Consider the following 72,089-nt stretch of genomic DNA (forward strand, 5'->3'; position numbering starts at 1 on the left):
TAGTCTTGTCTCAGCACAAACAGTTATGCAAGGTTAGTCCCAGGAGGAAAATAGGGTACATGTTGTTACTACTGCCCTCAGAACCGATGGTCCATGGACACACATCATGGGTTGCTTGAATGGCACACATTCTAAAGATTAAGCCTCATTGTTGAAAGAGATCAAAACACAGCTCAACCACACAGCACATTCAAAAGGGATGAAGGCCTTAAGTCCAGGGTGTATATATGATACACACTGGCTAGTCTTTTTTAGGTATGAAGAAAACTATTTACACAATGAGCGGCTGTTTTCCTAAGGTAAATAAAGGGTTATTTGCTTCAAATCTAGGTCTCAGACAGTGCATGCAACATGCCACATGAAGATAAAAGAAGTCAATAGGCCTCTTAGGTAACACGATGCACATTCACCAACCATTTTGAAAAAAGTCTGTGGGTGAAGGCCGTCTTGCAACTGCAGATCGTATCTTCATCGTACAGGTAATCGTGCTGTACTGTCTGCTCCTGTGCATGTGAAAGGCCACACATTCTTATTCTGCCCAGTACTTGTATATCCTACTGCTTAATAAGTGCGCTCAAGCAAAGTGCAAGAGTCATCTGGGGTGAAATAAGTACCCGTAGCGTTTCACATATCACAGATAATATCAACAGACAGCACATGTCACACAGGTTTCTTCACAGTGCTCTGCAAATCTAAAGGTGTATTTATGTCTCCATTTTCCTTAAACACGTATAATACTGATGTGCGCGAAGCTATAATTTAAGAACCAGATTGATGTTTGATCTCATCTATGCTTTATCTTGGAAAACACACAATTTGAATTGCTTAATGTAATCTTACAAATGCACTTCATTAGTAAAATCAAGTTTGTGGTCATGGCAGATAATTGTCAGAACCGTGATGAAAGTACATTTAGAGATGTGCACTTTTGCTTCCTTTTCTTTCATGTGTTCACAGAGAGTACTAAAACCACTCATTAGAAATGATGGGCAAAGGCACTCTTGAACATCGATTGTGTAATGCATTTATGATATGTAATGTTATGATACTGGATCTTACATTTCTTTTTAATTTTTTTTTACATTTCATGTTTCTTACACTCCCCACAGACAGTTTGGGTGGTGGGGAGGTTAGTTGCAGGACAGAAGGAGACCGTGGGCTGCTTTTTGGTAGAGTAGTGATGAGAGGTAGATTTGAGATACCATGCTCTGTATTCATTGAGCATCCACATGTTGTGAAATGGCGTGGTGCATGCACCAACATAGCATGTTGGTGCATGCATCATACATATTCATACAAATTGTAAACAGTTGCAAACATTGCATGATGCAACATGGCTTACTAGAGCATAGGACAACATGACTACTGCTCTGCTGGAGGAAAGTGATCAGTAGTGGTTTCTAAACTCCTACTTAGCCCCATAAAACTACCAAAACCAGCAATGATCTCAATAATTAAAATTAAACAGGTACAACATGAATTGTACACCTCCTTCACCTCTTCAAGATAGCTTGGGCAGAGTGCAGGCTACATTCTATAAGATGGGAGTGAACCAGCAAAACCATCCAAAACAGCAACAGTACTGTGACACCAAATAAAATAAAATAAAAATTCCATTCTAGGATAATAATAAAGGAGTCTTTAATTTTAACTAGAAATACCAACTCACTATTAAAAATAGCAAAAAAACACTAAAGGAAAATACTGAAAATGCAGCCCTTTGGATGAAAGGAGTCCCATTGGGTATGAGGACAGGAGTATGAACGCAATTGATTCGTGCAACTGTGTTCAAATTCAAGTATGTCTTTAAATAAAAGATAATGACTGGGGTCACAAAAACGTCAACAGGGCACATTAAATTAGCAAAGGGGGGAAGAACCACTCGAAACATCGTTTATCTTGTTCTTTAGGTTCTACAGTGCTGAACCAGGCTTCTATGCACTTTCCTGCATGTCGAGTCAGCATCGAGATGATCAGAATTAATGATTTCCAATGGCTCTAATCAACCTTGAGAACATTGGGTGCTTCCCAAAGGGATTAGTTAGAGTCGAGAGGCTCGAATCGTGTGCCTCCAAATGGGTCAAGTTGACGTCAAGATGGTCGAGCCATGCATCTCCCAATGGGTCGAGTCAGCATTGATCTCGTGGAATCAGACGATGGATCTCATAACGCGGCACAGTTCGATAAAGGAAGTCGGCCTGAATATGCTAGGGAACAGGCATGTGAGCTTCATTAGGCAGCTCGAAAATGGATCAACATGGGTTGCAAAGTACACTATGTCAAAAGCAGCTCTGTGGGTCTTGTAGCAGATGTAGGTGACTCAAATACAGTTTTCCCAATGTTGTGTCCTTGTTCCTGGCTTGCTGTGGCACGCTGTTCGGGGTCTCAGATAGTAAGGGTGTCCTTCCTTTGCAACCAGAAAGGTTGTCAGATAGAATTTGCATTTGCACCAGAGTCTAGGCATCGGGCAGGTTGTCCAAAATCAGGTCACTTCAAATGTTGCCCGGAGGACCAAGGGTGCAGGAGTTTCTTGTCAGGAGTAATGTTGCTGCCTCTGCCTCTGAGACCCCTCCTCTTGCTCTTAATAACTCCCGCTGATACCCATAGGGCCGAAGCCCATGGGTCCAAGGGCACAGGAGTCTCTTGTCGGGAGTAATGTTGCATGTGCTGGTGCTGACTCTGAGACCCCGCCTCCTGCTCATAATAACTCATGCTGATACCCGCAGGGCTGAAACCCACGGGACCAAGGGCACAGGAGTTTCTTGTCAGGAGGAACGTTTCCTGTGCTGGTGCTGACTCTGCCTCTGAGACCCCGCCTCCTGCTCTTGATAACCCCTGCTGATAACCGCAGGGCCGAAGACCGTGGGACCAAGGGCATGGGAGCCTCTTGTAGGGAGTAATGTTGCTTGTGCAGGTGCTGACTCTGCCTCTGAGACCCCGCCTCCTGCTCTTGATAACTCCTGCTGATACCGGCAGGGCCGAAGCCCACAGGACCAAGGGCGTGGGAGTTTCTTGTCGGGAGTAATGTTGCTGGTGCTGACTCTGCCTCTGAGACCCTGCCTCCTGCTCTTAATAACTCTTGCTGATACCCGCAGGGCCGAAGCCATGTGACCAAGGGCGCAGGGGTTTCTTGTCAGGAGGAACAATGCTGGTGCTGACTCTGCCTCTGAGACCCAGCCTCGTCCTCTTAATAACTACTGCTGATACCCGCAGGGCCGAAGCCTGAGGGACCAAGGGTGCGGGAGTTTCACCTCATAAGCTCACCGGCACCCTTGTTTCTGGACTGGCAAACTACGTGCCTGCCTGCCGCGGCTGCTGTATCCAACAGGTCTGACCCTGCAGGTGCAGCGGCCATGGTAGGCAGACCATTCACGGAAGCACAGGCACCGTTATCAACTGTGTCGGAGCTTTCGAGTACCCACTCCCATAGAGTCCTAAAGGACTCTGTGTGAATGGGGACTTAAATTTTAAGGGCGCCTTACTTCCCGGGCCGCCGACCTTGGAATCTTGGAATCTCCTGTTGGCACCGGGAAGTTAGGCACTGGTAAAATATTATGAGTCTGGCATGGGGCCCAGTGTGCTGAGCAATGAAACAATGGAGTAAACACTCCTGCCCTTAGGGATAGTGGATGCAGCAGAACTGTGGTGGATGCCACACTGGTCAACCAGGAGGAGCTTGCCAGAGCTCCTCTGATGCCCACCAAGTTAGCTGATGGCCCTCTCTCAAGTTCCCAGTATTACCTGTAAATCTAACTGTCAATGGTACAGTAGTTAGGATTCCTGTGAGCATACAGAGGCAAGTCCCTGGGAAGGTCCTGCTGGGTAATCACCTCAGAGAGTTAGGTCTTGTGGGGGATACAGCAGAGAGAGCATGCACAACGTCACAAACAAGAGCTGCCCTGGCCAAGTCGGCTGAGCCAAAGCCAAAGGGGAAACCCAAGGCTTAGGGAGTAAGAAAATCAAAAATAGGGAAAGAGAATATTCCCCCAAACTCACCTATCACTGAGGTGGAGGTAGTTGGCCAAGCACCTGAACCTGACAATAAAGAGGTTCTGCCTGAAATACTCAACTCACATGGCCATCCTGAGCTCCAAAGTTTATTGGTTGAAGGTGGTCCTGACAGGGAAGAGTTCAGTAAGGGACACCATGAATGCCCATCTTTAGAAGGCCTAAGGAGATAGGCCCGCTCCCAGCTTGAGGGTGAACCTCCTGTGAAGCACAGGAGTTATTGGTAAGGTGGGCTGCTGTACAGTGAGCCCACAGAGTCTATCAAAGGAGACCATGGGAGGTTGGTGGTCCCCCTTTAAGTGAGACCCTTCCTCCTGCAACTGGCGCATGACGTCCCCCGTGTTGGTCACTTTGGGATCAAGAGAATCAAGCAAAGGTTATCCAGGCATTTCTACTGGCCCAAGATGGGGGTGCAACAAGAAGGCCATTGCAGGAGTTTTGCCACTTTCCAGATCTCTGGGAAGACTGGCTCAACAATCCAGGCTCCATTGGTGCCACTCTCTGTGGTGGGAGTGCCCTTTGAAAGGGTAGGGATTACACATTGTTGGTCCCCTTGACCCTAAGACATCCTCTGCCAATAGGTTTATCTTGGTGCGGGTTGTCGATGCCACCGGATATCCTGAAGCCAATCTATTAAAAACAGTGACTTCCAAGTCAGTTGCTAAAGTTTTACTTGGCATATTTACATGATTTGGCTTCCCTAAAGAAGTTGTGTCTGACAGATGCAGCAATGTTATGTACACATATCTGCAACCCATGTGGAAGGAATGTGGGGTCACTTATAAGTTTTCATCTGCTTATCATCACACACAAATGGTTTAGTTGAGAGGTTTAACAGAACTCTCAAGAGCATGATTGGGGCTCTGGAAGAACCCCAAGGAGAAATGGGATCACCTGTTATCATGCTTACGCTTTGCTTACTGAGAGGTTCCTCAAGAGGGGGTTGGCTTCAGCCCCTTCAAGCTTCTTTGTGGGCACCCTGTAAGTGGGCCACTGTCCATAGTGAAGAAAGGGTGGGAGATCCTCACTCCTCCTCTAACTACCAATGTAGTAGACTATGTGCTGGGGTAAAGGAGGAGTATGGTCCTCCTGATGCTCAGGCCAGTGACTAGTTGAAGGCTGGTCAGGCATTGGTCAAACATTGGTATGACCAGAAAGGTTCACTTGTTCACTTTACCCCAGGTCACAAAGTCCTGATCATGAACCCAATAAGGTCTCAACCCCTACAGGATAAATGTCAGGCCCTTACCCAGTTGTGGAGCAGCTGGGTGTGGTTAACTATTTGGTGAACCTTAGAAGGCCTGGACAGGCCCCAAAAGTGTTTCACATAAATAGACTGAAGGCTTTCATCCCTAGGGTTAAAATAGCTGCACTACTGCTGGCATCAGATATTGGAGAGGAGGAATCAGAACCTCTCCATTACTTATTCCAGAATGGTCCATCAGTTGGCTCCATCGAGGGTGTCCAAGGATCCCCTCACCTGACCTCTGACCAACAAGAGGAAGTAAGAACTCTGCTGAGGCAGTTCTCCTCCGTGTTCTCACTGACTCCAGGTTTGACACTTTGGTGCAAACATGAGATAGACACTGGCAACAGTGTACCTATACCAAAAGTAGGAGTTACAGGATGTGAGCTAAGGTGAGATCCAACACCAAGGATGAGGTCAACAAGATGCTGGATCTGGGAGTGATTGAGCCTTCCAGTAGTCAATGGTCCAGTCATGTGGTTCTGGTGCCAAAAGCTGGTACCTCTGAAATCAGGTTCTGTGTGGATTACATGGCCCTGAAAGCTGTCACCAGGAGAGATGCTCACCCCCTACCTAGAACTGATGAGCTGGTGGATAACTTGGGTGCCTCCAAGTACCTCAGCACATTTGCCCTCATTGCAAGGTATTGGCAACAAGCCCTAGCAGAGCATACAAAGGAGAAGACATCATGTTCAACTCCAGAAAGCTTTTACTAGTGTAGGGTAATGCCTGTTTGGTTAAAAAATGCAACTGCCAGTTTTCAGAGGCTTGTGAACCATGATCTAAATGGGATGGACGTATTCTGCTTATTATATCTGGATGACATAGCAATCTGCAGTGCCACCTTGGAGGAAAATGTGGAGCACCTTAGAATTGTGTTACAGGCTCTTCAGAAGGACCACTTTACAGTAAAGGCCAGCAAGTTCCAGATTGGTCAAGGATATGTGGTCTACCTTGGACATGAAGTAGGTGTAGGGAAGATTCAGCCTCTACCCAGTAAAGTACAAGCAGTACAAGACTGGCCTACCCCCACTACACAAACCCAAGTGAGAGCCTTCCTAGGACTCACTGGGTACTATTAAAATGTTATGGCAGACTCTGGCACCATAGCTGCCCCTCTGACTGCTCTCTCCACTCCAAAGAAGCCAAATAAGATATCTTGGTCTGAGGTGTGAGAAGGCCTTCAATGGCTTAAAAGACTCCCTCTGCCGGGCTCATGTCCTCAGGGACCCTGACTACAAACATGCTTTTATTGTGCAACAGGTGCCTCTGACACTTGGATAGGTGCTGTACTATCACAGATAGATGAGAAAGGCAAAGAACACCTGATTGGATTAATTAGTTGCCAGCTTAAGGACAGAGAGCTATGTCTGGAGTGCCTAAATGACTGAGACCACCGTGGACCATGATTGGACCACGACTGGAAGACCAGCATGAGAGCACATCTCAATTGGAAATCCTCGATTTTGGTGCAAGGCTAATCTTGGATAACAGAAGGTGCTCTGCATCCATTCCAGGTCAATCACCGGAGTTCTCCCCGAAACTATAGAAGGAGCCAAGTATTCTCCACAGAGAAACAGACTTGTGAAACCGCCGCAGACGCTTTGAACGGTTTTGGCATCTTTCATCCTCTGCTGTGCCATCGGACCACTGTTTTGTTCATCAATCAAGAAGGCCTGCCAAGGTACTTCACCCCTTTGGAGTAGTGGGATCAACTACTCTCTGTGCCCCCTTCTTACCCACCGATCTAGCCCCATCAGAAGTGTTCTTGGGCCACACAGTATCCCACAAAACTTCTGCTGTCTTGAGTTGAAACCCGAGACTTAGGACATTGCTTGCATGTGGTCCCATGCCCATGGTCCCATGCCCTCTTCTGCAAAATTTTGCAGGCATAGCTCGAGTCCCGAATAAGGAGAGTGTGTAACGAGGCCAACATCTGTGATTCCTGCATCACTACCTGTTGGTGACGGTCGCTATAGGTGTTTTGCCTTTCTGTTCTCCTGTGCCCTGAAGCCTGCTGCACTGGAATTTTCTTCATACCTCCTTCAAAAGCTGACAAAAGGCAACTGTCCCGTCATGGATGATCATTCTATCCTGCTGCCCCTGAGAGCTGGATCACCATGAAACTGCAGCACTCGAACCTACTAGCGACCTTGACTACACTGGCAAAGTTTGGTCTGGACAGTGATGAGGGTCAGTGAGTACTTGCATCACTTACCAGTGGACCCCTGGCACATCCAATCACTTTTATACATATGGATACCCCTTAAAAGGTATTCACTCTTGGCTGAGTTAGCCTGTGCTCATTAGCTATTCTCACCTTTTGAAAACTGCACTGCCGCCAAAGGCAGGCCCTGCTTGAATAGTGGGAACCAAGTCTTCATTGCCTCAATCCCCCTCCTGACTTGCTACAGGTTTCCCAAGAAGACCTGCTTTTTTCTTTGTCTGCACGATCATGCATTTTTACGCACAACTGTACTGTTGAGCACAAGGATCCCCTCTTCTTAGGGAACGACTATGAAAGAATTGTCTAATGCTTCAAGTATTTTAGGTCAACCCTCTCTTTACAGGTTGTGGATGTGTTTTACTGCTGTGTCACATTAGGAAACATAATGTATATATGTTATCTAGTATAAGAATTTTGTGTGATAACTGTTTTTATATAATTAAAGGTTACTTGTGTCTATTTTTCCAGCCGACAATAAATGTATAGATACTTTTCATATACACTTGTCTAAGAGTAATTTGTGGTTTGTTACTGTGTGTACTCATTGTGGTCACTATCACCCCTCCCGAGACTTAGTCTTGACCGCCTGCCAAGCTATCTAGATTGGTCTGGCTTGTCCAGAAGGTTCTCCTGTTTCACTAAACCAAGGGTGGCCTCCTAAACCTCTGTACACCAGGTCAGAGATTAGAAATCCATCTTAACACCAGTGGCCCTTTGCTCATCCAAATGCATTTACTCACAGAAGTTTATTTTGGTCTTAGTTTTGGCTTGGAAAGTATCTGCTCCCTAAAGCCCTCTGAACTTCAGGAACAGCTTTGTTTGCCATAGCAGATGCTCTCCTAACGTGTGGAACCCGTTTCACCCCTTCACAATTCTTCCCCTAACTTTTTCCGGCATTCTAAGAAGTACTTTATGAACTTCATGCAAGACAGAGAGCTTTTGTGCATGAATCAAACATTGAACAGAAGGCTTCATTCAACTAAGGGCTGGACCTATAAAGTTAGGGTTGCCATCTTTGAAGGTTGTCCATGCTATAAATGTTATTTGCCCTTTTCCCTTGCAGGTATTAGTGGAGTTTCTCACACTGGCTTCAGTGAATGTAATGTAGAGAAACAGCTGAATGCCTCTGCAGGAAGTCCCGGCCCTATTCTGCCTAAATATTGGAACCCGGAAATGGTGACATGTGCAACGCCAGTAAGAGTACCTATAACACGAAAAGCCTTGAGACAAGGTGTCCAGTGAGAAACCCTACATGATGTATCCCCGAAGAGATGACAGTCTCCTGATGGAGATCCCACAAGAAGTGTGAAGATTTGAAAAGGAGAGGCTGGTGACGTAACAAGAAATAAGCGTGACACACTGAGAAGGGTGAGCAGAGAAGAGAATGCCTAGACCTTATGGAATCTGATGGAGAAGCAAAGAATCGAGAAGACTTTCATGTGCAGAATGAAGATTGCACGTGTGAAGAAGCACTGCAGAAAATGCAAGTTATTTTATAACTGAACAGATGCCATAATGCAAGTAGACTAAGTAATCATAAAGGCTGGCTATACGTAGTGAATAGATTGCAGGCGGTGCCGCCAAGATATATATATGAAGAATCTGGATGTTCGATGTCACAATTTTAGTAAGTTTAACCTGTGGAGAAAGGAGGATTGATTAGTGTGTGTCGCAAGAAAATAAGCCAAAGCTCGAACATGGACCAAAGGAAGACTGCTTGGCCTGGTGTCAAAGGCTAAAGTAGCCAAAACAGGTTGTCAGTCCTTGAAGAACAGTTAATGTGAGACGCTGAGGCATCCTTTGTTAAGTTGCAAAGAGAGAACCCCATGAGTGCCAACTTTCTTTATTCAGGGCAATTAAATGCTATAAAATGGTTCGATTCATGGTCTACTGTCATGTGAGTCCAAGATGGAAATAGATGTGGGCATGCAAGCCTGAACCTTGATAAGAATGTGCTCACACTCCCTTACATTCCCAGAGAAGAAAAACTACTACAAGGCCAAGTTCGAAGACAATCTGAATGGCAGAAGGCATGAGTGATGAGATATGATGGGCTAATTGTGTGGGAAGGTACGGTCAAGTCCACCCACCAGCACCTGGGTTACCAGCTTACGTGCTGCTAGTGAATCAAATGTTTAAGAAGGGTACAAGCATGCCAACCAACTGTAGAGGGCCATATAACAAAGGGTCTTATAGTTTTACAGCCAATGAAATACTGTGTTTCTAATCACTGTCAAAGATGACTTAAACAAAGGGAGGGCATGAGTTGCACTTGACTATAGAAACCCAATCGTAATCCAATCCCTTATAGAAAGTATACTTAGATACTCCACTTAGTTCAATCAAAATAACGTGTAGGTTTTTGGAGTTTGCTATGTAGTATGACCTCACATATGATGAGTTTTTGCTATAAAAGTAATCTTTTTCATGAAATGCATTGAGACCGAGCTGTGCGACATCCGTTGTACTCCCTGTTTTAGACAATTGAGAATAAAACAGACATTTTGCCAACTTCCTGAGTCGGTCTTCTTATTTGGTGTGAGAGTTATTCTCCATCCCATCCTTCGTTCGATGTGTTACCTTAATTAAAAGGACCATAAGGGATCAGTATACATGTTACCTAATGTGTTGATTGAGTGATATTTTTAGTATTACGTTTCATGATTCATTGGTGTTGCTGTTGGCCCTACAATAATCGTATATATTGTAATATACTACTGTATAATTCAAATTATTGGTGTTTTGCTGTATGTGCTCATCAGAGATGCCTTATCACTCTCACCCCTCCTGAGACCTAGCTTGACTGCTGTTAGGGAGAATTATCTTATAAGGCTAATTTCCCAAACCTAGTGAGTCCCCTAGCAGCTTTGCTGGATTTTTGGGGTTTGTTTTTTCTCCTGCTAAGAGTGAGACTCTTTTCCTCCCACTCTTAGGCATGATTTGAGGTATGTCTTTGACTTTTTGTGTGCTTGTGGGCTATGTTTTTTTTCTCCATACGGTATCATCTGTTTTAGTGTATGTGTTACACAGCACCCTCAGTGCAGTAACACAGGGGTGTCATAGTGACCCCCAAACATAGACTCCATACCCTGAGACTGACTACTGTCTCCCAGGGCATGTAAAGTCACCATTGACTTTACTAGTCCAAAATTGTGAACAGAACCAGTACCCACCATCATATTGTGGAAGTACTGGAAGGGGTTAATTCAATTGCCCTTGGGTCTGTTTCCAAGGGGGCACTGTCCAGTTCCCCCTCGTCGAGTTTCTGGCTGGTGGCAGGTCTTCCCCTGGTCGAAACAATGAACTGCAACCACTGCCAGGAACAACTGCCACCGCTTTAGCTTCCTCTCTCTTTAAGGTATTGTGTTCTGCGTGGCCTCCCTTTCTTCGGTTTGCCCAAGGTGACCCTTAAATCCTTGACTTTCCAACTGGGTTGGCCCCAGACCTTCTAACTTTAACTTCTTGAATCACCCCAACCTCTTTTGAACATTCTGCAAAGACTTTTAGTGCATTTTAAACTGTGTGATCCTGGGCACATTTCGCTTTGCTCCATTTAACGTGGGCCTAGCCTATGAACTTTGGCTCTACAGTGTATACTGCCTTAATCCCTTGCTTTGAACTTCTAAAAGTGTTGGGACCTGTTTTATTTCTATGCTCTACCTTTTTCTCTCTCTTTAACTTAACTATTGGAGTGCCATCGCGCTCACATCTGTTTTAACAAATTGTGGTGTTTTAACTCTGACTTGTCTAATACTTATCAAGGCAGGTGTGTATACTTTACCTGACTGTGTTTTTACTTGCTTTTGATTTAGAGTGCTAGTGTATTGCCTAAAGTGTGTTTTAAATAAATAATTATATACTTTTGATACAAAGCTCTGGTCAGTGTTTGTTTGCTCTACTGTGTTTTTAGCCCTATTGTGGATGCTCTATATACTGCCCTACTCTTCTTGAGAGAGGTCTGACTGCTCAGCCACAGCTACCAGGTAAATCTGGGTTAGTACAGACTGCTACCAATTGGGTTTACTGCTTACTCCTGTAGTCTTAATCTTCTTGCAGTGGTCCCCAAGGAAACTGCACAGGATTCTGCCTAACAACTGCTCTCCAATCTATCATGAATTGGTCTGGCTATCATCCCAGAAATATTCCCCTGTTCATCCAATAACGGTGGCTTCCTAACCATCTGTCCACCATGCCAGAGTTTAGAAATCCATTCTAACAATCATCAAGTGGCGACTTTCTCTACCTTAAAGTTTTGGGCAGGAAAACATTCAAACTACTTTGGAAAGAGGTATGTCAACAAACGTGTATTTACTCTAGCAGAACAAGTCACAGGTCCAAAAAGTTGATTTGTGAATAAGATCAAGAAAATGTCACTCCGCCTTTCCGAAGAGGAGCCTGGTGATTGGGAAAGGCTTTGTTGGAACTAAGCACATAGCAGACACCCCATTAGAGGTGTGTTAGGATCGTGCCCCTTATGTAACAAATAAGCAACTTCACATATGATTGGCAGAGTATTTTGAAATCCCTAAAGAACTGATATTGCAACATTGTGGACATGATGTATCATTCATTATACTTTAGCTTTAGATAGGTACTATTCACTGGTCAGATCCAGTTTGGGATTTCCACAGCAACAGTACATCTTGGATTTTAACCTTTTTCTGGAATTTCATTTGGACTTTAAGATTTTCCCTCCATTTGTAATATGGTTGAGTAAGAGGCAAGTTAGTTGAGTTCTCTAGAAATTCTTAGAATTTGTGAATAATGAGGTCACTTTATTAAACAGTGATCAATTATTCATCAGGAGCAGCTCTAATCCAGTGAGCAGCTAGTGTGAGTTTGGGATCTGGTCACTGCCATAAATTAGATTTCTCCCAGGTGATGTTGCTTACCTATGAAATCCTCTTGAAGAGTGCCTGTTTTGGCCAATTGATCACTTAAAACATTTCCGTTTTTTTGGGACCCTCTAATTTGTAATGACCTTTGATCTTTTTTCTAAAGATCTTCATGTCATTGGAGGCCATGATATCATCCATGGTCTGGATCAGTCTGCTGTTTCTTAAAGTTTTTTTTTTACTTTCACAAAGCATGCCTCTATTTTACCAGTTAATCAAGTGCTACACAAACCTGGGTTGGATGTAATCAGAATTAGAGATTATCACCAGCGTTGTGAGTTGTTGGTTTATTGCAGTGGGTATTACTTGCTAAATTACCATTTTTTTTTATTTATTTAAATTTACAAAGCAGACAAGGGCCCTGGGACATGCTGGCGCTGATACATTATATTCACTTTATACAACTTAAACAGATTCTTAGGACCAATATTAAGGGGATTCAGCATCAATACGGTAGGAGTGTTCCAAGGTTACAGGGGAACAACATTCAGGTAAGTCTAGTTGAATAGATTGTTTTTTAGCGCCTTTCTGAATGCCATGAGGGACTTTTCTTTTCTAAGTATGAGTGGAAAGGCGTTTGATGCTTGGTGCCACCTGCTTTGGCCCTGTCAAGCCACCATCAACTCTGCCAGCTGGCTCCTTTGGTACCAATTTTGTAAAGGGTTTGGAATATCATTTACCCAAGCACTACCAAAGCCAGTGACTAATTATTTTTTTGATAATATGGTAGGAAGACCAGTTCACAAAAACTGTGGCTATCTCCTGGCAAGTGCTCTCTTCATATACGTCATATCTGGATGGCAGGTATGCCACCATATTTCCGGTAGTTATTATATTTTACTCCTCAATTCTGTGATTTCAGCTCCAGTCCTTGAGCCATTAAGCTCTTTTTATTTTGCCCACACTTGACCTCTACACAAAAAGAAAACCTTTGATAGTATCCAAGAAGTAATTCTTGAATTAGAGCCATTCACATTTATATTGCATTGCTCTGCTATTATTACAATTGTTGTTGGAAGGATGTGCTCTACATGGAAAAACGGGCAGTAATTTGTCATGCCCACACAGTCACCAGAAGTACTTTCTCACAATCCTTCTTTTTATTTTCTATGAGGATAGTTTTTTTTTACAAAAGTACGAGATTTAAAAAAATATTTCTTTATTATCATATGGCTAAGAAAGCTTTACCTTTAACAAAAGAAAGCACAGTTACATGCATACAATATAAAACCACGAGTTACTAAAAAAAGTAAATGACAATAGGTACATAACACACAATTCAATGATTTGAAAAACATCCAAACATAAAGATTTGAAAATATGCACAACTGCACGAACAGTGGAGGCCGTGTGGCCTGCAAGACAAATAGTCCATATATGACCACCATCCCCCAGATTATTTTTTTCCAAAGAATTTCCCCAAATATTTATATCTTTGCTCATGAACAGCTGGACACTCCACCAAAGTATGTTTAAGATGTCTAGTGTCACACTCAATGTTACAAAATCTGCAATTCACTTGCAGAGGCTCCAAGAGGTCATACCTAACCAACCGTGTTTTAGTTGCCAGCATTTTCCATTTAAAATATAAAAAAATATACCTAACATATTTGGCTGGATAGAAAGCCAAGTACGGGGCAAGGGTACCCAACCTCTTATGGTCATATTGGAAATGTGCCATAGATGGATACGCATGGATCATTTCAACTGTCTTAATTCAATCATATTCATATAACACTTTCTTCACATAAAAATGATTTTCTATAGATGAAGTCATGAAAGGAAAGACCCAATTCTGTCAGGAGAGCTTGACAGTATAATCGTGGGCATGACATAGAGTTCAAGATTACCCCAAGATCATTGTACAGAGAACACCAACTGGGACAAAAAGTCTTTCGTACAATGGATAAGATCTTCCACTGCCTTCTTGCTATCAAGGAAACAATACCAAACTCATACCTAAGGGCATGTATGGGCACAGAATTCAGAAGATGTTGCACCCTTCTCCAAATTAGTGCTTCCCAGTATTGTAAATAATCCACAATTTCGAAGGGATATACACCAATACCATATATGATCTTGGGTATAATTTTGCCCTAATTGTACCAAATAGCGGGTACAAGTGAAAACCTGCAAAAATGAGTATCAATTCCCCCGAATTGACTCGCAAGTGCAATGGCGTGTTTCTTCAACCATTCCTTCAATCCATTTAAATATGGATTAGCTACACGCAAGAACCCCAGATAAATGAGTGAAGATACTTTCTCCACAGGAGCCTAACTAATGTATCACTTATACAAACACTTTACTCTGCTTTTTGTGCATTGCAAAATGTTGGATTTAGTAGGATTATTTTGAGGAAAAATGTCCATCCAATAAACTTGAAGGCATTTAAGAGTCATTGGGCCTCATTACGACACTGGAGGAATGGGTTAACGGGTGCCGCAAATGTATGCGGACCTGTTAAACTCATTCCGCCTGATTACGAGGTCCCCTTGCAGGATCCGGTAAGGAGACCAGGGAGCTAACAACGGTCCGGTCGTAATCAGCCCGTTGTTAGCTCCCTGCACCCATTCCCATTGAGCCCTATGGGGAATGGGGAAGGTCCGGGCCTGGGTTCCCTGAGGCAGGAATTACTGGGCCCTCCAAACTCGGAATGGCCCGGTAATTCCCCTTTCAGGGGACCCAGACCCGGTTTTGGAGGCAGCCATGCCGCCAATAGCGGCATGGCTACTGCCAAAGCCGTAATGAGGCCCATTGTAATCCTGCCTCAGTGCAGTCAACCAGGAGAATTTAGTCAGCATACAGCAACCACAATGGATGCAAGTGATAGTGTTTAGGGGGAACCAAAGCTGCAGATTTCAAACACTCACCCAATTTGGATATTTATAGGCTATACAGGCAAGGGGCCAACATGCATCCTTGCCTGACACCTCGAAGAGTCCTAATCGGGCGTTAGTGTAAACTCGTTTGATTTAATCTGACTTGGAATACTGAATTAGAATATAGTTCCATCAACAATGGTATCCCCCAATCATTGAGCTTCATCCACAATAGGTTATGGTCAACCATGTCAAAGGCAAATGTAAAGTCGATGAATGCAACACATACTGACTTGTATTTACCACAACAAGCAAGTGTTTGGATGCCCTTAATCATGAGACCATTAAGAGACATGCCAAGCTTATTCCTGAACCCTATTTGCCATTTATCAAGTCTCCCCACCGAAAAAGGCCCAAGATTCAAGGTGAGACAGCCAGATTCAGGCAAAGACCTTGCTATCCACATCTAATATGGCTATTGGCCTATAATTGATCAGATTTGATCTCACACCTTTTTTATATATCAGAACTATGTGAGACTCCAACCAGGATTCAGGAAAGATACCTGTTCTATCAATGGCTTTAAACAAAGTGGACAAGGCTTGCGACCATAGATGCCGATCTTGTTTAAACAAAAATGTTGACAAGCAATTTGAACCGGGTGCACGAGACAGGCTAATGCGGGATATAACATCACAAACAATATCTTGCTCAAAACTAGAGGAACCCAATCTGCGTTTAAGATTGCTATCAAAACACACATCATTGGTAGCCAAGATGAACCGGAATACATAGAATTAAAATGAAGCACCCATTTGTCTTCTACAACAGGATTCAGCTGTCTGTGGGATTGAGGGAATCCAAGTTATTAATCACCCTCCAAAATGTCTGTGCATTTTTATTCCGTAATATCTTCAACAGAGCTTCTGCATCAGCCTGACTCTTTTTTGGCCCGATCCTGTCGAGACCAGTTCTTGTATGCCAGACACACTTTTTTTTATCAAAGAACTCATCATAGTCAGATCGATACACTTTCTGATTTGACTCACCATTCTTCTTTTCTCCTATTTTCTTCCTGCAACCTCTAGACTATAAACATGATTATGACTAAGCTTTTTTTGCATACAGGTCCTACCCCCTGAACAAGCAGACACCAGTTTTTTTTTAGCAAAGTGCTCTAAATGCTCAGCTGAGAAATATTGTTTATTTTCAAGTCCATAGAGGTGGAGCTTAGATATTCACCCTGGGTTTTATTAACCCTTGCCGCAAGTAACACATTTAAGGAGACTTTATTACTTTCAGGATTGACCAACAAGTCCCGCAGTCAGATCATCACACTGAAAGTTCAAATGTCCCATAAACATAATCCTTCTATTTTTATACTCATCTTGCCAATCATTAATACAGATTGCAAGCTTTCCCAAAAGATCCCCCAAATCACTCATACCATTGTGAAGGGGCCCCTAGGGGACCCTTGCATAGTGGAAACAAGGCAAATCACCACACACGAACTGACACGCCAGACACGAGGTTGTATTCCCAAAAATAGGATTTATTGCAAAGCAAATAGTCTCAGTTGGCCAACTCGGTCTCACACCCCGTGACGTGTGTCTCCAGACCTCGAGGGACGCAAGAGAGCAAATAACATACATCAGTTACATATCTACAAAATGGACATCCTGCAGTCAGTCATGACATGTTCATTAGGCCCATTGTACAGTTTCTTTGAACTGGGTCTAATGATTGACAATTTCGACGAATATGACCCCTTCAAACATCTATTTTAGCAACAATATGCAACATTGCGAGTCTAGAGACATATTTCTTTGTTGAACAGAACACAGTGCTTCTGTTCTTGCAGGTAAGCTGCGTACGGGGGAAGAGTCGCATTCCAGGTCTTGCTATCTCCTATTTGCTATTCATGTCCTGGGAGTCAGCACGCTCTGCTGGGCTTAGGAAAGGGGGGCCGTAAGAAAAGCATAATTCAAACCTTTAGCTGTTTCTTTCTAGCATTTCTACCATATTAACGAGACTGGCTGGCATCAGTGAAATGATTAAATGCCGTGTTGCTCTCCTTCAAGGCTATATGCAGGAGGGGATTGGGCATTCCTCTCTGGGGCTGCCTACGTTATGTTGCAACGAATAACTTCCAGCCTCGCGGTCTTGCCCTTTCGCTTTGAACAACAAAGTAATCAGTGAAGCAGAATAAGCAGAATAAGCAGAATAAGCTTTCAGCTAAGCAGTTTTGAACAAAAAGCAATGAGCAAATGTTAGAGAACAAAATGGCGACTCTAGCTACATCAAAATGGCCACACATTGGTCAAACTTATGAGTCTGTATTTCTGAGGTTTAGTGCATGAGACGGTTGGTCGTCGGCCAATATGATACATTGCCATTGGTCGTGAGAGGTATCTATTTTTCTAGACTGACAATTGTGGCAATAGATATTAAGAATAAGAAGCTGACAAGGAAGTCTGCCATTAAGACAGGGTTGCACTATCAGGACACCAGACTGTAAATTCCAGTGCTTCACAACTGAAATATCCTGTCCTGTCTTAATCAGAGTTATAAAACCCCACATGGACAACCCAGGTTGCCTCTCCTGGCATCCTGACAATACACCCCGCACCCATCAAAAGAGGGGTTAGAGCATACTGTAAAAAACTCACAGAAGATCCTACAAAAGGATAATTAAAATGTATAGAATCCAAAGATACCAAAGCTAAAAAAACAGAGGATGGATCAGTAAACAAGAATCTAAATTTCTTATCAACACAGATTCTTCTATACCAACGCTTTTCTGTTTACCTAAAATATATAAAACTTTGGACAATCCTCCAGGTAGACCTATAGTTGCTGGCATCAATTCTGTGCTTGAGCCACTCTCAAAGTTTGCAGATGACTATCTTAAGGGCCATGTTAAAAGTATGATGTCCTATCTAAAAGATACTAAGGAAGCTATTAAAAAATGTTAGAACACTTTGACTATAATCCTGAGGTTAACTATTTCATAGGTTTGGATATACATTTTTTTATATACAAATATTACCCAACAAGAAACTTTAAGTACTGTGGAAGAAATACAGCTTACCAGCACAGATATAGATCCGGTCTCCACTTCCTTTATAATGTGGAGTATTGAACTCTCACTAACTAAAAACTCCTTCGAATTCCAAGGTGATTTTTTTCAGCAGGTAGAGGGTACAGTGATGGTAGCCACAATGGCCCCCAGCAAGGCAAATCTCTACTTTGAGATGTTTGAAAAACTTCACATCTATGCAACAAACCCCTTCAACCAATGTATCAAGATCTGGTCCAGATACATTGACGATATTCAAAAAAATGCACAGGCACAATGGAAAAAGCTAAAGAATTTTTAAATTGGCTAAATCAATTAAACCACCATTTAAAATTCACTATGATGATAAACAAGGAAGCTACAAACATCCTAGATTTATCCATTTATCATGAAGAAGGGAAACTATTGGTAAAACTGTACCATAAAAGTACTGATAGAAATTCTTTGTTACATTATCAAAGTCACAATATCAAACATTTCAAAGACAATCTGCTGTTTGGCCAAATTTTAAGGTAAAAAAGGAACAGCAGGAAGATAAAACTTCTTATCAAGAAGAGGCAAACACCCTGCTAGCCAAATTAAAAAAGACGGGCTATCCAAAAAACTGGTGAAAAAGGCAGCAAAAAGAGCATATAATAATATTAGGGAATCGCTATTAGAAGACCACATAAAAAAGCCTAAATATAACAGAATAGTATGCATGAATATCTTACCAGCCATAGTCTAGCGATACCTAACATTATTCAAAAACACTGGAACGTTTTCAACACAGTGACTCCAAAGCTGCCTATAGCAATGTTTGCCTACAAAGAATCGACATCAATAGGTAATCTTGTTAGCAGTAGCAAGTTTAAAACTAAAAAATGCCAAGCAGAAAACATCAAGACACTCTGGGGAATGGACCCTATCAGGGGACACTACCTATGAGGAAGCTGTAGAGTGGGCAAAATGGCTACAAAAACCAAAGAAGTAAACATATGAACCAGCATAAATTGGTTGAAAAATATTTTTTCTAACTGTAATACAGGCCACCTAGTGTATATGATCAAACGTCCACGTGCACTTATATACATAGGAAAAAGAAAGATTGAAACACGTATAATAGAGCACAGGAGTTGTTTAAAGAATAAAGTACTCCAAACACCGATGGTTAAGCACTTCATGGAAGAAATCATGGCCATGACAAATTCAGCTTGACAGTACTATTAGTGGTCAACGGAGTAAATCAAATTGCGAGAAAGAACAACCTTTTTTGAAAAAGAACAACAATTTATATACAGGACAAAAAGCGACACTAAAGGGCTGAATGAGGCTGTAGAATGGCACAAGATAAAAGCTGACTGAAGGGTTCCTGTGAGTCACTACTCCACCATTACCTTTCTCATACAGGTAGAGTTTTAGGAATAAGTGTACCATAACCTATATATCATTCAGGATAATTTTACATCTAAAGATGGTTATGTATTAGACATCGTCTTGTAGAGAATGATATAAAAATTAAACTGTACAAAACAGATCTAGTACCAGAAAAGTTGAAATATAATCAAGTATTTAGCAATTGATTTTTTCATCTGAATACTAGTCAATTAGAAGTTACCCTATTTAGGACGTGAATACAGAGTGAAATTCCTGTAGAGACCTATACTAATATGTAAACATGGATATGTCCATTTATACCGTACAATCATCGTACTAAGCTGAGTCTCATGTACATACAATTGCGAATTTAGCTTTTGATCCAACATCTGACCAATAGACGTGAAAATAGAGTATAGGTTGTATATGGGAATAGGAATCACAATAATGAATAAATATGGACTATTTAATTCTAGTCCTTAGACATCTATTTTAGATGCAACATAAAGAGAAAGAGAGATATAGAATTATGTAGACCATATCTACAAAAATTGAAATGATAATTAAACAGCGAATCATGCTGAATGTAACTCTGGGGGGTAAAATGCTCTACATTTATTATCAGAGGTCTGAAACAAATAACATCTGATGCTGATTAAAGATTTCATTAGTTACAGCGCGATACAGGCTTTCACACATTTAGAGTTGCACCATTCTAAATGGCAGACCTATTATGCAAATAACCTCACGTTACCCATGGTCACAGACATGAAAGGAGTCTGTTACAAATACCATAGAGTTCAACCAGCACTATATGAACACTACCAATCACTCGCACTTGTGATAGCTACACACTGGTTAAAATACTAACTTTACTGCATATCAAGACGCTGTAACTGATCGACTTCCTCAAGGAAATTGGATAAAAGACAACCTGAAGGTAAATAAGCGCTTTGAAATAAATGAGCCATATACAACTAGTCACATACCTCTTGTAAATTATAGCAAATAAGCTTTCTTTTTAATAATCAGAGGGACTATGATGTTTAAAACAGTCTGTTGTAAGCTAACTGTGTAAACAATACTAATGCGAGGCATCTAATATAATTAATAACTATGTCATCCTCCCTCTATAAAAGTAGCAGAGTAATTGCAGTGAGAGTGACATTTTTACAGTATAGTATTTTTACTGACCCCTCAAGATATGACGGGAACAGTGAGAACACTAGTTTCCCTCCACTGAAATCAAAGCCCACTACTCCCTCTGGAGGACACAAACTATAATAAGAGTGACACGATCGACAATTTATGGACTTTTTAAACCATATAAAAGTAAGCGACCTACTGCACTAAAAGGTATAACTGGAAAGAGGGGCTAACAAAGTTGTGTCATAATGAGCAACACAACCAGTCTGAATACAGAATTATTTTATGTTTTTTAGATCCTACTGTTGGAGTGAACTATTTTAAAGTCATCCAGTGTAGGTTTCCAATAATTATATGAATTCCTTCTTTATGACCGTTCCCACCTGCTATATCAGGTAATAATCAGGTAATAATATATCTGATATTAGCTTATAGTCAACCAAGACTTACAATAGTAAATAGAGCAGGTATAGCTCACACTGTTACGTGTTTTCTTTTATCAACAGCTCAGAAGAACCAATGCTAAAATAGCACCTGAAAGGGAAGAGACAACTGGATCTTCGCTATAGTCATTGTGACCACAAATATTTCTCCTGATGAATGTTCTGTAGTCTTACAGTGAACAAAAACATGTTGAGCCTTACCCTGTATAATTAATTGCATAGGAAATTGAAAAGATTTGTTCTTAATTCTTGTTACTTTTGTTGAGAATTAGAGTTCTCTTTTCTTTTTTATCTATTTTTCTATTTTTCTTTATTTTTCTCTAAGTTCTGTCAATAAGAAGAAAAATAAGTCTATTTTTATAGTTTTGATAAGTGTTCACACATGAATTTGTCATGACTAATTCTTGTTTTAGACATTGTTTATAATAACATGAAAGCATTTTCTTTTTAAATTAGAGCATGATTTCTGTTGAACTGTTGATCAATCTATCTACCTTTACAATTGTTTAACCCTGGAATTCCATGACTTCATAGCTAGGAGCTTGGCAAACTCATCCCTCTAGTTGTGGTGTATCACCCCAAATATCCAGGACCAGTCACCCATCACTTCTGAGACCCTGTCAGACGCTCCTCTGCACACCAGAACACTGCTAGCACCTCCACAACACCTTCCCCGGGTTCCCACACTACTCCCTCCAGCTTTCAAGACTCACGTGATGTGGTTGCCCCAAAGGACCGAAAGCTCCGTACCGGTTAAAATGTATGTGCCCGGTTGCAGCCCTTCCTGCATTGGCAGTTGCCATGGAGAGCATACAGCAGAAGGGGCGGCGGAACGCTTCCGCATTGATCAATCATCCGCTCACGTGATTCAGAGCGGCGTTTCCCACGTGACGATGGAGGGCGTCACATGACTCGGAAGCACACAGTATATAACGCTTGATGCACGGAGCACTCACCGCTTCTCGGCTGTCTTTCGACTCTGTTTGGCGCTACGTTTGGACTTTGCTCTATTGGTTTACCTTGACTTTGGATCACTCACCTGGACTCCCTCGGATTATCCTTTTGTACCTTTGTTTGGAACTGTTTACTTATTTCTGAACCTTGGCTCGTCCCTCACCTGCCTTCGGATCATCCCTTGGAACTTTGTTTGACTTCTGCCCTTTGGGGACTCACGCTACGCCTCCAGCCCTAGATTCAGGTGGGCTGTCCTGTGTCCACGTGTGACTCCGGTCCCTGTTGTTCTGGGGACTACCTCTCATCTGAGTCTCGAACCTCCCTCACTAGGTCTCCCGGGTTTTCCAACCACCGGGTAGGTAAGATTATTCAGATCCTTTGATTCTTGTATTCTATTGTATTTGCATGGTACTTAACTCGGTTCTTTGTGCAGCAGCATTGGTGTTCCTGAGGTTCTGTGGATCCGGGAAGCACCATCTCCCACCTGTGGCTCCAAAGGTCGCACAGCGGGGTTATTTTGATTCCCCTGTGCGTCTCTTGAGGACGGAGGTCTCAACGGTCTACACGACACTCAAGTCAGACAGACTGAGAAGCCGTATAGTCGTGTTGAACAATGCAGGGGTCCACGGAAGAACCCATAGCTGCTTTAGTACAGGCAATTACAGTATTAAGGGCAGATATGGCCACTGCAAACACCGTGATTCACCAAAGGCTAGATTCCATACAGAGTGTCCAGCATTCCCTCCCTGCAGACTCTAATTCGGGGATGCTGCTGCTCCAGCCACACCTCCTCCAGTGGCAAGTACCCCAGCTCCAACCCCGGTGGTCTTTCCAGCCCCTTCTCCCCTGGCTGCTCCTGAACGTTACCAAGGCGACCCCAAGAAGTTCAGGACTTTCATCAATCAGTGCAAGTTACACTTCCTGTGCAGACCTCTGGCCTTCCCTAATTCCACTGCTAAAGCGGCCTTTACCCTGTCTCACCTGGCTGGAACGGCTGCCGCTTGGGCTAATCATTTACTGGAGAACAATAGCCCGGTTCGCTATGATTTTGATCTGCTAGTTTCCGAGATGTCCCGAGTCTTCGATACCCGACACAAGGCACAATCCAGGGATCTGGAGCTGTTAGAACTAACCCAGGGTAGAGGGGCCTTGATAGACTACATCACCTGCTTCAACCAATTGGTCGCCGAGACATCATGGCCAGAAAGCAAGCGGGCAGTCGTCTTCTATAGAGGGTTGAGTAATCCAATGAAGGATGCCTTATCAGTGGTCCCCTCCGTGCCCACTTAGTATCAAGAACTAGTGGATCTTGCCCCGCAGGTAGATGCACGTTGCTCAGAGCGCAGGGCTGAGTTGGGCTTTTCTCACCCTACAGCGGTCAATACTCCCACCTCCAGCACTGAGGAACCCATGCAAGTGGGAGGGTTATTTAGTCCCATCACAACATCTGAGAGAGAACGTAGGAGCGTGGATAATGCATGCTTTTATTGTGGCACCACGGGACATTATGTTAAGGAATGCCCCCGACGTCCCAAGAAGTCCCAGGTTTTTCGGACAGCTCGACCCTAGACCCGGAGACCAGGTCGAGCTTCCAGTCCTCATCTCCGGGTGCCTCTCCTGCTTTCACTCGTGTCCAGCCCATCTCTGTACAGGCCACTCTTTGTCCCTCTGCGGGTATCTCCCACGCAGTCTCGATCATCATTGACTCTGGTGCCACGGGGAACTACGTAGACATTGCTTTAGCCCATTCTCTCAATCTGCCTTTAGTGGTGAAAACCCGACCCAAACAGGTTCAGGGTGTAGACAGCACTGCCCTAGTCTCTGGTCCCGTTAGGCACCAAACTGCCCCCCTCTTATTAACTATACAAGACATTCACACAGAGACGAGAAGTTTTGACCTGATTACCACAGCCCAGTTCGGTATCATATAAGGAATACCCTGGTTGCGTGAGCACAATCCTCTCATTAATTGGCAAACACGCACGGTCCTCTTTGAGTCGGATATCTGCCAGAACTATTGTCTCCCATCCCATCAGGAAACAGATACTCCGTCACGTGCCTTGGGAGCTCTCGCTCATCTCACAATGAATGACGGTGGATCAATGGTTGTGAATTCCCATACTGTTGGAGGGGTAGTTAGCGGAATTCCCCCTGAGTACAAGGCATTCGAATCAGTGTTCGATCGCGGTTCTTCCGAGGTGCTTCCTCCACACCGGCCATATGACTGCCCGATTGAACGTATCCCGGGTTCTACCGTCCCTTCGGGCAGGATCTATTCTCTGTCCCCCTCGGAAGAACACGCTCTGAAGCAGTATGTCCAGAACGCCCTACGACTAGGCCACATCCGCCCCTCTACTTCACCAGCCGCAAGCCCTATTTTTTTTGTTCCCAAGAAAGAGGGGGATCTACGTCCTTGCGTGGATTACCGGCGCCTTAATACCATCACGAAAAAGGGCAGGTATCCAATCCCTTTAATCACCCCCCTCCTGGACCGCTTATCCCATGCCTCCGTTTTTACCAAGCTGGACCTTCGGGGCGCGTACAATCTAGTGCGCGTCCGCGAGGGCGATGAGTGGAAAACTGCCTTTTGCACCCGTTAAGGGTTGTACGAATATCTAGTCATGCCCTTCGGCCTATGCAACGCCCTGGCCACATTCCAGCATTTTATGAATGACATATTTAGGGACATTCTGGAGGTGTACATGGTTGTTTATCTGGACGACATCCTGATCTTTTCGCGAGATCTTGATGACCACGTGCAGCATGTCCGGGAGGTCTTATCCCGTCTAAGGAAACATTTGCTGTTTGCCAAACCCGAGAAATGTCAGTTCCATAAAATGTCTGTTGAGTTTCTGGGCTTCCACATCACCCCTGGGGCCCTATCCATGAACGAATCCAAGGTGAGGGTGGTTCTAGAATGGCCGATTCCTCAGACACTCAAGGCCTTGCAGGCCTTTTTGGGTTTCGCCAACTCCTACAGGCGCTTTATTTCGTCCTTTTCCACAATTGTGGCTCCACTCACGGCTCTGACTAGCCCTCAGGTACCCTATCAGTGGCAGAAGGAACATCAGGAATCCTTCGAGGCTCTGAAGACCGCTTTCACCACCGCACCAATCCTTCAGCACCCCAATCCCAAACTTCCATTCATAGTCGAGGCGGACGCCTCTTCCTTCGCCCTCGGTGCGGTGTTGTCTCAGACCTGCCTGACCACGGGCAAGTTGCACCCAGTTGCATACCACTCCCGCAAGTTTTCCAGTACTGAGGCCCATTATACTGTAACGGAGAAGGAACTTCTGGCTGTCATGGACGCCTTTCGTGTCTGGCGCCATCATCTCCTGGGGGCTAAGCATCCAATCACTGTCTACTCCGATCATCAGAACCTGCAGGACTTGGCCTCCCTGAAGTGCATCAACAGCAGACAGGTCTGGTGGCATCTCTTCTTTTCCGCCTTTGACTTTCACATCACTCATCGTCCTGGAGTCACTCATGGAAAAGCGGACGCCTTGTCACACTCTCCGGGTGGGGTCTCGTTGCCAACCTTCCCTGATACTGTTTTAGGCAAGAGTCACGTGATCTGTCTCTGTACTCCCTCTCTCTCATTGTTGGATTCTGTGCGAGCATGGACGAGCAGTCACTCTGACCAACTGCAAGATTGGGATCCGGTGTATTGTGACGGCTTGCCTTTCGTGCATGATCGTTTGTTTCTTCGCACGCCTGACACCCGTAACCTGGCCCTTGAATGGTCTCATGATGCCCCCTTTAACGCCCATCCCGGCCAGGAGCGTACCATGGATCTCCTAAAGCGCTGGTGCTGGTGGCCCTCTATGAAGCGCGACGTGGAATGTTATGTCAACTCTTGCTCTGTTTGCGCTCAAGCCAAACACCGAAAAGGTCACCCAATCGGCCTGCTGCTTCCGCTACCGGTACCCCCAAGACCTTGGCACACACTGACTATGGATTTCCTGACCGATCTCCCCAGGGTGCAGGGTTTTGATACCATCTGGGTGGTGGTGGATACATTCACCAAAATGGCTCGCTTTGTCCCCTGTAAGGGGATCCCTTCGGCCCCGGGCCTGGCTGATTTGTTTTTCGAATCTGTTTTCAATTTGTTTGGGCTCCCTTCTGTCATTATCTCCGAACAAGCTGCTTGTCATCAATACCAGGTATTCCTCGGCCTATCACCCCGAGACTGATGAGCAGACTGAAAGGACGAATCAATCTATGGAGCAGTATCTTCGGTGTCTTATCTTGCAGCAGCAGTCCTCCTGTTTGAGTGTTTTACGGCTTGCTGAGTTCGCCTACAATAACGCGGCTCACTCTGCTACGGGTCTCTCTCCTTTCTACGCTCTCTATGGCCAACACCCCAAGGTCTTGCCCGTCCCTGACGCTTCTGTCTCTTTGAATCCTGCAGCTGCTGCTTGTCTTAGGGATCTGTCTGCTGTTCATGCTCGTACTCTGGTCCACCTTACTGAAGCAAAGGCCTCCATGAAGTCCTGTGCTGATGGCAAGCGCTTGGCTGCTCCTCCCCTTGCGGTAGGTTCCCGGGTGTGGTTGTCTTCCCGTCACCTTCGCCTGGTTGGTTGTCGGAAACTTCTGTCTCGCTTTGTTGGGCCATATGTGATCTCCCAGGTTGTGAATCCAGTGGCTTTTCGTCTGGTTCTCCTGAGCTCTTGGCGAATCCATCCTGTTTTTCATGTCTCCCTTCTTAAGCCTTGCCCTGATTCCTCCCGTCTCCGTGCCCCGGTGGCCCCGGTGTCCCTGGCCTCCCCTGATGTCTTTGAAGTGTCAGCTATTCTGGGTTCCCGTTGGTTTAGGGGTGGGCTCCAGTATTTGGTGGATTGCACGGGTTATGGCCCGGAGGAGCGCTCTTGGGTTTCCGCCCTGGACGTTAACGCTCCTCGGTTGGTGGCCCAGTTCCATCGGGATCACCTGTCCTGCCCACGGGGTCGTGGTCCGTTGGGGGGGGGCTATGTTAGACGCTCCTCTGCACACCAGAACACTGCTAGCACCTCCACAACACCTTCCCCGCCTTCCCACACTACTCCCTCCAGGTTTCGAGACTCACGTGATGTGGTTGCCCCAAAGGACCGAAAGCTCCGTAACGGTTACAATGTAGGTGCCCGGTTGCAGCCCTTCCTGCATTGGCAGTTGCCATGGAGAGCATACAGCAGAAGGGGCGGCGGAACGCTTCCGCATCGATCAACCATCCGCTCACGTGATTCAGAGCGACGTTTCCCATGTGACGATGGAGGGCGTCACATGACTCGGAAGCGCACAGTATATAACGCTTGATGAACGGAGCACTCACCGCTTCTCAGCTGTCTTTCGACTTTGTTTGGCACCACGTTTGGACTTTGCTCTATTGGTTTACCTTGACTTTGGATCACTCACCTGGACTCCCTCGGATTATCCCTTTGTACCTTTGTTTGGAACTGTTTACTCATTGCTGAACCTCGGCTCGTCCCTCACCTGCCTTCGGATCATCCCTTGGAACTTTGTTTGACTTCTGCCCTTTGGGGACTCACGCTACGCCTCTAGCCCTAGATTCAGGTGAGCTGTCCTGTGTCCACGTGTGACTCCGGTCCCTGTTGTTCTGGGGACTACCTCTCATCTGAGTCTCGAACCTCCCTCACTAGGTCTCCCGGGTTTTCCAACCACCGGATAGGTAAGATTATTCAGATCCTGTGATTCTAGTATTCTATTGTATTTGCCTGGTACTTAACTCTGTTCTTTCTGCAGCAGCATCCGTGTTCCTGAGGTTCCGTGGATCCGGGAAGCAACATCTCCCACCTGTGGCTCCAAAGGTCGCACAGCGGGGTTCTTTTGATTCCCCTGTGCGTCACTTGGGGACGGAGGTCTCAACGGTCTACACGACACTCAAGTCAGAACAGACCCTTATTTTACTCTTCAATGCAGATATCTCCCTACCCAACACATGTCCACTCTTGCTTATTTCCCCAGCCCACGCAACTTCCTTCTCGTGAGAGAAGGGACTCAAATGAAAGCCTTGTGCTCTCAGAGCCTCTCCTTCATTGAGAATTGACTCATACACAAATTTACAGCTGAAATAAACCAGGCCCCTACCTGTTGGATTTGATTCAACAAAGTTGATCTCTGAATATCCCTAGTGGTTATGCCTGCAACCAGAGTAGGCAGAGTAAATTCTATCGATTTAAAATCATAGATCTATTCTCGGCCAGTACATTTTCTAAGAGGATTATAATACAGGCAACCTTATTATTTTCCTCTCAAGCAGATTTGTTATTGGTACTCCACACACACCCCAACCAGAACATGGGGGCCCCGGGGAAAATGATCTACTGGACCACTTCCCATATTCGAGCTCTTGAATAAACCCACATTACTGTCAGCACCACCAACCAGAACAAAGTTACATATTCATGCCTCCCTTTTTTCAAACCAGAGGGCGGCAGGCCCCGAACAAGATTTGAGGATACCTTATGCTGGCAAAAATGTACTGGTAAATGGGAGCTAAACAATGGGCCAGGTGCTGATTCAGTGAGATTATTTCTTACAGGATGGATCCAATCCTGTCCCCACTACCATGGAAGGAACCAAACCTAACTGAGTGCACATCACACTGGAGGGGGCTGAGAGGCATTCTGCGTAGTAGCTCCCTAAAGTTACAGATCCATCTCAGACCCACAAAAATAGGATCATCTACTCCATTAACATCCCCTCTATGGGCTAGTCCCATTTCACTCTCCACGGACAAATTGTTCCTATTACTGACTGCGTGAGAACCGGTATCTAGATATTTGTTGACAGATCGTAATAGGGCAGTGTTAACGTTAAACTGGTTTAATAGACTTCTCAGGCGTGATGAACAATTGTTCTGTTTTAAACCCAAACAGATTTTAGGCATTTTTTTCTGTAGTTCCTTGATCCTTCTTTCCTACCACCATGCTTAACAGACTGATTCGAATCCCCTCCTCCGACCAGTAAATCCTGAACAGTAATTAACACCCGTTCCCCCACAGTAGCAGAGTCAGGTACATTCACCATACTAGGTACTTTTTGAGTCAAATATACCTCAGACATCCGTACCTTAGGGACCTCCATCACAACATTAATAGTAGGAGCAACTTCCATTTACTGGGCAGCATACTGAGGCAACACATCCCCTGACCTCGATAGGACTCCCAAATGATGGGGACAGGCACTTGAATCCAGATTAATATTACTGTGAGCCACACTAGATGGCTGCAGTTAAACAAAAACTCACTAACAGTTGTATGCAGATTGATGTTTTCAAACCTAAACAATAAAGATTCAAGAAGAACAGAGTTAACCTTTGTTTCAGCTTTCAAACCCTCATAGAGTGACACCAAAATACAAAGTACTGTCTAAAGGGAACTCTTTGGGATAAAGATCCAGCAGGGTACATAGATGAATCAAAGTCCAGAATGTAGCGAGGTTCCATCCCCGGCAGGGTATCATCAAAGGTCAGTCAACTTAATTTCTTATTTTGTGAGAAGCTTATGTTATCCAGATCAATCACATTCTCATTTATTTCATGAATTACCGTGCAAGGGACATCTATCAATGACACATGGGACACCGCCCTTCCCTTTGCAAGAAAATAAGTGGAGATTTTATTTGATGAACCACGTTGTACCAGCCTCTTAATAAAATCAGGGCTCAATATCATAGCATCCCGACAAACCCCTAATAAAAGTTCAGCTCGAGGAACATACAAACCTGAAAGAGGTAGGGCAGTCGAGTTAGGCGAAGGGGGCAGTGGTAGGTTCACAGTTGCAATCATTTCTTCATCTGTAAACAGACTGAGGAGGCATCACAGAAACAGCACCATGAAGAGTTTGCGTAGATTGCATAAAGTTGTTATAGCTCTCACTTACCAGCCGTCACGCAGAAGCTAGCCCGGTTTCCTGATTACCAGGACTGCCCAGACTGCACCTCTATGCAGCTCTGTGCCGCTCTGTGGACTGCTGAAGGTTATAAAGGTCTACTTCTCTTCCTGCCGTGTTCCTCGTGCAATAGCCAACAAAGGAAGACTTCTCATTTTTTTCTCAATAGAGCAACAGAAACAGCAGGGATTAAAAGGCGCTCTGCCCAGCCTACACCTCAACGCAGCTCCGTAGGAGATTATCTTGTTGATGTGGTCATGCTTTTGATGTAACACCACTGTCAATCAGGTATCTGAAAATCATGTTTCTAAAATGAATGTTTTATTGGTGATTAGAGAAGCCTAACAAGGGGTTTGAGACCACTGCATCCCTACCTTGGATTGTGTATATTCCACTTTTGTCCAGCCTTCAACAACTGAACCAAGGGTTGAGATGAGGTTCCTGCACTGCGCCTGTCTGCTCTACTCCATAGAGGGCAGTGATATTGAAGTTGTTATGGAGATGGAATTCACTGTTGATGGGTACTGCTCAGTTATGTAACAGGTGTCATTCAAATGGACTTAATTGGAAAATTCCTTTTAACTTTATGCTGTAATTAGTGTCAGTTCAGATGTTTGGTTCACAAAATTGATCTGAGGTGATAGCCTCACAAGAACCTTTTACCCAATATTTATAGTGTGTCCTATAGAGCCACAACACTCACCAGTTGTGCAAGTTAGTGTCATTACATTTGTATCTCCAGATCTGCAAATCCATTGATGAAGATCTCTATTAAGTGAACGTTCTGGAGTTCTCCAAGAAGAGGTTTGAGTGGACTCTGATCCCCCTCCCCTTCCCAAGATTTAATTTGCTGAATAGATCTCTTGAGATCAAAGTTGATTGTGAACCTGTGTCTATGAGGGGTGCTAAGTCACACTGTCGATGAACAGGAATTGGAAAACTGTATCTGTTTCTTTAACTTCTATTTTACACAGAAAGTGTGAGTTACTGAGTTGAATAATTTGCTTGCTAATGATTTCATGGCTTTGATCTTGGGACACTACCATATAGGTAATTATCCCCAAGTTAATTTGGTTTGGCTTGAGAACCTGTTCGAATAATAACACACTTTGAAATCAAATATGGGTCATATACATCCTCCAAAACCTCCTACATAATAAATGGTGCATTGGCGCTATAGTGGTGAGCATAGCTGTTTTCCAAGCAGTTAACCCGGGTTCAATTCCTGGCCAACGCACCATTTATTATGTAGGAGGTTTTGTCTTATTGGGGCAAATTTGGGATTTGTCGCTATTTTTTTACCGTGATATTTTGGTGGTAAACTGGCAGTAAACTGGCCTTACATTTAGAGATAGTTTAGTATTACCCTATTTTGGTGATAATATAGTGTTAGCTTGTGTTGGTGGTAATGTTAGTGGCTTACTTTGTGGTATTTTCAGAATTACCTTATTTTGTGGTATAGTGGTGAGCATGGCTTTTTGTACAACAGCCCCATCATAAAACAAATCTTTCCTCTCTATTAGAATACTTCTTGGTCGCCTGTAGAGAACCCCTCAGAACTATCACACCCTTAGAGAACCCAGTGAGTTTATTCAGAATTCCAACTATTGTATGTGGCTGGCATTACTGGCTTATTTACATCCAGTAATCTATGTGTCTCATCTGACACTACCTTCTTTTCCGCATGCAAAGAAGGACTCATTCACATGCACACACACCCTTCTACCTTTAACACTGGTGATAAAATAGCAAACTCTTTAACGCTCTGGTATAAACATCAAACCCTTGTGATACCCCTGTGTAGAAATGATTTACAGACGCATGAAATGACACCAAAATCCCAGCCTTTGTTTTTGTCCACTATGTATTATATAACCATTATAAACAGAGATACATCTTACCACATGATATCACAGCATCGACCCTACAAAATATAAAAGATAACAGAAAACAACAGGCACATTGCAACAAAAATAAAATGAATTTGGTGTTCAGCACTTTTAAACATGAAGAAAGATAAACATGCAGTTTTATTTTTTCTAACTCCCTGCACTGCCAACACATTATGTCATCTCCCATTCATTCTCTTTCCTCACTTGGCACTAACTCACCCAGGCCAGTGAAGTTTGAAACTCTCTTTGTCAGTACGTTATCTGCACGACCTCGCTGTTTCGCAGACCCAGTGTTAAGGACTCCTTCACATCACAGCCAGCAACTCGACCTCGTTGTGTGGGGAGCTCCCAGCTGTTTAAGTTTGTAGCCAGCGCTCACACCCACATGGAGTCCAGCAGCATTTCCTTGGAAGCACCGTCTGTACCTCCATCCCAGCTCGATCTGAACTCTTCCCCCTGCCTTAATCCTTAAGAAAACTCCTTCTGCCTATCACGCCTAGGTCATCCCTCTATTGATGTGGCCCATCCACCTCCAATACCTACCAATCAGAATGAAAGAATGTGCCCTGTTCCAGCCCTCGTTTTTCAAGACAATGAAGATTTATGCTCTGCAAAGCAACTGTTTCTGTTTGGCTCCCTGCCAGTGGCATATTTCTGCTTTCCACGGAAAACACAAACATGGTATGAATTTCAGAGTGTGCATCTCTTCATGGAAAAAAAAGTGGATTTTAAACCGTGCATGTCGATTTACATGAACATGTTATAGGGGCAGTTAATATATTAGTAGGATTTTTAGTATAAGGTTAATTAATTATGTAATTCTAATGCCGTTCACACACATGAAAACATCCACTTTGTAAAAAATGTGCACCTCTTCATTTTAAAATGACAGCACACTGTGCTAAAACGTTTTTACTAAATGCTCTGAATAAATGCCTGCTGGCTGTTACGGAAATTGCTTTGCACCTATTGTGCACCTATTTTGAAATGGCTACATTTAGATATTGCATACTGCATAATTATTCTTACACAGCACACTAAGTTCACCCACAAGAAAAGGGTGAAGATGTGGATAGGTTGAAGGAATCCTCAGGTACAGGGGAGTCATTTCCTCTCCAAAAAGCACCTTTATCAGATGTGTGTCGGCCTGTGATAGTGAGGTGACTATACTGTTCTTTTCAGACAGTAGCACAGCCAGAGATTCAAACATAGACATGTAGGTAAGATGTAGGGCAGTCTGTTTTTTTGTGTGCAAAAGTAGCTATTTAATTTTTTTTTTATATTTTCTTACTACTAACATTCTGAACTGGTTCCTTTTCAGATGTTGCAATAATTATTCTAATGATCATGATCCACACTTACTGTAGACATAACAAGAACATTACTTGTGTGTAATTTTTGTGCTGAGCAAACCACATTATCAAAACCTAGAGTACCCAAAAACATTATCTTCTGATAGCGGGTTTTCATTACAAGCTAGTACAGTTATAGTGTTCTCTTTTGAAACAACTCCATGAGAAAGGGGACAGGGACAAACAGAACCAGTCAGGGTTCAGGCCTGCTTTGCACAAACCTAAATAGGGTTTTGGAAATATAAGAATAACTACAGATCTTTATATGTGACAAATCTGCGTGTGGTAAAAGTGGCACATGGTTAAACCAAGTATGCGATGTACACTTGGCTTGGTGCCCAATATAATTCTTCATAACACTCACAGTACAATGTTTGTAGCAATCTGACCCTAATCTGGGATGATTTTAAGATTACTGCAGACTCTGCACGATGTGCTGCACTAATTCTCCTCGACCTGTCTGCAGCCTTCAACACAATTAACCACTCAATCATCCTTGCCCGTCTCCACTCCCTTGGAATCGTTGGCACTGCCCTCAAATGGATCGCATCCTTCCTCAACAATAGGAAACAAATAACGCTCCTCTCCTCTTTTGTCTCACCTGCTCGGTCTATTAATACTGGAGTACTGCAAGACACATGACTATCTGCTCTCCTATTCAACCTCTATATGTCCACCCTTCCTGGAATCATGCGCCTGCACAATATCTTGTATGCAACACTGAGCTTCTACCTCGTCCACTCCCTTGGCCCCCTTCCATGGCCCAACCCTCCACCCCCTTCATCACAGTAAAAAAAACCTAGGGTGCACTATGTACTCTGGCCTAACCCTCTCCGGCAGATCAAACAATGTCTCTGTTACACCCAGATTTCGGCATACCACTCTCTGGCATTGTTGGCGGCTACAGCCACGGATGCAAGTTCATACCACCAACATGGAGCCTCAAGCTCAGAGGAGCGGTCTAGTGGCTCGTGAGAAGGACGAGAGCGATACTCCTCCCCCCACTCTGGAAGTACGATATGAACGAGAGTTGCCAGGAGTACTACGCGTTGCTACGATTCATTACAGCTCCGCTCCGTGAGTTATTGAAACTGCGATACGCACCTCTCATTGATTTAAAATCAGTGTAGCCTTTCTTTCTTTACTTTACTCTGCTTACATTCCCTGCAGGACTTTCCACCATTTCACCCCTATTCTGTCCGACCCGGCAACTCCACTATGCTCAGCTTTACAGACGAAATCTTCAGCAGTCTTATGTAAGCTATCCCCTTTGTTCCTCTAAATCAGGATCCTAGGTTTCTTGCAATCTGGTATTCACAAGTTCTTTCCCTTTTGGTAGCAGTTCACTTTGGTCGATCTCGTCTCGACACTACACTCAAACTCCCAAGAGTCAACACGCGATCTCCGCATCCTGGCATATCCAACAGGTAGGGATCTAAGCATTCAGGCTTCTGCTCCCCTTCACTTCTCTTCTTACAAAACCTTATTCAAACACTTCCATTCTGTTTCCTTTAACTTATATCAGATCGGACAACATCCCCAGCCAACAGAGACTCTCCATAACACTCTTTGGGATCCTCCCACAGGTACTTCTCACTCATTCAACTTTGGGTAACCATAAGACAAAGGGTGCTACAGATAGATAATTCTATCCATTCTATTTCCACAGAAAAGTCTCACTGAATAAACCCCAAGTCAATCCAACGCAACTCCATCTTGTTAGACTTCCTACTCCAGTTGTGAGGGATCGACGAGAACCACCTACAGAACAACATTCACAACCAGGTTTTTTCCCTCTAAGAGGGTTTCCCGGAGAACCCCTTTCTGGCACCTGTGTTAGAAGGTTGGGGAAGGGGCCTCTGGTAAACTTTCACTCCTTCGGAGATACCGAAGACAAGGTAGGACTTTTTCCATTGTTATCTGCAAAGTGATTCTGTATTGTATTGGCAGTCGTTACAGTCTCTAAATGTTGTCACTACCATCTCAGAATTCTCAGGTGCATTTTTCCCTACCTCTCCTTCCCAAAAAGACTTGCCACTGTTACGTCTATTCTAATGTCGAGATTAGACTATGCCAACTCCCTATACATAGGGGTCCAAGCATTCCACCTAATAAACTCCAAAGAGCGCAAAACGCTGCTGCTAAACTGATCCTCGCCATGGGTCCAAGAGACCACACCTCTCCAGCTCTCCGAACCCTCCACTGGCTCCCAGTCGGACAAAGAGCCACTTTCAAGATCCTGTGCATCACTCATCGTGCAGTCCACAAGACCGACCCACTGTAAATACAAAATAAGTTAAAACCTACCTCCCACCATGCACCCTAAGATCAAGCACTGCCATCCTTTTGTGATCCCAACCACTAACTCCGTCAGGATCATAGGATCCTCGTTCTCAGCATTGGCTCGACTCTGTGGAACTTGCTTCCACCACACATCCGACACACTCAAGACTATATGACATTCCGCAAATTACTTAAAACATTACTCTTTCCATAATGTCAACATCAACCTTAAAGAGGCGACTAAACTTCCAACAACCCAATGACTAAATACACAATGGGACTCCCAATATTGTATTTAATGGATACACCCTCTGATTGGGCTGTGCAATTTCGCTGTGTGCCCTTATTTCACCCTTGCAATGTCACCCGCCCACCTGTTCCCATGATGTAACTATATATCCCTCTGCACTACACCCCTCTAATCCCTGTGTATCCCTCTATACTGCCATTCCCTCTAGTCCCTGTGATGTCATTGCATGCCTCACTGTGTCCGTGTTCTAATGAATGGATGGATTGAATGAATGGATGGATGAAATAGATGGAATACATGGATGGATGAAATATATGGAATGAATGGAGGGCATGGATGCATATAGAATGAATGGCTGGCATGGATGCATGTGGAATGAATGGATGGATTGAATGGATGGATGGAATTGGTGGAATTAATAGATGGATGGAATGGATTTGATGGATGGAATAGATGGATGGCATGGATGCATGTGGAATGAATGGAATGGATGGAATGAATGGATGGTTGGAATGAATGGATGGATGGAATGAAAGGATGGAATGGATGGATGAAATGGATGCAAGTGGAATGAATGGATGGAATGTATGTATATGGAACTGATGGAATGGATGGAATGGAGGGATGGATGGATGGAATGGAATGAATAGATGGATGGGATGGATGGAAAAATGATGGACGAAATAGATGGAATTAATGGATGGATGGAATTAATGTATGGCATGGATGCATGTGGAATGAATGGATGGAATGAATGGAATGAATTGATGGAATGAATGGGTGGAGAGAAAGGAAGGAAGGAATTAATGGATGGAATAGATGGATGGAACAGATGTATGGAATGGATGGAATAGATGTAATGAGTGGATAGAATAGATAGATGGAATGGATGGCATGGATGCACATGGAAGGAATGGATGGATGGGTGGATGGATGGATGGATGGATGGATGGATGGATGGATGGAATAGATGGAATGGATGGATGGAATAGATGGAATTGATGGTTGGAATAGATGGAATGGATAGGTGGACTGGTGAATGGAATGGATGGATGGAATGGATGAATAGAATGGACGGACACATATGGATGGAATGGATGGAATGGATGTCATGGATGCATGTGGAATGAATGGATGGAATTGATGGCATGAATGCATGTGGAATGAATGGATGGAATGTATGTAGTTGGAGGAAATGGATGGGATGGATGGATTGGATGGATGAAATGGATGGATGCAATGGATGGATGGAATGGACGAATGGAATGGGCAGATGATTATGGAATTAATGGATGGAACAGATGGTATGGATGCATGTGGAATGCTTGGATGGAATGTATGTATATGGAATGGATGGATGGAATGGATGCGATGGAATGGATGGGATGGAATGGAATGGAATTGAGGGAATGGAATGGAATGGAAAGGATGAAAGTGACAGAAGTAATAGATGGAAAGAGCAGAATTAGAAGGATGTCAGAAAGTTATGCAGTTAAAATGCAGAGATTTTGATATTCAATTGTCCAAAAGCAAGAAACAGTTTGAAGACAGTGAGCAAGAATTGGTACACTTAAAAGCATTGGTGGACCACATTAGACAAGATAAAGATGAGATGGTTTCAGAAATGCAAATTTTACAAAAAGAACATTTTGAAAAAGAAAGTGATCTCCAAAATGCAGAACAAGACATGGTTAAAATGCTTCAAGAAAGAGACAAGAGAAATAAAGAATTTAATGAATGCCAAATGCAAATGTGCGACATGCAGGAGGTAATTAATAAAATGAGTGATGAAAACAACTATTTGCAAAATGAAGCAGACAGGCTCCTGAAAAAGTGTAAGGACTTGGAACAGCAAATGTGCATTCCCAGGTCCCAGGAGAGGCGGCAGGGCACCACATTCAATGGAGTTGAGGTGAATTCTATTTCTACCCAAAGAGCTAGTGCCCCAGTGACTGGGCCAGTGACTGAACTTGGTTGCAGGGGATTGGGGGATTTGATACTCCCATTGGGGGCCACCACCAATCCCATACACCTGGAACCAGGGATGAGTCACCAAGTAGTGCAATTCCATGCACTGCAACACGTAGCCCCATAAAGATAATGAAATCCATTTAAGCCCTGATCAAAGCATTTAAAAAGGGAGGGGAATGCTGTATAGAGGATCATTTAGAAGCGGTTCATGACATTTTTAAAGCCCTCCAGATACCTAAGGAACAGTATAGGCAGTATTTTCATTTAACTTTAGATGCTCCGATGGCCAGTATCATAAGAGGATTGAATGAACAACAAAATATGACATGGGCAGAGTTTGAAAAAGAGATTAGGTGTCATTTTTCTCCTTTCCAGTCATTGCAGGAGGCAAAGAAAGTCACTTACACAATCACTGCTGGGCCCAATACATCCCCTCGCCAGTGTTTACAAGACTTAAAAAGAGCATTTTCTCGCTTTGATGTATCTTTTGACCCCAACTCCAATGAATTTAAGACTGCCTACTTCTATGGGCTACAGAAAGACATCATATCCCAATTGGTCAGTGAATTTGACCGTGACAAGTCCCTTGAATGGATTGTACACCAAAGCACACAACTGTATGAGGTACTCTATTGTCAGGGTAGAGAAAGTGATAAAATGAAAGATACCAGACCTAAATATAAAGAACCCTCAGCAACAGTGATGGAAATCAGGTCAGCCAAAATGTCCCTTGAGTCTGCTCAAAGTGCAGGTAAAAATTATTTGACACCTGAACAAAGGGGTAATCAACAAAGATCATCACTTTCTGTAACAATGTTTCAATCACCTGATCCTTGTAATAGGGAGAGCTACATCAGCCCCGGGTACTTAGGAGATAGGCCCCGGGCAGGCTATCGGCCTGATATGTCAGGTATGAAGAATAACCAGAGACAAAATCAGGATCAAAGAAATGATGGTCCCTATCAGATATTGGGGACACAGAGCAGATTTGACCCCAATACCATGATATACAGTAATCAGGATAGACCCCAATATGTGGATCGATTTGCTGATAATGGGAATTAACATAGAGGCCAGTACCCATAATATGAGAGACAGGACATGAGGCAGAACATAAACTACACTCCACACCAGTAGAATGATTCCCCACCAGGGGACTACAACCAAAGGATGGGTGCACCCCGCTCCCCTCCACAAATGAATCAAGAGTTTAGGAACCATCCCTATAGAAACCATTCCCCTGAGAGGTATCAGCATAGATCCAATCAGGGAGAAAACAACCAATATCGATCTAGGCCTCAGAGAGAGGATTCTAGAGAGATGGAAAGATTCCAGTGTCTCGAAGCCCAAGTGAAAATGTTAGCTGAGCAAATAGGAAAGCTCTGTACAGCACAAAAACAGCCATCAAAGGAGGGGGCAGAAGGCCATAGCAATGACTGGGGGACTTCTGAAAAGTGACTAAGTACTTATGATACATGCAGTGCCAAAAATACAGATTGCTCTGATGTAATTTTGCATAATGACTCTGAGATGCCTAATGATTTAAAAGTGAAAATACCAGTAAATGAACATGTAACAGAAAATGCAAATACTTCTAAAAGAGAGGTACGGTTTAACCTAGAACTAAATCAAACATTGGAGATGTGTACAAATGAAATAGGAAAACCTGAAGATCCAAAAGAACAAAGAGACAGATTTAAGAAAAATGACTCATGCATGGGGAATACCAGTGAAAAGGGAGTAATTGGCGATGCTATAACTCCTTCCCTGGGCAATCAAAACAATGACCAAACACAGGCAGAAAAAAGAAATGCTCAAAAGGAGGGTACAGGTCAATCACCTGAAGAATTCTTTGAGCCACATATTTTTGAAGAGGTTAAAAGGGCTGGTACCATACTGAATAATCACAAATGCACAGAATTAGACAATGACAAATTGCCAAGTGATGTTGTTACACATGTTCAGTTGGAGGGTTGTAGTGTGACCTCTGATGATACCTGGATGGATGGGTGAATGGTGGCCACACTCCTAAAAACCTCTGAACATGGGGAAATGAATAAAGTCTCTCACACAGAAATGGGCAAAAAGGAGGGAAAAATGTCTTTCCATTTACCAATGTTCTTAGCCAAAAGTGAAAAAGGCCTGAGAAAGGTGAGCCCTGAAATCACTAAGAATTCACACTTCTTATGTGTGTTAGAGGAAGTTGAAGACAGGTATTATGCTCCCATCACTGTAGAAGAAAAATGCAATATATTTGCAATGATTGACACTGGCGCACAGGCCACAATTATGTCTGAAGAATTGGTAAAGAGTATCAATGAAGGGAGATCCCCGCAGAATCAGATTACATTGAAGGAAAGTCAAGGTCCAGTGCATAATTTTAATGGGGAGGAGGCGCCTATCATTTGCGTCACTGAGGTTGACATAAAGATAGGTAAACACAGAATGAAACAGGAGGTATTGGTCACATCCATTTGTGAAATTCCATTTCTGATGGGAACGGATTGCCTGAAAAGGTTGTCTCCTCTCATAGATGGGGTGAATGGGGTACTGTGGTCCTTAACAAAAAAAACATTGAGACCTAAAAAACTAAAATCACAAAACAGCAATATAAATGAATGTCACACCGTTGCCAAAACAAATGATGCAGTGGAGGTATATCTCCAGAATAGTTGCATACCTAGCGTCACTTATATATTAATGTGTCAAGATAAAATGCAGAGTGAAGATGAGAAAAAATCTGTACAGATATACTTGGACCCAAGGAAAAGATGGCAAACTGCCATAGATGAGCATGCATTACACTTTTATTTAAAAGAGAAAACATGCAAACAGAATATTGCTCCTAAAGCAGATTCAGAAAAACACATCACCACTCTTGTTAAAATACACATGGAAGATGAGCAACCATGGGTTCACATTGTTATAAATGACTATTCTAAAACAACAAAAGCCACTTTAGCACTTGAACAGGAAAGGAGTTTCATTAATGAGAAATTGTTGCAAAAAATAATGGAGAGGGAGGAGATCCTGAAATTTAGAATTAGAAACCAATATGTCTCTGGTTTGGACAGTCCAGACTTTGAAAACCGAATTGCAGGAAGATGCATGTTAAAAATTAGCATTGGGCAGAAAACAATTTACCATAATGTATGGATAGTGAGTGGAACACAAAATGACTTTTACATGGGCAATGATATCATGCACAGAATGTGTATGGTGTTAGTTTTTCTTAATCAAAAAATATGGTCACGCCTCGGTGGGCCTGCACATGAATTTGAAGACAAAAGAAGGGCTTATCATTGCGCACAACTGGTCCCATATGCAATTGAATTACAAATGAGGAAGGATACTATCATCCCTGCATTCACCAAACAGGTTGCAATAACACTGAAATGCAAGAAGAGACAGCAGATGAAAGATTCTGATGCATTTGTGTGCCTGAATTCATCCATAAAACAGCAAGGCCTGGATTATGAATACATTCCATTGGTAGATATTGGTGAAGGGTCTGTAAAAATCATGGTGAATAATAAAGGTTGTCAAGATATTAATTTAGAGGAAAACTCATCATTAGGGATAGCCATACAAAAATCACATTATACTGCAGATCTGAATAACATGGTGATTGGAAATATACCTGAAAAGTATGTAGATGCCAAGGGTGAGTTGCCAGAACACCTGAATTCTCAGCCCAAAGGAATATTTAAAATTAATTCTGTGTACTCTTATAATTCAAATGAGACAGTGTGCTGTCATCAAGAGGATTGCATAACATTTAACTTAAATGAAAATGAAATAGAAAATCAGCCCATTGAAGTGGAAGCTGATATGCCAAAACATTTAAAAGTGGCGGTTTTACAGAGAGACACGGCCACACAGTTAGAGGAAAGCGCCGAGATTCCCCTTCCAGAACATTTTCCAGAATTCTCCAAAATGGTAGAGGAGCAGATTTTATCAGCAGATGAATGTGACAGCGAAGAGGATAGAAATGAACTGAGGAAGATATTTATGGAGTTTAAAGATGTATTTGCAAAAGATGCTTATGATTGTGGACTAACTGATTTACATGTGACCACGCTACCGGAAGGGTGTAGCAGAAGCCCAGTATTTTTGCGCCAGTATAGATTACCATTGGCATGTTTAGAGTCATTGGCAGAGATTATTAAAAATTTGGAGTTGCAGGGAATCATCAGGCCCATTCATAGCACATCCAATACACCTATTGTAGGTGTGTTAAAGCCAAATGGTCAATGGCGGCTATGTGCAGATTTGAGGGAGTTAAATAAAAGAGTGCCAGTATCCAGATGGCCACTGCCATTCATTGATTAGGGACTAGCTCAGGTACATGGTTCAAAAGTGTTTACCACGTTAGATCTCACCTCTGGATATTGGTGCGTGCCATTGGCAGAGGAGATACAGAATTTATTTTCATTTTCATTTGATAAGACTCAATACGCATGGGTTAGAGTTCCATTTGGGTATGTCAATAGTGGGAGTGAATTTGGAATATTCTTGAGAAAGGCCATGCCTGATGCAACGGAAAGAGGTACCATAGTTTTTGTGGATGATGTACTGATAAAAAATGAAAGCTTGAAAAACCATTTTGATGAAATAAGACATGTTCTTGGCCAATTGTAGAAAGCAGGCACCAAAGTATCTTTACAAAAGGCACAATGGTGCAAGAAAAAGGTGAATTTTCTAGGCCATTAAGTGACTGAACATGGATTAAACCCACAAAAGAAGAAAGTGGAGGCTATTCAAAAACTAAAAGACGCTAAAAAATGTGAAAGGGGTAAAAAGTTTATTAGGAATAACGGGCTATAACAGGAAGTTCATTGAAAATTATGCTGAAATTACTCAACCATTAACTAAGCTGTTAAAGATGAATACACCCTGGAAATGGGAAACAGAGCAGTCTGAGGCAATGGCTAAATTAAAGGAATGTCTTGTAAAGGCACCATGTTTGGCATACCCCATAATGGATAGGGATTTCTTTATAGAAATAGGTTTCTCTGAACAGTGTATGTCAGCAGTGCTATCACAAAAACATGATTTGAATCACAAAACCATTGCCTGTGCAAGTAAGGCGTTTTTCCCAAGTTGAAATTAAATTCAGTGAATGTGAAAAGGCCCTTTTGATCACTGTGTGGGCGCTATAGCATTTCCGCCCCATTGTTCAGGGAGAAAAGGTAATTATTGAGACCAATCATCAACCATTGCAGTTTTAAAGAGTAAAAGAATCAGGTCAGGTAACCTAGCACAGTCCAGAATCACTTCATGGACGCTAGCATTACAAGGTTTTCCTGTAGAAGTGAGATATGGCCAAAATAAAAAAAGCTCAGTTGCTCAGGGTTTAGCAGATCTACATGACTGTGCAGCAAGACATGTATCAAACGAAGTAGAAGTGGAATCTAGTTTACAGGATTTTGGGCAATCACCACACAAAGCTTTTGATGAAAAGACATGCAAGGATTTGCCAACTGTATATGTTGATGGTTGTGCTTTTCACATTGAAAATGACAGTAATAAACAATTAGTGTCAGGAATAGGAAATGTCTGGTTGAAATGTGAAGGCGTCCCCAGTATAGGGATGAGAATTGGAGCTAGGAGCAGTCAAGTAGCGGAATTGGCAGCCATTTATAAAGCAATTGCTACTGCAGTTGATAATAAATTCAGTGAAATTGTCCTGGTGACTGATTTTGACTATGCACGAAATAGCTTTGTGGAATATTTTCCTGGCTGGAAAGCGAGAGGCATGATTACATACAACAAAAAGCCACTTAAACATGGAAAAATGATACAAGCCATAGACAAATTGGTGTCAGAGAATGACTTAATAATATACTGGAGGAAAATTTGTGGGCATTTAAAAACTCCAGGAGAGGATAAGGAGAGGAATGATAAGGCCGATCACCTGGCTAAAATTGGGGCTGTGATGGGAGAATTGCTACCTATTGAACATTTGCTTGGTGAAATACAAATTGATGCAGTAACACGTTCTAAAGCACCAAAGTAGATAGATCAGCCAGTGGTACAGTGGAGTTATGATACACCAGACCAAGATCTGATTGAGGCACAAAAGGATGATCACATTTTGGGAATCTATTATAATCATTTGATAGATCCTGGACAAAACCCTTTAACAGAAAATTATTGTATAGGAAAAGAAGAGTTGAGGGTGCTATTAAAGAATAAAAAATGAATTAGACTACCGGATGGACTCATGATTAGAGAGTCCATAACAGGACAGATGCAGTGGGTGGTACCCCTTTCATTCAGAGGGTTAATGCTACACCATGCACATGATGCAATTACTGCAGGCCACAGAGGTTCACAAAAAACATTGGAAATACTAAAAGATTATGCTTACTGGCCACATATGTCCCAAGATGTGGAATTATATACTAGAGGATGTCTAGTATGTGCACAATTTAAACCTGCTTCACCAATGCATAGAGATCCATTAATGAAAAGAGGCTTAACTCTTCCATGGTCAGATTTGCAAATAGACTATGTAGGGTCTGTAAAGAGGTGGAGCAGGGGGAACCGTTATATTTTGAGTGTGGTGTGTTTGATGTCGAAATGGATTGAGTGTATTCCTGCACCAGATTGTAGTGCGCGAACAGCAGCTACATTACTGGTGAATCATGTATTTTCAAGGTTTGGATTGCCACAAAGAATAGAATCAGACAGAGGAAGTCATTTCACAAGTGCTCTAATGAGTAAGGTATGGCAAATACTGGGTGTGAAAAGGAAATTACATATTGCATATCGAGCTGCTTCTTCTGGTGGAGTTGAATGCTGTAATAGGTCTGTTGTGGACATATTAAAGAAATTTGTGGCAGAAGCAGGTTCCAGCTGGGATTTACGTTTACCTTTGGTTTTAATGGCAATCAGATCAACTCCTGCCAAAGCAACAGGTGTTAGCCCCATGAGGTTTTGACAGGTAGGAAAATGGTGTTACCACAACACCTGTTATACAGAACACATGAGCAGACACTTGTGAGCACATCCACAGTTCATGAATACATTGATGATCTGAGGAGGCATTTCCAACATGCATTTGCTTTTGTACAGCGAAATCTAGAAAGAGCTGCTGACAGTGCAAAGTCATATTATGATAAAAAGACATCAGTGAAAGAATATTGTGTGGGCGATCAGGTGTATAAATTTCATTTTGGAAAAGGTAAACAGAAAAATTCCAAATTTCTAGCAGACTGGCAGGGGCCATTTCAAATGATAGATAAGGTCTCTCCTGTGGTTTATAAAATTTTGAAAACTGAAGATGAAGCGGCAACAGAACAGTTTGTTCATGTAAACCAAATTAAACCCTGGCGCCCCAGACACGAAATTAAAAGACTTGAGCATGTAGAAACAGATAAAGTCCCTTGAATACATAAAAGAAGGTAAGGTAAATGGGTTCAGTCAGAGAGCAACAGCAGAGAAATAAAATAGAGGTGATTGATTATTGCATATGTATATGGGTAAAAAAAAAATGGAAGCTGAAATTAGAGTTGGTTTGCAAAATGAAAATGTATTAAATGTTGAATGCTATTTTATGTATGTTTGTTTTCTCTTTAACATGTGCTTAATATCAGAAAGCGAGAGGAAAAGGGCGAAATGTTTTGCCAAGCTTGTTTTATTTTGGCAAAAGGGTGAAGTTAGTATTATGCTATGTACTTAATTTGTTTCTTTTCTATTTGATTTAGACTATTGATTAACACATTAGTGTATTCACAGTGTGGTAAACTAGGGTGCTTTTTTCTCCCCTCGCAGGATTCTCAAACTTAGGTGGCCCGGTACCTAATACGCATTACTTTTTGCTCTGAACTGTGGTAAACTAGGGTGCTTTTCTCCCCTCGCAGGATTCTCAAACTTAGGTGGCCCGGTACCTAATACGCTTTACTGTTTGTTTGCTCTAATTGTGGTAACTTGTGCCTGCCGCTCACTTCCTGTCTGCGTGCTCTCGTTTCGTCTGTCTCCCCCCCCTCCCTCCCTCCTACTCCATGGTGCTCTCCGTCTCGCCTATCTTCTCTAACTGCTTCTCCATTGACTATCCTGCTCTCCTCACTAAATCTGGTAGGAAAAAGTTTAAAAAGGACATCCTGGTCTCCAACCCAGGCCTCCCTATCGCTGACACCTACACTAATGCCTGCTCTAAGGAAACTCTCACTGACATCCTCTTTTTCGTGCCTTCGCCTGACCTATGGACCCTTCATATGGTCTCTGTGCTCTCTCCTTTCTCCTCCTCTCCCATTAATGGTGGCACCCGTTGGGATGTCCTCTTGGCCCCCTTCCGCTCCTCTAAGGCCATCATTAATGTCTACGCTAATGGGACCGTCTTGGTCCAAGGCCCTCAGGCCAACCTTCACCTCTTCGATAGACGCTTCCCACACCTCATCAACTTCCTCTCCTCTCCTGCTGTCCCCCCTCCTCTATCCTTGGCTACCTTGCCTCTACCCTCCCTCCCTGCCCCCTCTCGTGCTCCTTCTTCATCTCCTTCTTCAATACCTCCGCAGGGCGTACCTCTGATCTGTACCCCTCCCCGGAAGTTCTTCAAGGATGGCAGCCTTCTCCACATTGCCACACTAAACACTCGCTCTGCCATCAAGCACTCCTCCAATATCTGTAACCTTCTTGAGGAACTGGACCTCGACGTCCTTTGTCTCACTGAGACATGGTTCACAGCCAGCTCTGCCACCAGCTTTGACACACTCCTACCTGACGGTTACAAGATCCTCTCCATGCCCAGGCCTAACCGTGCAGGGGGTGGTGTTGCCCTTATCTTCCCTGAGTGGATTCCTGCCACTGTCACTCCTAGGCAGACCTACTCCTCTTTTGAATGTCTTGTCTGCTGACTCTCTCTCTCTCCTAGCCATTCCCTTACCGTGGCTACTATCTATCGGCCACCTGGTCAAATTTCCTCCTTCCTCTCTGAGTGGGCTGACCTCTCCTCCTCACTCCTGTCCTCAACCACTCAACTCCTCTTTCTTGGCGACTTTAACATCCACCTTGATGCCTCCAGTCCCCCCACTGGTCTCTTTCGTGACCTCTGCGACTCTCTCTCACTCTCTATTCTCCCATCTGGGCCTACTCACTCTGCTGGGCACACTCTTGATGCTCTGATCTCTTCTGACCTTCCCCTCTCAGTCCCTCTCTCCACTCCTCTCTCCTGGAGTGATCACTTTCTCCTATCCTCCCACCTCACCCTCCCTACCCCACAGGCAAAGCCACCCTCTTCACTGCCACCCATCTTCTCGGTCATCCGACCCATGAAGCGTGTGTCAGTTGAGGCTTTCGCTGCTACCTTCTCGCCCCTCCCTGCCCCCTCGGCTGACTCCCACCCTGACACAGCCCTCTCCATGCTCCACTCTGCTATATCTGTTACTCTTGATATCCTTGCCCCCGTCATGAGAATCCGCCTGAAGCCCAAAGCCAAATGTAACTCCTGGTATGACTCGGATCTCGTCACCCTAAAACGCAAGTGCAGGGTTGCAGAGAGGAAATGGCGTGCTTCATGTTCATCCTCTGACAAACTGGCCTGCCGCCTGCTCCAAAGGCAGTACCGGCTCTCCGTTCTCACCAAGAAGAGAGCCCTTATCCAAGCCCGCATCTCTGCGGCATCAAACAACTCCGCCGAACTCTTTAAAATCTGCAAGGAGCTGGCCAACCCTGTTGCAGTCTCTACCTCTCCTGTCCCCTCCCAGGCCCTCTGCACTGCACTGGCCTCTCACTTCATCTGTAAAACTCAGGACATCCTGTCCTCGCTCTCCTCCTTTCACCTCCCTCCCTCCCTACCCGGCCCTTCCTCTGGCCCTTCTGTGTCACCCCTCCTCCCTCTTTCTCTGCCTTTCCACCTTTCTCTGCTGACGAGGTTTCCAGACAAGTCCGATCAATGAAAGTCTCGTCTAAACAGCTTCACCCCTGTTCCTCCAAAACTATCAAGGACCACATCGACTCCCTGGCTCCTGCCCTGGCTGACTTTTGCAACCACTCCTTCGCCTCTGGAGTCTTCCCTTACCCCCTCAAGCACTCCCTTGTGCACCCTCTTCTCAAGAAACCCTCTTCCGACCCCTCCTGCCCGGCTAACTATCGCCCTATCTCCATCACTCCCTTCCTGGGCAAGCTCCTGGAGAAACTGGCCATCTCCCAGCTTAACCTCCATGCTGAATCTGTTGGTAGTCTTCACGACCATCAATCTGGCTTCAGATCTGCCAGAAGCACGGAAACTGCTCTCCTGAACATCCGTGAAGACCTGCTCTTGAACCTCGATTCCAACACTCCGTGTGTTCTTATTCTGCTCGATCTCTCCTCTGCCTTTGACACTGTCAACCATGCCATCCTGCTCAACCGTCTCCGGGAAAACCTGGGTATCACTGGTCAGGCTCTGGCGTGGCTGACCTCTTTCCTTTCAAATCGACCCTCCCAGGTCCAACTGGGGTCCTTCCTCTCCGACATCTTTTTCTCCACCTGCGGTGTCCCCCAGGGATCTAATCTCTCTCCCTGGCTGTTCAACCAGTATCTGGCACTCCTTGCCCACCGCATCGCCGCTCTCTGCCCTGATTTCCAGTGCTATGCGGACGATACCCAGCTCATTTTCAGGCTACCATCAGCCTCCCCCTCTCCTTCCCTCATCTCTGACTGTCTGTCTGCTATCCAAGAATGGTGTGCCGCCAATGACCTCTGCCTAAATGCCAGTAAGACTGAGATTCTACTCATCGATACTCCCACTCCCTCCTTCCCTGCAGCTCTCTGGCCTGCCTCCCTTGGCCCCCTCCCTGCTCCTACCTGCAAGGCAAAAAACCTTGGGGTCATCTTCGACTCCACACTCTCCTTCTCTCCTCATATTTCTGACGTCGCCAAGAGGTCACACTACCAGCTGCACCTCCTCAGAGGTATTCTTCCCTTCCTCTCCTTCCCCCAGAAGCTCACTGTCTCCCGAGCCCTGGTTCTCTCGAAGCTGGACTACTGTAACAGCCTCTATCTTAATCTGCCTGCCTCCACTCTCCGCCCTCTGCAATTCATCCAGAACAGAACTGCGAGACTTGTCCTTGGCCTCAAGCCCAGGGACCGTATCTCTCCAGGACTGAAATCTCTACACTGGCTCCCAGTAGCTGCGAGGATAAAGTTCAAAACCCTCTGCATTGTCCACAAGGCCTTCTGGGGCCTGGGTCCTAAATACCTTCAACTCTCTCTTCCCAAATATCTTCCTTCCCGAGCCCTTCACTCATCCGCCTCCAACTCCCTCAGGGTTAGCCGCTTCTCAAAGCAACGAGCTGGGGGTAGATCTCTCTCCGCGGCAGGGGCCCCCCTCTGGAACAGCCTTCCTGCCTCCCTGAAACTTGAGGAGAACCATCTCCGGTTCCGGAAGCACCTCAAAACCTTCCTCTTTGCTTCTGCTTTCTCTCTCCCTCTCCCCTGCTGAACAGCTAATTAATTCTTCACTGAAACTGCACTGATCCTGCAACTGGACCACTCTAAACGGCCTCGGTCCTGGGCCCAGCCACTCCCCACTTGCACTGATGCCCTGGAACCGCTCTGCACTGCGGGACTGTCTCTGTATCCCTACAGCCCCCCCCCCTTCCCCAGCACTTATCTTCTGCACTTATCTTGCACTTGCCACCAGCTGGCCCTATTTATTTATCACTTTACGCCACTTACCTTGTACTGCACTTCCCCCCCTCCCCTTCCCCTTGCACTTTCCCCCTTCCTCACCCCTGCACTTGCGCGATCTGAATGACACCTGGCCTAGTAGGATCGTTTGTCTGTCTCCCCTTGTTCCTCCCCTCCCTGCCTCGTCGCGCCTTGAAACACCTGTGTATAGGCGCGTTACAAATACCATATCATATCACATTTTGGCTTGGAGGTCACGGGACCTGGAGTCCCCTGGATGAAGATTAAATGATGCCTGCCTCCGGGTGGAGGTGAAGACAAGTAATCGGAATGCCAAAAAGAGATGACTCCTATGGAAAAAGGATCCAAGAGTGCCAGGATGAAAGAGTACCCGAATGAACCAAATGATGTGACATCGCTGGTCGGGACATATCAGAGGCAGACAAGTGTCCTGGAGTATGGAGTTCCACGTGTTTATTATTTTAATTAATTATTTTAATCTGTTATTTTAATTCTTTATTTTAACTATTTGTTTTATTTTATTGTTTTGTGATTGACTTCAAGTATAAAAGTAAGACACTGGACTATGGACACTTCCATTGGGAAGAAATATGTAAAATATTTTATAAGAACTGATGGACTCAGAGATGAATTTGAATATTATGATGATTGATCAATGATTTTTCAATTTTCATTTTCCACACGCGAATATTCATTTTGTTGGATTGATACATTTTAAAAGAAAAAAGGGAGCAAGTTGGGTTTCTTCCAATTGTGGCTTGGACCATGGCCGAATTCTCAGAAAAAGGAGGGTATGTAGTACAATTTAGCATGTTTTGGAGTGCAGCACCACTGCATGGGATCACAGTATTGCTGTAATGTGGTACAGCAAGCAATGTGTTGCCAGGGTAACATATGGACAGGTATATGAAGACAGGATATTTATGTTAAACCACACCATTTTTCTCAATACTTAGTTTAAAAGCACACCATTTTTTTTCTCTCACTTGAAATGCCTCAATTACAGGAGAAACATTAGATACTTAATTAATTAACTTGATTAACAGATACTAACACGATTTTAACTCCATGTGCAAAATGAGGCAGGCTGAGATTCATTTTAAACGTGTGTTCAGATTTTTTTTTCCTCTCTCTTTGCTTTGTTCACGGTCTTTGCAGGAAGCAAAATTCGAATAGCAGGAAATCAGTTAGATACAGTTGCTTACTGTAAAAGTGAGCCATTGTTGAGGAAGGAGGGTAGAATATTGTGTATTTTGATTAGTGACACGTCACCTTAAGGGCTGTAACAGATGTTTCTTGAAGCAGCTCGGGGAGAAGGCGAAGGATTAGACATTTTGGGAAGCTGCTGTGAGGACCTGGCTGGGCTGCTGAGAGGGGTCGTTCCAGTGCACTGCTGACCTTCGGAGACTGGGGTTTCCTAGTCAATTGGCACCGGCTTGAGAACTGAAGATTGCAGATTGAACTGCATGTTCTCACTGGGTGCTTTAAAAAGAAAGCCCTGGGCCACTTCTCGGAGGCGACAAGCGAGGAGATTTCGCGTGCTGAAAAAGCTACAAACAGTTGGTAATTATCACGTACAATTTGCGGGAGCGTTGTCTGAATGAAGTCTTTTTCAGGCAGGATAGATATAGCTGGGGAATCACTGTGTTTAAATGCCACTTTATAATGTTGCCATCTAAATGACTGTTCTTTTTATTGTTGCAAATGTAAAATGAAATGCCTTGTATTTTTGCACTTGTTTCTCTTCTGTTTATTCTAGAAAGGACTGCCTCGCAAAGCGGGTAATGTATAATTTGAAATGAAACTGTTATAAATCACAGCCTGTGTAAAGGTTTTTTTTCTTTTTTTGCTTCTGTCTTTCTCTGGTGCATTTAACCCATACCACACAGGAGACGGGGAGGTTATTAGGAAATATACGTGACAGGCTTCCTATGTAGATGAAGTAATGTTATGAGCAATTATAAATAGCTGTGCGCGTGGTTCCACTCAGGGTGTATGTGTGTGTGTGGCTTCTGAGTGGAACATAATATGATAGTCTGCTGGGTGTACATGAATCAGCAGAGAAAGAGGCCTCTGGAAATATAATTTCACTAATGTAAATACATTAGTGATAATACCACAGGGGTTGGTGAATGCTATATGTGAAAATTGTGGTATCCATAAAATGTAGGCCCAAGGTCTCTCTAGTGATCACACGAACAGACCAAGCAAGAAAAAGGGGGTTTTGTATATTGGGGACCACCAGTAGAACAGAAAATCATGCTCATCACTATACCACAACGAAATGTATACCAACCAAATGTATATGTGAACTGAAATAATGCATAGCCACTATACCACTATAATACCAAACCCAATTTAAATGCAAGGAGTGATTATTGCTAAATTACTTTTGTTTTTGGCGGTAAGAAAATACCGCTAGGCCCTAGATCTACACAAAATACCCTACAATCCTTGCTCACCGAGCAACTGAATCAATTATTATTTCCTGCTATGCATGCTTTCTGCTTTCTGCAACCCAACACAGAAGGAGAGGGAAAGAGAGAAAAAAAAATGGCAGTGCACTTTTAAAAACAAATAATATTTTCACCTCATTTTGCACATGAGACTACATTATAATGTTAAGGAAGTTAGAGTTAATGTTTAGTAAAGTCAGTTATATATAAATAATGTAGTCTTCTATGTATGAGGTATTAAAAAAAAATATAGTGCACTTTATTCTCTGCAGTTTCACATTGAGCTTTTGCTGCATTATGAATTCTGTACCTTGCATGCCACCAGCAACATATTCACATGTTATACCGGCAACATAAAATAACTATATGTGTGTGTCATATTATTGCTGGCAACACAACAAAAAAATGCCATCACATATAGTGAAGCGCTATATATTCTTATAAAGCGCTATATATATTACTACAGTCCACGGATGTCCAAAAGTACCAGCCGCCATCGTGCATGAACCAGTACAATTATTATAGACATGCTCATGGTAAAGGTAGCATTGTAATACCAAGTGTGTGGGTGGATCCTGAGGGGGTGCTGGCATTGAAAACAATTCAAGGTGAGTGGTTGCAGGTGAACAATGTGTAATGTTCGGTATTAACATCTCCCACAAACTAGTGTGAGTGACCGAGCATAGTGAGGGAGACGTAGTAATGTAGGAGTTATGGGCATGGTTCTCTGCCGTGAAAATGTTCTAAATAATGTATTGAAATTGTCTATTTGACAGCAAAACATTGGAGAAAAATGGGATACGTCTATTCCTGGGGTGCGCGGGAAGTTTCACACGCGATAGGCCCTGTGCGAGTGGGGTACGTGTATTTCTGGGGTGCGTGGGAAGTTTCACACGCGATTGGCCCTGTGCAAGTGTGGTATGTGTATTCCTGGGGTGCGCAGGAAGTTTCACACGCGATAGGCCCTGTGCGAGTGGGGTACGTGAATAACTGGGCTTCACGGAAAGTTTCACACGCGATTGGCCCTGTGCGAGTGGGGTACGTGTATAACTGGGGTTCGTGGGAAGTTTCACACGCGATTAGCCCTGTGCAAGTGGGGTACGTGAATAACTGGGCTTCGCGGGAAGTTTCACACGCGATTGGCCCTGTGCGAGTGGGGTATGTGAATAACTGGGCTTCGCGGGAAGTTTCACACGTGATTTTGCTGTCAGAACGGGGTACGTGAATTTCGGGGGTGCGCGGGGCGTCCTACACGTGAATTGGCAGTGTGGGTCCTCCGAGGTGTTCCCTCTACACCCTCCACGGCCCCTGCAGGCAGCCCACACCACAGGGGACTACCCTGCACCCTTGGTCATGTCCCGCAGGCAACCCATCCACCATGGGCATGCCCCCCCAACCAAGCCACATGTCACCTTGCACTAGTGATAACCAACTCATGTCCCCCCGCGCCCCCACTCCCCATCAGTAAGGGGCACCTGCCAGCAGGCCTCCACTCATGTCCCACACATGTCCCCCAGCACCCCCACCCCTCAGCAGTGAGGGGCACCTGCCAGCAGGCCCCCACTCATGTCCCCCAGCACCCCCAACCCCCAGCAGTCAGGGGCACCTGCCAGCAGGCCCCCCCTCATGTCCTCCAGCACCCCCACCCCCCAGCAGTGAGGGGCACCTGCTAGCAGGCCTCCACTCATGTCCCACACATGTCCCCCAGCACCCCTACCCCCCAGCAGTGAGGGGCGCCTGCCAGCAGACCCCCACTCATGTCCCACATATGTCATGTCCCCCAGCACCCCTACCCCCCAGCAGTGAGGGGCACATGCCAGCAGGCCCCCACTCATGTCCCCCAGTACCCAGCACCCCCACCCCCCAGCAGTGAGGGGCACCTGCCAGCAGGCCCCACTCATGTCCCACACATGTCCCCCAGCACCCCCACCCCCTGCAGTGAGGGGCACCTGCCAGCAGGCCCCCACTCATGTCCCACACATGTCCCCCAGCACCCCCACCCCCCAGCAGTGAGGGGCACGTGCCAGCAGGCCCCCACTCATGTCCCACACATGTCCCCCAGCACCCCCAACCCCCAGCAGTGAGGGGCACCTGCCAGCAGGCCCCCACTCATGTCCCCCAGCACCCCCAACCCCCAACAGTCAGGGGCACCTGCCAGCAGGCCCCCCCTCATGTCCTCCAGCACCCCCACCCCTCAGCAGTGAGGGGCACCTGCCAGCAGGCCCCCACTCATGTCCCCCAGCACCCCCAACCCCCAACAGTCAGGGGCACCTGCCAGCAGGCCCCCACTCATGTCCCCCAGCACCCCCACCCCCCAGCAGTGAGGGGCACCTGCCAGCAGGCCCCCACTCATGTCCCCCAGCACCCCCACCCCCAGCAGTCAGGGGCACCTGCCAGCAGGCCCCTCTCATGTCCCACTCATGTCCCCCAGCACCCACGCCATGACGATCCTCATTCATGGGCCTCATGGCCACCCACATCACACCCCACGCCACCCCAGCCCAAAGACCCAACCAAGTATTGCATCCACCCACAGAGAAATGGCCATTACATGATACAACCCGAATGGCAAGTATGTACATGAACACATGTCAGTCACACACACACAATGGGTGCAAGTGAATGTGAAAACCCATGCATGAAACCAATGAGAGAATATCACGCATCGAAGTATGAAACAAAAATGTATTGAACACAACATGAATGTAATGAAAAAAAAAAAACACTCAACAATGGGAATAAGAAATAAAATGCAGCATGTCCGGAAAAGAATAAAAAACATGAAATCAGAATCCAAAGAAATCCAAATGAAAATGTGTCCAAAGTCTCAGTCCAACAAAGCAAATCCAAGAGAAAAAAAAAAAATATATGAAATCCATTGCGACATGGTGAAATAAAAATAAAAACGAGAAACATCCACTGTTCAACTATATACAAATCACCAATCCAGGGTCCATGAGCCCAACAAATGAAATTAAACCTACAAAAAACACTACCTAATAAAGAACTATATACAAAAATGTGGTGTCCAAGCGGCCCAAAATAAACAAAAACAGAAAGGAAACCTAACACTATCTAACTATTTACAATGGCAGCGGGCTAGTCCTATGGCTCACTTTTTGATGTCCCGGGCCAGGGCATCATCGAACTCCCGCTCAATGTTCTGGAGGCAGTCCTCTTCCATGGCCCCGAGGGTTCGCAGGGACAACGACATGTTCACCCCCAACTCCCTGCGAATTGCCTCAAGGCACTCGCCCCGCCTAAGGGCCCTCCGCATGGAGTTCTCTGCCCTGACCATTGTGAGCCGTGCGTCTTCCGCCCGCTGCCACTCCGCATCTATGGCATGGCACAACCACTGCCACACAGAAGACATTTGAAATCCGGGGTCCTCCTGCCGTATGGCCGATGCCTGCCCCTCTGATGTTGAAGGCCCCGAGCCATCATTGCTCCCACAATGTTGCTGCTGCTGTGCCTGTGCCTGCGCCCTGGCTCTTGCTGCCTGCACGTCGTCCTCCGCTGGGGTGCAGTTTTCGTGGTGGCCATCCCTGCTGGACGTCCGACTCCCGACTGTGGCATGGATGTGTCCTCCACCAGCCTGGCCGCTGGGTCAGGGGCAGGTCCACAGTGTACTCAGGTGATGCATGGGTGGGAAGATGACATGGAGGACGACTGGCACGTAGGGGGTTCAGGTGAGGAGGGGGTCGCAAGAAGGTCCAGCACACGGAGGAATCCAGCACCAGTGACCCATCCCAGTAGGTCAACGTGGTCAAAGAGGCATGCAAGACATGCAGTCTCTCCACAAGAAGACTGCAGGTCACCTCGCATGCCCTGTTGACGCAACGCTATCCCACTCATGACAGGCTCAACACGGTCCCGGATAGCCACATCCGCAGGGACAGGAAGGCCAGTTGTTGTGTGCTTATCCCCTCCCTGAAAACGGGTCTGGACGTAGGCATCCCTGCTGGTGCCAGATGATGCAGTGACAGGATCAGGGACAGGATTACACACAGGCACCTCTGCTGCTGCCTGTGCTGCCTCCTGTCCCTGCACTGCACCACTAGTACCAGTGGAATCCCCACCTCCAGACCCTGTGTGTGTCCCTTCCGTGGCCTCCTCCTCCACCAAACCCCCCACCAACCTGGATGACTCTGTGCCATCTTCCTCTGTTGGACACTGTGGGGTCTCAGCTGCCCCTTCTGCTGCCGAGGAGTCCACCTCCGACCTCTGCCTCTTGGACCTACCCTCGGCAGCTGCGGCCTGGGATGCGGCATCAGACTCCCCACTCCCCGACGAGATGACAATCTGGGAGGGGAGCCAGGCCTTGCGTCTACGGCTGGTGGTGCAATCCCTGCCGCTGTGCTCCACAGCACCCTCTCCGCCCTCTTCATCAGTTGACGCTGCAGACAGGGAGAGATAAAACACAGACATCAGGGCAATGTACAATGGACTGATACACACATGACAGTTGCACATGAGTGGCAGTGTCAAACTTCAGACATGGCATCACACTCCACAACACACATGTCATTTCAACTCACACACATGAGCATTTCCACAGCAATATTGCACCAGGCAGCAACATCCATACACATACAACAGCATGAACAGCCGAAGGTGAGCCTGACATCACATGAAACACAGGGAGTGCACTAGACATGCACACACGCCACCAAAATTACATGCATGTCTACATCTCCTTCAACTGTCGCAGTGATGCGATCGCCATACATGTCACATTTGGCATTCAGCCTTCCACATATCAGTGTCACGTGCATCCATTTTGCATCACAGTTGCACACTTGTCAAATACACACACATGCACATGTACACAGTGCAGATACATGCAGCAGGAACCACCATCCATGTGTGACACCACAACCATGCCAATGTAAATACACAGAAATTCAAACATGTATGCTCCCACACCTGCATTTGCACAGCATGCTTACCAACACATACAACATTGATGTGTCTCACACCTAAGAGGACTCATATGTGGCAGCCTCATGCCCCTGTTCATACACTTCCCTACATGGCCCTATGAAAACACATGTGCAACCTGCACACTACTGGCACACCACCACATGCACAGCGTCCAATCAGTATGCATGTACACTTACCGCTCGACTCGAGGCGGGTCTGCCTCTTAAGGACCTGGACCTGGAGAGCTGGGCATATGTGTTCCAGGACCCTCATTTGGTGGTCGGACAGGTGGCCCCGGCGCCCCTTGGCATCCGCTGCCTTTAAGAGGCGCCGGGCCTTGTTGAGGGTCCTGGACCTGAAGTCCTCCTAGTGCTTCTTGACATGTTGCAAGTCGCGGACTGCCACCCCCTCCGCGTTGATGGCATTCACGATGTCCATCCAGATCCTGGTCCGTCCTTCATTGTCGGCATGCAAACTTCCAAAGAGGGCATCGTACTGACCCAGGACTTGCTCCACCAGGACACCAACTTCCCTGGCACTGAAGCTGGTGGCCCTCTGCCTCTCTAGCTGGGGGTTGCCAGTGGTGCCTGATGGTGTTGTGCCTGACATGGCAACCCCAGAGGCAGGAGTGGGTGGGCAACTGGGTCCTGGGGCTGGGCTGTGGAGCGATGGTATCCCAGTCGGGAGTCTTCGGTTCCAGCAGGGGTGGTCACAGCAACTGCTCCCCTGGCTGACGTGCAGGCAGCAAATAGCAGGGCATGTGGGCAGCAGGCAGTCAGGCAGCAGCATATGGCAGGTGGGAGCCTGCTCGGGGCTCTGGGGGCAGTAATTTTGCCTTCTGGGCAAGAGCGTGGTCTTCCGTGTGTTGTCGCGTGGCCAGCTTGATACGGAGTGATTTGGCACGTGAAAATCTTGCACGTCAACGTGTAATTCGAGGAAAGGCCCTTCGCGCGTAAGCGCGTCAGCACACGTACGCTGTTTCATTGGACCAAAGGCCCTTAGCGCGTAAGCGCTTCTGTGTCGTGACTCGTGGGGGCGTTTCCCTCGTGACGTAGGCATAGTGGTTCAGCGCGTGTGAAAAAACTGCACGTCCGCATGTGAATGCGTGTAATCCGAGGAAAGGCCTATGTGTGTAAGTGACGTGACGTGCATGGGCGTTTCTATCAACACGGGTGCAAGTTCATCGTACACGTCCAAAAACTGCACGTCCGAGTGTCAGCTTGTGTAATTGGAGGAAAGGGCCATAGCGCGTACACGCGTAAGTGACGTTGTACGTGTGGGCCCCTTTAAAAGGTATGTGTAGGACCCTATTCCCTTGTACGTGCTTTTCGTGGAGAGCGAGTGGGTGAATTCTGTACTTCTTGTCGGTTCACATGCGATTACTTCACAGCGCTTCAAGTTCGTACTCCCTGTTACCTCTGACAGCGTTCTTTATTTTTTTTGGCCTGTTTCGTCAAACAGCATTCACTTCTTCTTTTGTCCTGTTCTTTTGGCGGGGGTGCTGCCTACGCGCACACGCACTTTTTTTTCACATTCTTTTTCCAGGCAGACGGTGAGTCGCACACGCATTTACCAACTGTGCTTGCCCGTGTGTCGCGTACCCCTTCAGTGGTCATTGTAGGCTGCGTGTAACACGCGTATGCTTGTTTTTGTATTTCTGGGTGCCACAGCGTAGTGCGGGTTCATTTTTCCACACATGTGGTCTACGAGGGGTTGCATGCACGTTACTTTTTGTTTTTGGGGTGCCTGTGCGTTGCGTGACCCGTCATCTTCCCCCAGGGGTCACAGACAGCCTTGCTAGAGCACTAGGATACAAATTCCAGCTAGTACTCTACCCCTTTCACCCCCAATTGCCAGGACAATTGTTTACTGCAACTCCCATATGCACAATAACATCAGTGCCATGGTTGGGAGGCGAAAAAGCGGTAAGGGAGGCAAAGGTGGCCGACCTCCCAAAGGTGGGCGTGGTGGGCGTGGTAGGGGACGTGGCCATGATTTGCAGGGTGCCCCTAGAACCCCATGTGTGGAGGACCAATCAGGGACAACCCATGCCCCCCCCCATGGTTGAGGGAAACGTGGCTGACACCATCCCAGCTCAGCCCTTGTTGGACCAACCCATTGCAGCACCTGACCCGGCACAGGATGACTCCCAGGCTGACTTCCAGGTCAGCAAGTCTAAGCCACGTGTGCCGGTGCAAGTTTGTGTCACCAGGCCATGTGGATCTGGGGTAGCGATGTCATCTGCTGCCCCAAGTAGGCAGGGTGGGGAGGCTGCAGGGGCAGCTGCAGCACTATCCACCCCAGCTTTGAGTCTCCCAGCCGGGACAGTGTCAGTCCTGGTCCATCAAACTGACGTTGCCCCTGCCAACATCACACTTCAGCCAATGCCTGCACCAAGACCTGCACCAAGACCTATGGGCATAGCTCAGAAGTGCATCAAGTTCGGGGTCATTAAAGCTAGGCTTCCTTGACGTGCCGGACTGTGTAGCCATGTCTGGGGTCTCAGCCTGTAGTGCCAGAATACCCTTCTTCCTCTTCTTCAAAGGTGGAGCAGAGCCTGAGTGGCTTGCGCCGCTCTGGTCAGTAGGGGCAGAAGCGCAGGTGGACTGGGTACTGGGAGTGTTATGGGTCACCCATTTGCTTCCTCCCATACATTCACATGCCTTGGATTTGGGTATGACTGTATCCCTTCTGCCCACAGTTGCCAATTAGGCCCACATTAGTGCACTTTACTTTGACCTGTCATCTTGTAACTACATTGTTCAGATTTTGTAAGTGTTCATTCAGGCTGATTATTTCCACTCTCCCATTTTTACTGCGCATTTTTCTGTCCTATTGCAACATATGTGATATGCTTCGGTCATTGTTTACAGCCCACACTGGGCCACAATTTTTACCTGGTTATGTTAATGATTAGACCATTCAGGGCGATGGAGTATTGGGCTGCAGACATTTTTTATTAGGGCCTGTTTGCATGTGGAACATGACAGCTGTTTCCTGTAATGTTAAAGTGACCGACCATTGATCAGCCCACAATGACTGTATTATTGGACACTGGATGTGTTTTAGTGTGTGGCACATGCATATTTAGCAACACTATTCAGCATTAATCTTCGCATCATGTCGATGTGACATGGATGTGTGGCAGTACTCATTCACTGACTAATTGCTGTAGTTTTGTAATTTACCATGGCTATGCTACATGACATCTGTGTGGTGGCATGTGTCATGTATGTGTATTGGACATGCCACTCACAGCATGATGTGTGATGCTAGTGCTACCCAACATGCTCCAAATGTGTTGCTTTTCCATCTTGCTCTCCCCAGTGTCTGCCTTTTTGATTCCACTTTCAACTCTTTGACAGTGCATGCATGGCAGGGTTATAGTTATGTGGGACATGCGTAAATCATGTACTGGATCTCTGGCTTGTAACGGCCTATGTGTGTGCTATGGTGCTCATGCCTGTTTCCATTTGTTGACTTTCATGTTTTTGCAGGTGATGACGCACTTGATGCTGTTGAGGTTGAGGAGATGGTGCAGACCCAGGAGGAATCTCAGGTACGACTCGGCACCATTGGGGGATGTGGTGTGGTGTTCGGTGAAAACCCAATGTTACTGCAGACCATACTGTCCAGGGGTTTCTCTGGGTGCACCTCCCCAGACCTCTATTCAGGTCCTGAATCGGATGATGAGACTTATGTGCCGTCGCAGGTAAGTGTTTCTGGCAGGGATTCTGTTCTGTCCAACCCACTTGCACCAGGGGTAGAACCCTCTATGGGGATGTCAGTGTTGGTAGGTCCACCTTTGGCGGTTACGGATGCAGGGTCACACTCCACAGCATCTGATCCTGTTCCTGGGCCAGCAGGTCAGAGGGGAAATGCAGTCCTGCAGCCTCAGGCTCAGCAAGCACAGCAAGGTGCAGATCGCCTTGCCCCAAACAGGTGTGGTGCCCATCAACACGGTGGCCGTGCGCCACCAGGCAATACTGTATGGGAAAACTCCATGTACGGTATGGCAACCCAACAGGCAGCATCAGGAGAAATGATGGCTCAGGCAATGGAGAGGGTGGCCACTTCCATTATCCCCCCTGAAAGGCAGATGGAGCAACAACAGCAGGCAACAGACTATATTTGCCATTCACACAGGGAAGACATGTTGGCGTCCAACAGGGACCGATGGGCGGCACTGGAGACTCTGTGTGAATCCATATCAATAGAGTCCCAGTGCCACAGGGAAGCCCTGAGGGTAGAACTACATAACCTCAGGTAGACTCTGGTTGAACTTGAGGCTTCCAGTCATTTAAGGGCAGAACAGCAGCTGGACCAGCTCACATGTTCGCTCTCAGCTGAGCTGCATGCAACACGTGAAGAGATCCGGGCATCATGCGAGGCCATGCGTGCAGAAATGCAGGCAACCCGTGATGTGCTGCATGGGGATCTCTGCACTTTAATCCTCGAGAATCAGACCTTCCAGACCCGCATGCTTGTTGCCATGGAGGACCATACCAGGGCTTTGCGTGGGCTGCCTCCTATAGTGCCACCACCTCCTGATGCAGCAGCAGAGGATGAGCAGAGCGACAGCAGTTCTCCCACAAGGGCCTATCCGTGCAGGACATGAGCCCAAGGAGGTATTTTTTTTTTCCGCAAAATCCACCCAGGTGGGTGTTGGTGTGCACCCAGTTCTCAAACCTTCTGGGTGGCCTCCCCCTCCCCCCTGGCCTCCACATGGCCATTTTGGATTTTTTTTTTTTTTTTACAGTGTGTTGCCTTGTGTGGCTCCCGTGGGCATCCACTGTATTCCGGCTGGGTACATGCAGTGTTGTCCTGAGTTTAGGTTAGATGCTTGGGTTTGTGAGACACACACCCCTCCTGCTTCCCATTTCCATGGGCTTGCAAAGGGTGTGACAAAATGACAGTGAATTACACAGTGACGTTGGGCTCCCTTGAGCTGTGTGGGCAGTCTGTAGTCTTGACTGTCTATTTATATCCAAGGTTGGATCAGTAGAATGAGATGACACTCTTTTAGTACATATTCAAAATTTGTATTACATCAATTCATTACACAAGACGCTCTTTTTTGTGAAATATATCTGACCTCAATTCGACATCGGATATACCACGACACCTAATATTAGGGACTGGGTCATTGTGTAATATATTAAACGAAGGGAAATATTATATTTCCAATGCCCATTGATGCATATAACACCTTGGGTGCTCTTATTGTGTGAATGTCTGAATGAATTTTTGGATGTGGCCATGATTGTTGGTATGAAATTGTTTTTTTATTAGGTTTTATGATATGTAGATGATTTTTCTTGTGTAATCAATTGATGTAATAAAGATTTTGAATATGTACTAAAAGAGTGTCATCCCATTCTACTGATCCAACCTTGGATATAAATATAATACACCTGAAGGATCAGGGTTCTGAGAGCAGGACTACCCCTTTATTTTCCCTTGGCAATACTGTGTAGACATCCCTAGTGGATATTGTTGTTGTATTGCACACTGCATGGTGTATTGATATGTGCTTGTGCATCCATGTCTTCCTCCTAATTTGCAGGTTCCTTCCTCATGTCTTCACAAGGCCGTCTACTTTGCAGATGCAGTTCATGTTGTATGCAGTACACTGAGACATTTGCATGGAAGCAACACTCTACAGTTGGAAGGGGTCGATGCGCTGGCATATTCAGGTTGTAAGACTACCACTACTTGAACTTAGTACTGTCATGTTTTTGCATTTTTCCATGGTGTGTTGCAGCATTGTGTTGGTGGTAAGTATTTGGTAATGTGTGCTGTTAGTTATACATTACTGGGAGCATATTGTGTGTGGGCAGTTTCCATTAGGGACAGTGTACTTTGTGACACTTGTGTCAGGTCTTGTGCATTGCTTTGTTTGCTTTCACATTGCATGACATGCCATGGTGTGAATGGTGGTGGAGCTGGGGAGGGGTTGGGTGACATGGCGCTGTTCTCATGTTGTATTTAGCAAGGGGGTAATTAATTTATCAGCAAAGATATATGGCTTTTGATGACACAGCATTGGTGGTGTTTGGGTAGGTAGGGATACACACAATGTAACACTTCCAGGTGACCAATCTCAGGCTGGTATGGTTGTGACAGTTGACTGTCCCTTATGTCATCATCATTGATTGTCAGCTGGTATGTGCCAGGGCTGTGTGCACTCCACAGGGGTGTGATTTTATGTGAAGCAATTAGCCACCAGCTGCGTACGGGCTGCCTCACCACGTGCCCTTTCCCCTCCCATGCGCAGCGGGCGTGCATGTGGTTGGGGATGTGGGGGCACCACATGTCCACCGGCAGGCCCCGGCGTGTTGCAACGTTGTGCAGGACACATGCTGCCACTATGATCCTGCACACTACTGGGGGAGCATATAACAGCTGCCCACCAGAACGGTCAAGGGAGTGAAAGCGTGACTTGAGCACTCCGAATGTGCGCTCCACTATGCCCCGGGTTGCAATATGGGCTGTGTTGTATCTTACCTCGGGTGGCATGGTCGGGTTCCGAATTGGCATCATCATGTGGGTGCTCAGAGGGTAGGCACTGTCCCCTGGGGAGGTGGAGATGGGTATCATTAGTGGGGTTGTGACATTACTCAGTATCTGACATGCATGCATGTGCAGTGGCATTTATACTCACCAAACAGCCATGTATCGCCATGCCACCCAGCTTCTAGGTCCCGGTTTAGGGTTGACATTCTGTAAATGAAACTGTCGTGGGTGGACCCTGGATAGTTGGCATATACTCAGGTGATGATTCCCTTGGCATCACATACTACCTGCACATTGATGGAATGCCAGTGCTTGCGGTTTCTATAGATGTGCTCAGATGTCCTGGAGGGACGTAGAGCCACATGGGTGCAATCAATGGCACCTAGCACCTTGGGGAATTGTGCCACCCTGTAGATATCCTGGATGGCAGCCTGCCTTTCTGCAGGTGTTCTGGGCAGGTATATGTGCCTGCACACTGATGGGCATGCAGTCATGATGGCCAACACTTGGTGTAGACAGCGTGACTGCGTGGCCTTTGACACCCCCCCCACTATAGCACTTGTCCGCTGAAATGATCCAGTGGCCAAGAAGTGCAGTACATTGAGGACCTTCTCCGGGGGGCTGAGTGCTTGGGAACACAGGGTGGGTGATGTGAGGTCATCCTCCCACTCACTCACCAGGTCGAGTATTATGTGAGGCGGAAACCTGTACCTCCCATACACCTGGTCATCAGGCATCCCAAAAAGGATGGTTCTGGGTGTAAAAATTATGGGCCTGATTATCCTCCTCCTCCTCCTACGGTATCCCATGACCACTGCTGCTAGGAACGGTATATTCATCTTGGCGTCTGAGCTTGTTTGTTGTTTGTGCGCACTTTTATGCTGCGCGAGTCCACGTACGCTTGCTTCGTGCTGGCGTACGTGTTTCCAGATCAGCGCGTCTTTTTTGGTGCACGCATTAGCCCCGTTCGATTCCATGAATACGTGTTGTAGACGCGCGTGTGGGCGTTCCGCGCAATTGCCTCCTGAACTTCCCCCGTGATGCCCACTTTTTCACGCGTTGTTCCCCATTCCGCGTGTTACACCCCCTGTTCCGCCTACTTTTGTTGTGTGCGCTGCGCTATGTGCGTTTTTGCTGTGCGCTTACCGCACGCTTTTTGGAGACGTGTGCGCCAGCGTGCGCCACGCAGAATTTTAGCACACATCCAGGGATTTACACGCGCACGGACTTCCATGAATCGCTGTGCTCGGGTTTCACTGCGATTTTCGCACTTGCGCTGTGATTCGCACGCTTTCGCCAAAAATTTCAGCGCACATTAATTCAATATCGTATATTTCACAAACAGAACCTAGGGGTATTTTACATTTTCACTATGACATTGTCCACAACACAGGCTTGCATTGCCACTGCAAGTTACCTTTATAAAGCGTGGCCACACTCTATCTATACCAATAATACTCATAGTAAATGAATTTCATAAAGCTGGAGACACAACAGTCTATACCATTATGGGGACTGCCACCCACTTTCATGAAGATGTGCATACAATAAATGTTAGTGCAGGGACTGCAAATCTCACATGAAGCTGCAAACACAAACGTTGGCAATAAATGTGAAAACAAAAATAAATCACTTCCATGTTTTCAACCTCCTTATAAAAAACACACTTATCTCCCCTGCATGTAGGGACAGCGTCAGGGCCTTTTAACCTTTGAAATGGGCCTCGTGTTTCAGGCAGGTCTGAGCAGGTTACCCCACCTGTATGGCACTTGCTGGTAGTGTAATGTCGCACACAAGATTATAACATTTGGTCTTTGTATGAATTAGAGAGCACCAATATTAGTTTTCACATATAACAATTTATTTTCTAGTTAATCCTTAAGAAGCCTGTTTAGGCTACTGTGTGTATGTCACCATTTTTCTACCCCCTGCTCATGAGGAGTTACATACAAAAGCAATCATATTGAGTCTTCATATGACTAACAAATTGTAATACTGATATTTTGTGAGGGTTAGTACAAGTTGTAATTTAGGATGTGGTTAATATACACAACACATCTATCTAGTCGACACTTCTGTTGTTTCTAGCACAAGCTGGGTGGTTGGATGTACTAGTGCCGTCTTCAGGACTATACAAGCATACTTGGTGATATCCCTTGTGAACCCCTTTGGTGGGACATCTAAAAAATAGAAAATACTAAAATCAGAAATTGGTGTCTCTCTGCAGGGGTGATGATTGCCTGCGTGGTGTGCTGCAACATAGTCCTACCTGAGCCAGTAATTGTGGTGTCACAGGTATGGAGAAGGGTTGCAGCATTCTTCTATCAAGGTGCCTGCTGTGCGCCTTGTGCGTCTTGATCCTAATCGAAAATGGTCTGGTCGGTAACCACGTGGATAAACTGCAAAGTTAAAAGAAGCTATTAATTTGTTGCAGGTATCTATGGCTGCTAGACAGATTCTATTTTTGCTGCATCTGTGGCGGTGCTGAAGTCACTCGTGAAGGCACTAGATTTGCCTTGTTCTTAATGGCTAGTATAGGCAGCCTATAAGGGGACTGCCAGCTTGTGGATAGCTACAAGCGTTTCTTAAAATAACAACACTTTACGCCACTTACCTTGTACTGCACTTCCCCCCCTCCCCTTCCCCTTGCACTTTCCCCCTTCCTCACCCCTGCACTTGCGCGATCTGAATGACACCTGGCCTAGTAGGATCGTTTGTCTGTCTCCCCTTGTTCCTCCCCTCCCTGCCTCGTCGCGCCTTGAAACACCTGTGTATAGGCGCGTTACAAATACCATATCATATCATATCATATCATATCACATTTTGGCTTGGAGGTCACGGGACCTGGAGTCCCCTGGATGAAGATTAAATGATGCCTGCCTCCGGGTGGAGGTGAAGACAAGTAATCGGAATGCCAAAAAGAGATGACTCCTATGGAAAAAGGATCCAAGAGTGCCAGGATGAAAGAGTACCCGAATGAACCAAATGATGTGACATCGCTGGTCGGGACATATCAGAGGCAGACAAGTGTCCTGGAGTATGGAGTTCCACGTGTTTATTATTTTAATTAATTATTTTAATCTGTTATTTTAATTCTTTATTTTAACTATTTGTTTTATTTTATTGTTTTGTGATTGACTTCAAGTATAAAAGTAAGACACTGGACTATGGACACTTCCATTGGGAAGAAATATGTAAAATATTTTATAAGAACTGATGGACTCAGAGATGAATTTGAATATTATGATGATTGATCAATGATTTTTCAATTTTCATTTTCCACACGCGAATATTCATTTTGTTGGATTGATACATTTTAAAAGAAAAAAGGGAGCAAGTTGGGTTTCTTCCAATTGTGGCTTGGACCATGGCCGAATTCTCAGAAAAAGGAGGGTATGTAGTACAATTTAGCATGTTTTGGAGTGCAGCACCACTGCATGGGATCACAGTATTGCTGTAATGTGGTACAGCAAGCAATGTGTTGCCAGGGTAACATATGGACAGGTATATGAAGAAAGGATATTTATGTTAAACCACACCATTTTTCTCAATACTTAGTTTAAAAGCACACCATTTTTTTTCTCTCACTTGAAATGCCTCAATTACAGGAGAAACATTAGATACTTAATTAATTAACTTGATTAACAGATACTAACACGATTTTAACTCCATGTGCAAAATGAGGCAGGCTGAGATTCATTTTAAACGTGTGTTCAGATTTTTTTTTCCTCTCTCTTTGCTTTGTTCACGGTCTTTGCAGGAAGCAAAATTCGAATAGCAGGAAATCAGTTAGATACAGTTGCTTACTGTAAAAGTGAGCCATTGTTGAGGAAGGAGGGTAGAATATTGTGTATTTTGATTGGTGACACGTCACATTAAGGGCTGTAACAGATGTTTCTTGAAGCAGCTCGGGGAGAAGGCGAAGGATTAGACATTTTGGGAAGCTGCTGTGAGGACCTGGCTGGGCTGCTGAGAGGGGTCGTTCCAGTGCACTGCTGACCTTCGGAGACTGGGGTTTCCTAGTCAATTGGCACCGGCTTGAGAACTGAAGATTGCAGATTGAACTGCATGTTCTCACTGGGTGCTTTAAAAAGAAAGCCCTGGGCCACTTCTCGGAGGCGACAAGCGAGGAGATTTCGCGTGCTGAAAAAGCTACAAACAGTTGGTAATTATCACGTACAATTTGCGGGAGCGTTGTCTGAATGAAGTCTTTTTCAGGCAGGATAGATATAGCTGGGGAATCACTGTGTTTAAATGCCACTTTATAATGTTGCCATCTAAATGACTGTTCTTTTTATTGTTGCAAATGTAAAATGAAATGCCTTGTATTTTTGCACTTGTTTCTCTTCTGTTTATTCTAGAAAGGACTGCCTCGCAAAGCGGGTAATGTATAATTTGAAATACCACACAGGAGACGGGGAGGTTATTAGGAAATATACGTGACAGGCTTCCTATGTAGATGAAGTAATGTTATGAGCAATTATAAATAGCTGTGCGCGTGGTTCCACTCAGGGTGTATGTGTGTGTGTGGCTTCTGAGTGGAACATAATATGATAGTCTGCTGGGTGTACATGAATCAGCAGAGAAAGAGGCCTCTGGAAATATAATTTCACTAATGTAAATACATTAGTGATAATACCACAGGGGTTGGTGAATGCTATATGTGAAAATTGTGGTATCCATAAAATGTAGGCCCAAGGTCTCTCTAGTGATCACACGAACAGACCAAGCAAGAAAAAGGGGGTTTTGTATATTGGGGACCACCAGTAGAACAGAAAATCATGCTCATCACTATACCACAACGAAATGTATACCAACCAAATGTATATGTGAACTGAAATAATGCATAGCCACTATACCACTATAATACCAAACCCAATTTAAATGCAAGGAGTGATTATTGCTAAATTACTTTTGTTTTTGGCGGTAAGAAAATACCGCTAGGCCCTAGATCTACACAAAATACCCTACAATCCTTGCTCACCGAGCAACTGAATCAATTATTATTTCCTGCTATGCATGCTTTCTGCTTTCTGCAACCCAACACAGAAGGAGAGGGAAAGAGAGAAAAAAAAATGGCAGTGCACTTTTAAAAACAAATAATATTTTCACCTCATTTTGCACATGAGACTACATTATAATGTTAAGGAAGTTAGAGTTAATGTTTAGTAAAGTCAGTTATATATAAATAATGTAGTCTTCTATGTATGAGGTATTAAAAAAAAATATAGTGCACTTTATTCTCTGCAGTTTCACATTGAGCTTTTGCTGCATTATGAATTCTGTACCTTGCATGCCACCAGCAACATATTCACATGTTATACCGGCAACATAAAATAACTATATGTGTGTGTCATATTATTGCTGGCAACACAACAAAAAAATGCCATCACATATAGTGAAGCGCTATATATTCTTATAAAGCGCTATATATATTACTACAGTCCACGGATGTCCAAAAGTACCAGCCGCCATCGTGCATGAACCAGTACAATTATTATAGACATGCTCATGGTAAAGGTAGCATTGTAATACCAAGTGTGTGGGTGGATCCTGAGGGGGTGCTGGCATTGAAAACAATTCAAGGTGAGTGGTTGCAGGTGAACAATGTGTAATGTTCGGTATTAACATCTCCCACAAACTAGTGTGAGTGACCGAGCATAGTGAGGGAGACGTAGTAATGTAGGAGTTATGGGCATGGTTCTCTGCCGTGAAAATGTTCTAAATAATGTATTGAAATTGTCTATTTGACAGCAAAACATTGGAGAAAAATGGGATAAAACCCCAAACAGTTTACAATTGGTTATCTTGAGTAAACTATGGAAAAATAGAGTAGATTATGGGGGTAATTCATAGAATTCAGCGCACAAGTGGCGTACGCGGCTGGTGCACAGTGTGCGCGTGCGCATTTCTGCGCCAGCCGCGTGCGCTAAAATCCATTTCCGTCCACAGCATATTCATGGATTTAAGCTTCCAAAACCAGCCGTGGAGCAGAGTGGCGCAGCGACCCTGCAGCTGCGCCAGTTACGCCCCCAACCCCTCCCCTTGCGCCATGCACAGCGCACAAATCCCATACATGGTGCACAGGCCCCAACCACAAAAACGCCTCTAAAACTCCCCACGCAGCCCTCCGAATACACGTACCCCGCTGCACGAGGAGTGTCACACGCGATTGGAGTGGGGTACGTGTATAACAGGGGGTTGTGGGAAGTTTCACATGCAAAATGCCCTGTGCGGGTGGGGTACGTCTATTCCTGGGGTGCGCGGGAAGTTTCACACGCGATAGGCCCTGTGCGAGTGGGGTACGTGTATTTCTGGGGTGCGCGGGAAGTTTCACACGCGATTGGAGTGGGGAACGTGTATTTTGAGGGTGAGCGGGAAGTTTCATACGCGGAATGGCCTGTGCGAGTGGAGTACGTGTATTCCTGGGGTGCGCAGGAAGTTTCACATGCGATAGGCCCTGTGCGCGTGGGGTAGGTGTATTCCTGGGGTGCGCAGGAAGTTTCACATGCGATTGGCCCTGTGCGAGTGGGGTACGTGTATAACTGGGGTTCGCGGGAAGTTTCACACGTGAAATGCCCTGTGCGAGTGGGGTACGTGTATTCCTGGGGTGCGCGGGAAGTTTCACACGCGATAGGCCCTGTGTGAGTGGGGTATGTGTATTCCTGGGTGTGGGGGAAGTTTCACATGCGATTGGAGCGGGGAATGTGTATTTCGGGGGTACGTGGGAAGTTTCAGACGCGAAATGCCCTGTGCGAGTGGGGTACATGTATTCCTGGGGTGTGCAGGAAGTTTCACACACGATAGGCCCTGTGCGAGTGGGGTACGTGTATTCCTGGAGTGCGCAGGAAGTTTCACACACGATTGGCCCTGTGCGAGTGGGGTACGTGTATTCTTGGGGTGCGCGGGAAGTTTCACACGCGATTGGCCCTGTGCAAGTGTGGTATGTGTATTCCTGGGGTGCGCAGGAAGTTTCACACGCGATAGGCCCTGTGCGAGTGGGGTACGTGAATATCTGGGCTTCACGGAAAGTTTCACACGCGATTGGCCCTGTGCGAGTGGGGTACGTGTATAACTGGGGTTCGTGGGAAGTTTCACACGCGATTAGCCCTGTGCAAGTGGGGTACGTGAATAACTGGGCTTCGCGGGAAGTTTCACACGCGATTGGCCCTGTGCGAGTGGGGTATGTGAATAACTGGGCTTCGCGGGAAGTTTCACACGTGATTTTGCTGTCAGAACGGGGTACGTGAATTTCGGGGGTGCGCGGGGCGTCCTACACGTGAATTGGCAGTGTGGGTCCTCCGAGGTGTTCCCTCTACACCCTCCACGGCCCCTGCAGGCAGCCCACACCACAGGGGACTACCCTGCACCCTTGGTCATGTCCCGCAGGCAACCCATCCACCATGGGCATGCCCCCCCAACCAAGCCACATGTCACCTTGCACTAGTGATAACCAACTCATGTCCCCCCGCGCCCCCACTCCCCATCAGTAAGGGGCACCTGCCAGCAGGCCTCCACTCATGTCCCACACATGTCCCCCAGCACCCCCACCCCTCAGCAGTGAGGGGCACCTGCCAGCAGGCCCCCACTCATGTCCCCCAGCACCCCCAACCCCCAGCAGTCAGGGGCACCTGCCAGCAGGCCCCCCCTCATGTCCTCCAGCACCCCCACCCCCCAGCAGTGAGGGGCACCTGCTAGCAGGCCTCCACTCATGTCCCACACATGTCCCCCAGCACCCCTACCCCCCAGCAGTGAGGGGCGCCTGCCAGCAGACCCCCACTCATGTCCCACATATGTCATGTCCCCCAGCACCCCTACCCCCCAGCAGTGAGGGGCACATGCCAGCAGGCCCCCACTCATGTCCCCCAGTACCCAGCACCCCCACCCCCCAGCAGTGAGGGGCACCTGCCAGCAGGCCCCACTCATGTCCCACACATGTCCCCCAGCACCCCCACCCCCTGCAGTGAGGGGCACCTGCCAGCAGGCCCCCACTCATGTCCCACACATGTCCCCCAGCACCCCCACCCCCCAGCAGTGAGGGGCACGTGCCAGCAGGCCCCCACTCATGTCCCACACATGTCCCCCAGCACCCCCAACCCCCAGCAGTGAGGGGCACCTGCCAGCAGGCCCCCACTCATGTCCCCCAGCACCCCCAACCCCCAACAGTCAGGGGCACCTGCCAGCAGGCCCCCCCTCATGTCCTCCAGCACCCCCACCCCTCAGCAGTGAGGGGCACCTGCCAGCAGGCCCCCACTCATGTCCCCCAGCACCCCCAACCCCCAACAGTCAGGGGCACCTGCCAGCAGGCCCCCACTCATGTCCCCCAGCACCCCCACCCCCCAGCAGTGAGGGGCACCTGCCAGCAGGCCCCCACTCATGTCCCCCAGCACCCCCACCCCCAGCAGTCAGGGGCACCTGCCAGCAGGCCCCTCTCATGTCCCACTCATGTCCCCAGCACCCACGCCATGACGATCCTCATTCATGGGCCTCATGGCCACCCACATCACACCCCACGCCACCCCAGCCCAAAGACCCAACCAAGTATTGCATCCACCCACAGAGAAATGGCCATTACATGATACAACCCGAATGGCAAGTATGTACATGAACACATGTCAGTCACACACACACAATGGGTGCAAGTGAATGTGAAAACCCATGCATGAAACCAATGAGAGAATATCACGCATCGAAGTATGAAACAAAAATGTATTGAACACAACATGAATGTAATGAAAAAAAAA

The sequence above is a fragment of the Ambystoma mexicanum genome, chromosome 10 (assembly GCF_040938575.1).
Source record: "Ambystoma mexicanum isolate Mex_15411 chromosome 10, UKY_AmexF1_1, whole genome shotgun sequence".
Taxonomy (NCBI): domain Eukaryota; kingdom Metazoa; phylum Chordata; class Amphibia; order Caudata; family Ambystomatidae; genus Ambystoma; species Ambystoma mexicanum.